This window comes from Lepidochelys kempii, chromosome 13 (assembly GCF_965140285.1).
Source record: "Lepidochelys kempii isolate rLepKem1 chromosome 13, rLepKem1.hap1, whole genome shotgun sequence".
Classification (NCBI taxonomy): domain Eukaryota; kingdom Metazoa; phylum Chordata; order Testudines; family Cheloniidae; genus Lepidochelys; species Lepidochelys kempii.
This window is the reverse complement of record NC_136392.1, coordinates 23,257,924-23,330,012: the sequence shown is the minus strand read 5'-3', so window position 1 is coordinate 23,330,012 and position 72,089 is coordinate 23,257,924. Positions and strand designations below refer to the sequence as shown.

The 72,089-nt window shown below is 44.0% G+C and overlaps 1 protein-coding gene across 1 annotated transcript; it reads right to left on the bottom strand.

Annotated features, from left to right (window-relative positions):
* Positions 1–55,190: 55,190 nt before the first annotated feature.
* On the bottom strand, positions 55,191–60,107 carry SLC32A1 (solute carrier family 32 member 1). The gene is made up of 2 exons (XM_073309098.2): positions 59,235–60,107; positions 55,191–57,320 (listed from the first exon to the last, which is right to left on the bottom strand). The coding sequence occupies exons 1-2, from the start codon at positions 59,610–59,612 to the stop codon at positions 56,133–56,135; spliced, it is 1,566 nt and encodes a 521-aa protein (XP_073165199.1). The 5' UTR covers positions 59,613–60,107; the 3' UTR covers positions 55,191–56,132.
* Positions 60,108–72,089: the final 11,982 nt, after the last annotated feature.

Here is a 72,089-nt window from a genome sequence, read left to right as displayed (position 1 = left end):
CCCAGTTGTGTCGATGTCAGTCCAGATTCTTATACCCTCTTTGTGCTGCTCTGGTGGCAAAAAGGTGATATACAGTGGCCAGATCTCTCTACACACGCACCCCCCCTGCACCCCCCCAAAAAAAGTCCCATACTCTAACTGCTAGATAATGCTCACAGCCACAAATTGTGGGCTGACCTTAATAAATGGAATCTAAGACCACGATGGTGGCACAAAGCAGATGTTGACCTGGCTTAAATGGCCACACTAGGGCATCCCCTGTCTCAATGAAGGGCATGAGACTAGTAAACTGGGATGTCATTAAAGGCTCCTTGCCCTCTAATCTGGAATAGTTCCTGGGGTAGTTGGCATAACACAGAGCAGTCAAGAGGCTGCTCTACATTATGCAAACAATTGGGACTAGCTCAGTATAGTGGAGAGTGCCTGGAGCACTGGGCCTGCTACAAGACCTGAGGCCTGAACCAAAGGCTGTAAATGAGAGTAGGCCTGGCCTTGGCAAAATAACACACTAAATATTTACATAAATACCTTTCAGAAGGTTGTACAGATACACCCCAATCTAGTACAAGATAAGATGGTTTGACAGAATAATGAATAGGGATGTTTTGTCCGAGATATCAGGAACAAGGGGAGGTAACAAACAGATGTCATGAAACACGTAAGGTGGTACGTAAGTTGTTTGTCTCAGTCTATAAATGTTGGGGTACCTCACCTTGATCCTTTCTGTGGTCGAGGGGACAGCAGAAATTCCTGCTGCTGGCTGAGCCACTCCTAGCCACAGGGCATTCATGTGTTAATGTACCTGTAATCACGGAGCCAGGGCACTAAAACTGCCTTGAGGGCAATAAACCTGGCTGAGTGCCTTTGTCACCAAATTGTGCCTGTGGTCTTTCTTTATGAGTAACATCCAGATGTGCTGAATTAGCAGACAGCACTATCTGCTAATACTGATAACACTGGAGCTCCAAGGACAGAAACATTGAGCAGCCTGTACAGCATTACCAACGCAATGACATTCCGGCCTTCAACACTTAAGAACACTCAGAACAGCACAAAGATCAGAAACTGACCTTTACACCTCATTCCTGAGCTGTACTGAGTACTGGTGTAGTAGTTGAGGTTATGATCCCTGGTGTTTTGCAGTCATTAAAAATCACTCCATTCATAATCGATTCAAATCTATTGCCTACCATACTTTGCACACTATATCATGTAACAACAATAGTATATATTTCCTCTATGGATTTCTCGTTTCTTCAATTGAGTCACGGCTATCTGACAGATATGTTCATTTTCAGAGGAAATCTTCCACTTCATTAGAATCTCATTTATTTTATTTTATTTATATATTTATTTATTTTTGAGGAACAGTGTATTTTATTTTTGGAATGGTGTTATTTGTAGACAGTAGCCAAAAAATGGTTTTGGTTAGCAGCCACATGGTAAGCATATGCAGCAGAGGGAGGGAAGGAAGGAACTTCAGTAAACAGTGAAGATTTATGCTGATTTTAAATGAAAAATGACAAAAAACAATCCACCCGATGTATTGCTTGTTGTTACTAAAATAGATGACAGTGTTCAAACAACCTGAAAGGTAAGTGAAAGCAATGTTCTGATGGAGCATGCAGGTTTTTTGGAGGAGAAATTTTCAATCAAAAAGATCAACTATATAAATAGTAAATTGAGAAAGATTACTCCTTGAATGTTTAAAGTGCCTTTTCCCATGGCTTTATCTTTGGTGTTCTGTATTGTTGTGAAATGAGAAAATAGCTATTTTCTGGTGCATTGTAGAAAAGCACATTTAATATTATCCAGCTCTTTTTCGCTTCCAGACTGGATTACCTCAGTGGTCATTGCACTGGGTTACCTTTTGAAGACCACTCAGACATTTTAGCTAGAGTAGAAATTGGCCACATATTTGCTTAATGATATTTCATGCATGGAGCACATTACAGCTCTGCTTCAAAAACTACACTGACTTCTAATTAGGTTCAAGGGGCAACTAAAGGTAGTTTGACTAACAAAGTCCTGTTATTATTTATTTGTATTGTACTAGTGCCTAAATGCCCCAATCTGGGATCAAGGACATATTGTGTTAAGCACTGTATACACACACAGCGTGACAAGACTGGCCCGAGTCAGTCTGGTTGGGGATAGATACCTTAGAGACAACCTCTGTCCTATGGTTTCCAATGGTCCAATCTGCTAGATGAGATCAGATGGCATATTCTCACTTGACAGTCTTCAGATATAAACTTTGCAAGGCGGGTAGCAGGTCAGTCCTTGATTCTGGAATTCACTTCTCCCCTCGGTCTGACAGATTTGGGTTTATGACCTTCAGTGAACATTGCAAAGCCTATCTTCTCAGCACTGCCTGAGATGGTGCTTGGAGGGCCTGAGGGGCCAGATTCTTTGTTTTTATTGATTGATCTTGGTTCCATTGGATGTGGATGTGGTTTTATGGTGTGTGTACATGTGACTGGAGGCCATGAATGGAACATCTTTAGAATTAGGAGAAATAAGCAAGTACAACATTCTCCCTTTCACTCACACACTCTGCAAGACAGTTTAGGTCTCAATTTTGATTTGCTTTAAGACATGGCTGTCATTTGCACAAATAACTTCTGAATTTGAATTTTTTTTGTTTTAGGGTCTAAAAGGAGATATAAAGAAAGAAATCTAAGCAGCCATTATTTATACAGAACTTTAAGGGCTACATTCTCAATAATGTTATTTCGCCTGGGAATTCTGGGCAAGATCATCCCATCCCAGAAGAAAATCCTGCAGGAGAGGTAGGGTTACACCAGCCATTGTGGAAGTTGCAATGCAAGCCATCTTTAAGGCATCTTCACCCTAGAGGGGAAGGGGACTGGAAGGACTAGAGAAAGGGGTAAGAGACTTGGTCCACCAATTTATCTAGAATTGTGGTGAGATCCTGTAGATCTCAGAGCATGGACCATGCATCCAGATAAATGGACAGCCCTTCTGTACTACTGCTGATGTCCTGTAGCCTTTAGCAACATAGCTCCCTTAGGAAGCAGGAAGCTATAGCCTTCTACCTAATGCCATCTCTAATCTCATCCTGTTCACTTCAAAGAATGCAAAAATCACAGGACTCTCTGGAAGTTATTCCCAAAGGAATTTCCTCATAATTCTCCTGTGGAATGTTGCTGTAAGGTGCAGCCACGTTCCCTGGAGATCTGACCGTGCAGCGCCCCTAGGGAGGAGCATCCTTGGGTTTAGAGGAAAGGAAGATACTGCTGTCTTGACTCCTGTCCCTTTGAAAGGGATCTCTGATCCTTTCGTCATCTCCACGCCACCCAGAAGAAGGGATGATGTGAGCTTATGTGTGCATCTTTGTGACTCTGTAAAAGTGTCTTTATGTCAGAGGACCAAATTCTGCCTTCAGGTCTGACATGCACATCTCCAAACCTTGGAGAAGTGTAAGCGCCTAAAGAGCTGACAGCGGCATCTGTGCTTAACTGTTAATCCACTAGCATTTTGTCATCCCCCAGGAAGCGTGGCTATGTAGACCTGCATGTCTGCTGCACTTGATCTCAGTGAGACGTCTGGCCAAAAATGGATGGATTTAACAAGATGAATAAATCATTTCTGTGCTACTGTATGATACAGTCAGAGCTCATTCTTTGATTCAGTTAACTGAATGCTGGCTGCAACCAGCAGTACCCAAAATAATTTAAGCTTATGACCTTCCTACAGGTAAATTGGGGAAATGATTGGGAGCTTGCCATATGACTAAACTAGAGATAGAACTGGGCAGGAAATGATTTTCCTGAGCTGTGAAAATTTTTGAGATTGAAAATTTGTGTGAACCAAAAATCCAAAAGTATGTGAAGATTTCATTCAATCAAAATGTTTCATTTCAATAATTCTGGGACATTGGATTTTGATTTTGACCATTACTGATTGTAAAATAAATTTTTACTATATTTTTACTATAATTAGTTTCAATTACTAAAAAAAAAGTCATTTTGAACTGGAAAACTGGACATTTTCACTTGGAAAATTTTGAAACAAAATGTTTCAACAATTTTGAATTTTTTTCCAGAATTTTTTGAGTTGAGACATTCATCAAAACTGACTCTTTCCTGTGAACAGTTTTGGGTTTGAGGGAAAAAATGTTTCACTGGAAAATTCCCGACCGGTTTTAATTCATCTTTGTATTAATCCCATCAAATGGGGTCCACTCTACAAATCCTCTCCCTCCAAAGTGTTTTTTTCAATGCCCTGTCCTCTATCACACCACATGCTAACATGACATTCCACTACTTCCTCTTGGGTTGGGCTCTCTTGGTACATCTACACAACCCCTGGCAGTAGGTCCCTGAGGCCAGATTGACAGACTGGGGCTCATGCTATGGTGCAGCTGTGTGGACATTGCGGCTCAGGCTGGAGCCCAGGCTCTGAAGCCTAGGGAAGGAGGTGGGCTACAGAGCCTGAGTTCCAGCCTGAGCCACTACTGAAAAGCACCATCTACTTAGCTAGGTTTAGCGCCATGGCACAAGCCCATGTCTGTTGACCTGCGCTCACAGGGTCACGGCCGCTGGCTGTGTAAATGCACCTTGTGTCTTTTTCCTTCAATACTGATCTGTTGGACTCTCTTAACCACATAGTTCTGTCCTCCATTTCCACACTTTCCTGGATTCTGAAATCCAGACACTTGAAACTTGCATTTTCGGTATTGTCTGCCAATCTAGTTTCAAAGGGCAGAGACTAATAAGGGCCCGGCAAGGGGGCCAGGGTCATAACAAGAAATTCAGACACACACAGCTAAATGACTGATGTCATGAAGGGGAGAAACTGAGTCAAACTCAGTGTAGCACCCTACACAGCCATTGGTGAAGCCTCGGAGAGGATGCCTCTGGTTTTGGGTGGCCAGCTGAGCACCCATAGCACCAACTGAAATATTGGAGAGCGGCACTTACTCAGCACTTCTGCAAATCAGGTCCAAACTATTTTAGGTCAGGCATTCCAAATCAGTGTCTGTAAATAACTTGCCAAATATTACATAATAAGTTGGTGACTGAGTCAGTAATATGTCTCAGTTTTCCTGGCACTCAAACCCATTTTTGACCACTCCATCATGACTATGCTTTTAAATCCCAGGACTAACTCCATCAACATTGATGGAATTATTCTGCCTTTACACCTGTGTCACTGAGAGCAGAATTTAGCTCATTATCTTCTGAAGTTCTGAATGGTCATCTCAAACAATGGAGGAAAAAACCTAGAGGGCCTGATTCTGAGCTCACCTATGCTGGTGTAAATCAGGTGCCACTCCACCGAAGTCAGCGGAGAGACACTGAAGTAAAAGTGGCATAAATGAGATCAGAATTAGGGCCAGAAACTTCGCTGCTTGGCACTGTCCTTTTAAGCCATTTTCAAGTCTTAGTCTGCATCATTGTATAACAAGATTCCTTTTGTAGTGGGCATGGATGCTATCACCCTGTGTGGCTAGTGGTTGGTTAATACTGACTATCTTCTTGTCTTCATACTACCCTGATTCATTGGCCTCAAGAGGCTGCTGGATAAAGTGCATGATTAGGTCAGACAAGTTGAACCTTGCAAAAGAACAAGCTGGATGATCAAGGACCAGTGAGTATACTTTAATGATAACAGAAATTAGCATATAAAAATCCTGTTCTTTAATGAGTGATAATGGCATGTATTCACGGAGGGAGGGAAAGGCAGCACAAGGCAGAGGGCTGTTTTATATTGTAACAGCATGTTTGCATCTCTGCTGGGCCAGTTTAGGATCTTAATCCGAAAACCTTACTTGAATTCACAAGTAGCTGTAGTAGAAAAAATGTTAATATGCCCTCACAGTACAGTAGTGCTTTAAGTTAAAAGATACAAACTTCATGTAAGGTCTTTTCTTTTCCATTTAATTGCAGGGTATGTGCAGTAAAGGCCGCTCACTGTCAAGATGAAGAACATATATAAAAACCCATCTCTTCTGCATTACCATTAACAATGCCTTAGGCAGATTTCACAATAGCTATGTCAAGAGAAGAGCTATCCCTGGTATGAGTGCTGGGGCATAGAGCAAATGCCGCTTGAAATGAACAAACCTCACCAGCAATTATTTTCCTAACTATAACATTTGTTTTCAAATCCCACGTGGCATTAATTATTGGCCCACAAAAATGACAGGCGTAGAAACACAGTGACTCTGATGAAGATTTGCTGTCTGCCATATGAATTCAATTCTCTTCACAGCTCAGAATCGTAACTTGCAAAGAACTGGCAGAAAGGTCCTTGCAAAGAACTGCTTGCAAGATCCAAAGGGAGGGGGCAAGAGAAGGGAGGTTAAATGTCCCATTAACTAATCTGCCAAAATTAGCTTTATTAATCTTTCTTTACCCCTCACCTACTCAACTCACAAAACTGCTGAAATATGATTGAAGCAAGCCAGTGTCTCTCCAGCATTGCTTGTCAATAGTCAGCCTTGACATCTCCGTGAGTAATTTAAGAAAGTGGTTTGAGTCAAGATGTCTTTTTTTTCCAGGCTATTCATTTGAAAATAAATAACTGGATTCATTGTGTTCTCCGGGAAGGAAAGTCAATATATTTCAAACGTTACATTTCTGAGAACTTCACCCCCACACACACCACATCCGAGCAATATTTTTGTACAGTATTCGGAAATTGACACTTCAAAGTTTAAGATGGAACCACAGAAACGTTTGAAACAAATCCCAGAAGCTATACCTAGCAAAGACTGCCTTGTGCCTCTCAATCCAAGGGGTGGAGGGTGGGAGGGATTGCACCCCATCCTCCTTGATACCTTATTAGGTTTGCATCATATGATCAATCTGCACTACAGTTAAGAGGCATATCGAGAGATTAAGTCCCCAGGTATCTAAAGAAGCCTCCTCTTAAACTCTGCCTGCAATGTATGCATGCCCAAAAATCTGTCTGTTAGATCGTGTTACATGCAAACAGACACCAACATATGCAAAATCAGGTAACTGTGCACATAAGTGCTGATATAGTGAACTTGCACGTGCAAATGGGTGCACAGGAACATTTTCTAGTTGCTGCTTTTTAAGAGGCTCTTTTGGAAATTTGGCCCCTTGCCTCAAGCATTCTCTATCAGGAACTCTCTAGCTTGTACCATGAGGCGTACCTGGGAGTGAACGTGCCGCCAGCTGAGTTGGAATGGGTGGGACTCCCATTGTGACCCATTAGGACTGTTCTTTGATCTGCCAGAGGGGTTGCTGCAGAGCAAAACATCCTGGACTTGTGCAAGTCCTTGTGAAAGCGAAGAGTACGGTGGCATGCAGCAGCAGAGAGAGCAGCAGCAGCCAGTTGCAGAGGTGGCGGCCGCAGCAGAGACTTGCTTGGCATGCCCCGCCTCCACCCTTTTTACGAGTGGGAAGTGAAACCACATGAATGCACCTCTGAACTCTGGGTCCTTGCTGACCAAGGACAACCCCCTGTGAGTGGGGGTGGGGGACAGCAGCGGGAAAGGGGAGTGATGTGGTAAAGGGCCATTCCTTCGTCGGACTTTCACACTGCAAGGCAGGAAACTGAGGTAAAGAGCACTGCCCAGTATCTTGTGGGAAAGGTGATTGCTTATGGTGGCATGCTTTTGGATCATGGTTGTGGTGTTTCCCCACATTAATGCTGGATCCCTTTCAATAAAAAAGGTTTCTTTTGTTACCCACAGACTCAGTGCTTGCAAGTGGGGAAGTGTGGGCTCTTAGAGGCTCCCAAGAGTGGTGTTTCGTTTTCCCAGCTTACCCTTTGCTGTATGCACTGCCTCAGCTCAGAGTCCAGACACAGGAATCAAATCTATGCCTCTTTCATTTTAGTCGAGAACAGCGCTGAGAGGGTCACTTGCCCAGCTCAAGTGGCTTTTTTATCAGTACTATATAAACTCTAGCCATATCTTCCGGTTCCTCTCCCAGACAGGCTGAAACATTTTTTAACTTGGCCTTGAAAGAGTGAGGATGGTTCCATGTCACAAAACGAAAGGGGTAGATCATTGATCAACTTCCAGTGCAGACCTGCTAGGCAGCTGGGTCAAGGTTTCAAATGAAAAATAGGTTTATTTGTAACCATCGGAGCATAACCTGACCCACCAGTTGGAGACACTACCTCATTGTCAATGACAAAGAACCTCTGAGTAATGACAGGTCAGCCTTAGCAGTAAGATAAATAGGGAGATAAACTTGGCTGAGAGTCAACCTTTCTTGTTAACAACTTCCACTGGCTAAGACAGGATCTGGTGGCTGCTGAGTGAGGTACAGTGATTTCAATTCTCAAGGGGGTGGCTGAACTGGTTCTTGAGTTTGGGATAAGAGGGGAGGTCCTCTCATGGCTCAGTAACTGGTTAAAAGACAGGAAACAAAGGGTAGGAATTAATGGTCAATTTTCAGAGTGGAGAGAGGTAAATAGTGGTGTCTCCCAGGGGTTTGTACAGGACCAGTGCTGTTCAACATACTCATAAATGATCTTGAAAAAGGGCTAAACAGTGAGGTAGCAAAATTTGCAGATGATACAAAACTACTCCAGATAGTTAAGTCCAAAGCAGACTGTGAAGAGTTACAAAGGGATCTCACAAAACTGGGTGACTGGGCAACAAAATGGCAGATTAAATTTAATGTTGATAAATGCAAAGTAAATGCACATTGGAAAACATAATCCCAACTATAAATATAAAATGATGGGGTCTAAATTAGCTGTTACCACTCAAGAAAGAGATCTTGGAGTCATTGTGGATAGTTCTCTGAAAACAGCCACTCAATGAGCAGCGGCAGTTAAAAAAGTGAACAGAATGTCAGGAATCATTAGGAAAGGGATAGATAATAAGACAGAAAATATCGTAATTGTCTCTATATAAATCCATGGTACACCCACATCTTGAATACTGCAGCAGATCTGATCCCCACATCTCAAAAAAGATATATTGAAAATGGAAAAGGTACAGAAAAGAGCAACAAAAATGAGTAGGGATGTGGACCAGCTTCCATATGAGGAGAGATTAATAAAACTGTGACTTTTCGTCTTAGAAAAGAGACGACTAAAGGAGGAATATGATGGAGGTCTATAAAATCATGACTGGTGTGGAGAAAGTAAATAAGGAAGTGTTGTTTTCTGCTTCTCATAACACAAGAACTAGGGGTCACCAAATGAAATTAATAGGCAGCAGATTTAAAAACGAACAAAATACTTGTTCACGTGGCACACAGTTAACCTGTGGAACTCATTGCCAGAGGATGTTGTGAAAGCCAAGACTATAACAGGGTACAAAAAAGAACTAGATACATTCCTGGAGGATAGATTCATCAATGGCTATTAGTCAGGATGGGTAGGGACGGTGTCCCAAGTGTCTGTTTTGCCAGAAGCTGGGAATGGGTGACAGGGGATGGATCACTTGATGATTACCTGTTCTGTTCATTCCCTCTGGAGCACCTGGCATAGGCCACTGTCAAAAGACAGGATACTGGGCTAGATAGACCTTTGGTCTGACCCAGTTCTTATGTTCTTATCATGTGGCTGCTCAGGGCATAAATTTCCCTTTGGGTTTCTAGTTTAAGCTACTCAAATGAAAGCACTGAGCTTTACGAGGTTTTATGTAGAGACTACAAATATACCGACAGCCCTCAAAGTGCAAGGAGCCTGCAAAATGTGCAAGGATCCACTATTCAAGGTTTAATGCAAAGACCATGCCCACCTAAGGGAGCACTTGCACAATCCAGATGTCATCCTGTGCTCTTGACATTATGGGCCCAGAACTGAGAGTTTTAAGGACTGGTTTTAGGGACCTAGCCCAGTTGAAACTGAGTCCAGGTTCTCTTGTAAAGTTCACGCCCTATTGTGTGTTTCTAACAGCCAGATATCAGGTGAGTTTTGTGGGGTTTGCTTGCAGGTACTTTGCACAGTTCCCATTCTGGATTATTCAGCATGTCAGTTCAGGTGTGACGATAAGGAGACCTTTCCCTTGGAATAGGTTAGAGAATGGCTGTCATCAACAAAAGATTGGCTGAGCCCAGCAAGAGCAGAGAGCAGTCTTCATTTATTCAAGCATCTCCTAGGGCAGATTCTGCGTCATCATTCAGATAAAACTTCCCCAGGTCTCTCAGTGACATCAAGAGCAAGGATCTGCAGGATTTGGCTTTAGGATTATGTCAATTTGTAAGACTGATACTCTTAAATAAATTATTCACTATGCAAGCCTGAAAACCGCTTCAATTCAACTAGGAAATGTACATAAACTTCAAAGGGTCCTAGTAAATTTCAGTCACTCAAAATACGTAGAGATCAATTTACAGTTCCTGAAGTCTCTTCTTGTTTCTTTCATAAATTCTTCCATTGAGTGTCATTCTACATTAAGCAAAGTGTTTCAGGACATGACAAACTGAAACCTAAAAATACAGCAACTCCCTCCAAGAAATGCAAATTAAGGAAAACAAACCTAAAGTAAAGTGAAATGTGAATTTAAAATCCTATTTTGAAAATCATTAAGCTTTCATCCTCCATCTACCTATTACCAATACTGAGTAACATAAGGTAAGAGTGTTAATGACTGCGTGAATTTTCTCCTAGATTCATGTCCAGAGGTTCTATCAAAAGAGCAATATGGCCTAAAAGTGTGGCTGTTGGAGATGCAAGGAATAACTCAAGGCTGGAGACTGAGTAGCAGCCGATGAAGTGAGCTGTAGCTCACGAAAGCTTATGCTCAAATAAATTTGTTAGTCTCTAAGGTGCCACAAGTCCTCCTTTTCTTTTTAAGACTGGAGACTGTTAGCTATGCTAAAATTAAAAATGGGAGACAAAGGTCTCTCCTAAATTAATATCCTCTCCTCCAACCAGAGACTTTTAGCCCCACGCATAACTTTTGAGCTAAGTACACATCTCCCATTGATACCAATGGGAGATCTATGGATGGGTCAAAGGCACCATGTAGCTTTCATGCATTTGGGGTTACACATTTTATAAAGCAGTAAGCAAAATTCCAGCCAAAACGTGCGTGCGTGCACACACATGCAGCTAAGAGGTTGGCATAGATTTATTTAGTTCCACTGCACTTGTTTCCCCATCACTCATATTTCTTCCTCTCAAGTTATAGGACGTCCTGTCAGTGATCTTCTGTGTCCCAGTGTGCAGTGACCATCCATGCACAAATGGTCACAGTGTTAGTGGTTTAGCTTGTTTGCCAGCTCTCCTGGTGGCTAGTATTTCTCATAAAGCCCCAGCTTCTGGTGGCATGTGATGGTGGGAAGAAAAACAACATGAAAACATGACCCGAGTGCACCCTACCATCTCAGAAACAAGAAGACAAAGAAAAAGGAGCCATGTGACCAGGGTCCCAGTGGGGGCCAGCTCTGGTCACTCAATTCAGGTGAACTGCAAATAATGGGGTAGACAATCCCCAAAAAGCTGGTGGCTATTCCAATACTTAGATTAACCAAACCAGCATAAAACAGCTTCTTTATTATCTTACTGGTTACTCAGAAGTCCAAACAACACAGTTCCATCCAGGTACCTAAGTCAAATATGATGATTTCTGAAAATCTTATTTCATCATATAAAAGAAAAGGTTCTACCAATCCCAAAGGATCAGACACATTACCTCCCAGGTTATCGAATATTCCAGATCTTACCTAGATACACGCATACAGCCAATTCTTATTAACTAAACTAAAAATTATTGAAAAACAAGAGAGAGAGTATGGTTAAAAGATCAATAATACATACAGACATGAATTCAATTCATTAAGGTTCATATTCATAGCAGAAATGGTCCATAGCTTTTAGTCATTGCAGGGTGTTCCAGTTTAGGACTGGGATCTCAGTCCTTATGGCCTAAGATTCCCCTGTATGAAGCCTCAAGCAGATCTAAGATGACAGAATCAGGACCCAAGGATCTTTTATAAAATTTCATGTCTTTTTGACAAGTTGGAGTTCCTCAGGGGAACAAAAGGTAAATTAGCACGACTTTGAAGGAGGTCCATCACTGGTATTTAGCTATACGAATTAACATAAGGCAATTATTTAAGCTCAGTACCAATGTGGACACAAGAACAAATGGATATAAACTGGCCATTAGGAAGTTTAGACTTGAAATTAGATGAAGGTTTCTAACCATCAGAGGAGTGAAGTTCTGGAACAGCCTTCCAAGGGAACCAGTGGGGGCAAAAAACATATCTGGCTTCAAGACTAAGCTTGATAAGTTTATCAAAGGGATGATATGATGGGATAGCCTAATTTTGGCAATTAATTGATCTTCAACTATTAGCGGTAGATATGCCCAATGGCCTGTGATGGGATGTTAGATGGGGCGGGACCTGAGTTACTATAGAAAATTCTTTCCTGGTTGGCTGGCTGGTGAGTCTTGCCCACATGCTCAGGTTTAGCTGATCGCCATATTTGGGGTCAGGAAGGAATTTTCCTCCAGGGCAGATTGGCAGAGGCCCTGGGGGTTTTTCGCCTTCCTCTGCAGCGTGGGCCATGGGTCACTTGCTGAAGGATTCTCTGCACCTCAAAGTCTTTAAACCACGATTTGAGGACTTCAATAGCTCACACATAGGTTAGAGGTTTGTTACAGGAGTGGGTGGGTGAGATTCTGTGACCTGCGTTGTGCAGAAGGTCAGACTGGACGATCATAATGGTCCCTTCTGACCTTAAAGTCTATGATTCTATGAATTTGCTTGTTCCTTCACCATTCACAATACATTTCAAAGAGAGATGAATACCGAGATATCCCATGTTTACAATTCATTTAAATACTAGGATCTTCTTTTGATCTCTAAACTATCAGAATACAGTATAGACAAAGGCTGAGGATTACATTTTGTTGACCCTACTCATACATATGTAAATACACAAAAACACAGCCATTACCTCCCCACATGTCTTTTGAGGGTTATTTATTTTGCAGGACGTTTAACCCTTTCTGGCCAGGCATCACAAGCCATTTTTTAAAAAAATCTCATGACTTTTAAGCCACACTTATGATTTTGAGAGTCATGATTTTTGAATGCTTGGGGTTGGCAATACTGGGTTAGTGACAAGATGGTTCGGGATACAGCCCAAACTTTACAGACTCCTTTTACCCCAAAACTATATATATGTGGGGGGGGGGGAGCTTATTCCTAGGGATGGGGTTTTACATTGATTTATATCAATTTACATTTCCAAGACAAACTTTCCAAAGTAAAGTTTGAAAAACTTAGAATAAAATGAATTTAGAATAAAAAACTGAGACTCTTTTTTACATTTCACATCCCCTCCAAACCAGGGGCCTCAGGGCCAGGGGATTTGCAATTTACAGATATCTAGCTCTGCTTCTTGGATTCAACTATGTGCAGTGTTGCTTTAGGCTGTGATACAGATGTGTTGTTTCACCCCAGGTATGAGTCTATATTTCAGTGTTGTATGAAATGATTCTCATTATATACACATAATATAGATGGACACGTGTATGTATTTATGTGGGGTGTAGGACTATTCTATTCTTGAAGTCATAACTATCTTCCATACTAAAAATATCACAAAACAGATATAATGATAAACTGAAACTCAAGACACATATTCAATGATCAAGACACACAGTAGAAAATAGAGCTGGTGAATCACAAATACTGAACCTAACCAAATAACCTGCATTACTTACACTATTTTCAAGGCTAACCCAACATCTCTGAGCTCATCTAAATTAATGCATAAGGAACAAAACACATAAAGGGCAGCAGTAATTGGAAAGCCATACACTTTTCTGCTGCTGAAATGCATTGTAAATTCATTAGTGTACAAGGTAGATAGAGCCACCCACTCACACGCTGATTGACATCAGCTTTCTTAACAGTGTTCAAGGGCAAGTTAACTCATTTGGATGGAGTTTTCTCTTAATTCTCTTTCCCACCCACACCAGAACAAGGGAGGCTGCTAACCACCCACAAATGGCATAAATAGTAAGCAGTTTATCTGGCCTAACTGCAAGGACCACCAACCATAAGATCTTACTAGCACTTTGGTTCACTGGCATTCCCCACTTTAGACCATCCACCAAAGCATTCCGTTCCAGGTGCACATCCAGAAGCCCACACGTGCATCTGAGTGGCGCACACCATCCATCTTCCAGCATGCTGGGCATTGCTGTGATGGCAGCATAACTGACGACTTCTCTGTTGATGCCCAAGTGGAATTCCTCATTTCCCGAGAGATGCACCATCCAGCCCAGTCAGTCGGAGCCAGAGTGTAGGGTCCCTCCGCACTGGCTGGAGCTCTGACCAGACAGATCTGGGCACCAAGAACATCTCTTTCAACTCTGTCTAATCCCACTTCACCTCAACTGGGAGCTCTAACCTGGTTTCCAACATTTGGTCATTGCCCCCGTGTTGTGAATTGTGGTAAATGTATTTATTATGCAGCTGTGACCACTTCACCTGCCCTCAGTCCACTCATCTCTCTCTCTCTCCCCAGGGCTTGTCCCAACATTTCAAACCCATCAGAATCTGTCACCTGTTAAAAACAATTTTCCTTCTCCCCAAAGGGATAGAAATAGCAAGCCAGATCCTCAGCAAGTGTAAGTTAATGTAGCTCCTTTGAGTTCATTGGAGCAGCTGGGGATCTGGCTAAAGAGCTTTGTACTATTGGGAATGGCACCCATTTCTCACCCGGAAAGCTAACGTTGTGATCTTTTTATCCATAGAAAAGCTATGTTGGGTAATTTCATGAGGCTTATATGGCTTTCTCTGAGACCTGCAGAGTTGGATCCACCTCAGCCAGTGTATACTGAAATCAGTTGAGCTACATTGATTTACATTGGGTTACAATCCAGCCCATGATAAAGACACCTGGCCTTACAGGTGGGGAGACAAACTAAATAGTCTCAAAATTTTGTAAAGATCTCTAAAACTGTCCTGTAATTGTTTTTTATCATGTGGCACATACTGACCGTGTGATGGTGGTGGGTAGTTTGAAGATATTACCAGCAGAAATTTGGGGTTAGCACCTCAGACACGATTAGCAAACTCATAAAGATCTTGCTGATAAAACCTGTACATTGCCCCACCCTGTTGTCTGGTCCATCTCAGACACAATACCTTTGAAATCTAACATAGCTGTGTTATATGCATTTCATGCAACAAAAACAGCTAATACTTCAGTACCATAGAGGAAAACTAAACCCAGTGATTTTTCGTGCATGGTTAAAAGACCTTAAAGTGTTCTATGCAAAGCCATTGAGCACTTATTAAACTTTAATGTTTGGCCTTAATGGGTTTCCCCAGCTCCATCCTGAGATACCCTCAATATCTCAGTTATGAATCTGATTCCTGGTGGATTCAAAGCAAATAAAAAATGTCCTGAAAGTTTCATGACAAGCACAGGCCAGAGGATGCTGATTTCAGACTCAGCTGGGGCTATTCTGATACCAACACTTAGATTCCACTCTGACCTTCGCAGGCTATTAAACTCTTACTCTTGAGGTGCTGGTTTCATCTTTAATCAGGAAGGAAAGATATGGATCTCTCACAGAGTCTGCAACTATCCCATCCAACCAAGCCCCCACAGAAAAGCTTTACTAGCCTGCAAAATATGGTTTCAAACATGAAGCCAAAAGACCCACAGCGGGAGGGGGGGAGGGTAGAAGCTAATATGCTACAACAGGACTGTGGTCCTCAAATTGCTAATTTCTTATTTTTAAAGAGGCCTTCTGGGTTGCTAAATCCCTACAAAATACAGGGCAGGTGTCTGTGATTCATTTCTAAAGGGATAAGTGGCTGTCACTTAATATATACATAACTGTAGAAAACAGTAGGGGTGTGAATCAAAATTTACAATTCAAGCCAGGCAAGTGTAGCCTTTCTTACTACTTTTCTTGACAGTTTTGCAGTCATTCTGGGATGTTTTAAGGGTCATGGGGCTGGGGGGTTGCCTTCCTCTGTAGCACTGGTAACTTGCATGTTTAAACTAGTGTAAATGGTGGATTCTCTGTAACTTGAAGTCTTTGAATCATAATTTGAGGATTTCAGTAACTCAGTCAGAGGTTAGGGGTTTATTACAGGACTGGGAGGGTGAGGTTCTGTGGCCTTCAATGTGCAGGAGGTCAGACTAGATGATCATGATGGTCCCTTCTGACCTTAAAGTCTGAGTTTATGGTTTAACTGAACTATAACTGACTTTCAAGCACTGCTCAGTTACTATTAGTGTTTGTTTGCAATGGAAGGTCATTTTGTTGCTCACAGAGGTAGGCAACACTCAGAAGTTTGGCTCCATTTTCAAAAAGTTTGTCCCTTTCACCAAAACTCAGCTTAACTTTTGGGGGGCTTTTCTTCCAGAGACCTCTTCCTGTTTTAAACCCCTTCATTCCCTCACACCTTTGAAGGCATCAGTTCAGCTCTAGGGCAGCCACCACTTAAATTTAAATTCAAATGAGCAAAAGCGAAGCATCAGCCCTGTTATTTTGACTATTGTGCCCTAGGGCTACTAGGCGTGGAATGTAAAGAGCACCCCAGAAGTGGTCAAGCAAAGAGAAAACCAAACCTGCTGGATCTTCACAGGTGGTGTACCATGGTAGAACTGTGAGGAGAGGAGTCCATTGGTCCTGATGGGAAATGGCCTGAACTTGATAGAAAGTTTCAGTGGGTTAGAGTAGGTGCATGCCCCTCATATCCTGAAGCACCTGAGGATCTTGTGCATTCAAGGCAAGCATGCCTTTAACATTAAACAACTTTAAAATTACATTTATGTTTGCCTAGAAGAACTTCATAGGTCAGTCTGATAGAGCTATCGCCTGTCTAGTCTTCCTCATGACAGGTTTGCAAATGCTACATTTGGTGTGCTTGTGAAAGTGACCTTCATTGACAAGGTTTGCTGCAGATGGAAGAGAGAGGTTGATAAAAGAAGCCTTTCAACATAAGTGTCAGCAGTAACCACTCCATTTGTGCGCTCACCGTTCATTTATATTGGCCTGAGAAAGGTAATCGTTACTACCGGTAACCATCAGACTCCACAGGTTCAGCCAAACATATGGATGCTTTTTCAGCCCTAACCTCAACAAGTCAAACATCTTTGCTGCTGAAATCTCATAAGAACAGCCTTTATCACAAGCACTGCTGCTCAAATTAATACAAAAACTACACAAAAATAATGTATTCACTGATTGTTGGGAGGAATCCAACAAGTAATTAGTTTGGTGAACATTATTTGACCCTCTATTGAACTGTATAAATAACAAATATACAAAAGCCCTGACTAACTTAGTCCTCAGATGACTGACAAAATTGGTTGGGAACACATTTGTGATTATTTGGCCTGATTTTCCTCTGATTTATGCCTCCATCCAGCAAAGCACATAAGCATGCCCTTGGCTTTAAGCACTCGTGTTCACGGCAATAGGTTTTCTGGTTTTGGAGCCTTTAGGTATGATGTTCTCAAGATTTAATCCACCCCCATTATTGTGGGCTAACCATAACAATTTAAGGGGTTGGGTTTATTTTAAAGAACCTGAGATTGCTCTCTGTAAATGTAACACCAACAGACCCCAGTCGTTGGCAGGCCGCATCAAACCGGGGAGCTCTGGAGTTTAGTGCATCAGCCTCTACCACATGAGCTAAAAGCCAACTGACTGTTTGCTAAGGCTGTAGAGCAGACTCATTTAACTCTCTCTCTCTCTCTCTTTAAGTGGTCTCGGTGCCACTAGATGGGACAGAACACCACACCCAGCAGGTATGTGGGCTACATAAACACATCAGGGAGAGAGAAGAGTTAAAGCAGTGGTTCTCAAAGCCAGTCCGCCTCTTGTTCAGGGAAAGCCCCTGACAGCTGGGTGAGTTTGTTTACCTGCCGTGTCCGCAGGTTCGGCCAATCGTGGCTCCCACTGGCCATGGTTCACCTCTCCAGGCCAATGGGGGCTGCGGGAAGCGGTGTGGGCCGAGGGATGTGCTGGCCGACCTTCCCGCAGCCCCCATTGGCCTGGAGCAGCGAACCGCAGCCAGTGGGAGCCGCAATCGGCCGAACCTCCAGACGCAGCAGGTAAACAAACCAGTCCGGCCCACCAGGGGCTTTCTCTGAACAAGCGGTGGACCGGCTTTGAGAACCACTGAGCTAAAGGATAATGTTGGCACAGGAACAAATGGGGATAAACTGGCCAGGAATAAATTTAGGCTGGAAATTAGAAGAAGGTTTCTAACCCTCAGAAGAGGGAGGATCTGTAACAGCCTCCCAGTAGGAGGACTGAAGCTAAATAACCCAACTAGTTTTAAGAGGGAGCTAGATAAATTCATGAATGGGATTATACGATGGAGTTATGCGGGACAACAAGAGACTGTCTTGTTCAGGACTCAGGAGGTGCCTTCCAGCACAATGTCCTCTGTTTCCATTCTCCTGTAATACACACGACTCCAGGAACTGGGGTTTAAAGAAAATACCAAATATCATGAGATACCCAATAATATCACAAAAGCTGGCGACATTCAGATATCGTGCAACTTCTGGGAAATTACTGCAACAATGCTTCTAGGTAATTGAACCTACTCAGAACCAGCAAACATTAGCTCTTTAGGGCAGCGACCGCCTTTGTTGAGTTTGCACAGTACCCAGCACAATGGTGCCCTGGATCCTAGGTGCTACTAGAATATATATAAAAATAATAATGTAGACACTGACCATATGGGGCTGGAGCTCTACTGAGGTCAATGGAGCTTTGCCAGTTTACAGCTACTGAGGAACTGGCCCAAGATCTGTCCATTTTTGTGGGAACCAGATGGTGTTTTAGGATGTTAAAATATTAAACTGGCAGTCAGAAAAGAATGGTGCATTGCAGCAGGCTGGTGGGCAGCACATAGTAACTTATTCTCCGGTCTGTTAAATATGACACAGAACAAGAGCATGAAATACTAAGCTTTATGTGTAATGCTCCTGCAAGTGAGGAAGAAATAACACTTGCTCAAGCTTGTTAAATACAAGCTTTCTCCACTGAGCTATTTAAAACACACCTGAGCCAGATCCTCACTGGTGTACAATGGCATCGCTCTATTACAGTCAGTGCTGGAGCAATGCTGATTTACAGCAACTGTAGATCTGGCCCACATACCGTTTATTCCTACAATATCCCTGCTATTCCTATCGTAGGCACCTCCTGATCAGAGACCATTAACTGGCCACCAGTGAGGAAACTGAGATGATCAGATTTTCCTGTGAGTTACCCAAGCAAAGTTTGAATCCACATCTCCAGAGGCTAAAGAATGCTGCACTAAACTGCTACCTCATTTTGTTCTTATGCTTCTTTTTATTTCAAAATAACTTATTTCTTTAGCGGCAGTCTTTTTAAAGAACAATAGTGTTGCACGGTGCCTGAAAACTATTTAAGACCTTTCCAGCATTTTCATCTTTGGGGGAAAAGTAATTACCCACTAAGCAGTCACTCATTCACTGATGCATAATAGTAATTCTTCAGCAGAGAAAAGTTTAGCAGAGCTGTTACCGGCTCTGCCAGCCATAAGCTTCCCTGCACGGCTCACCTCCAAGATGGATAGATCACAGGAGTCCTGGGTGGAGTGGTGCACAAGTCATCTACAATTCCTCACGGAGGGATTTTACTGCGTGCCTGTGCTCATTCTTATACGTAGCCCATTTCACTAACGCTCAGTGCCTCAGAATAGGACTGTGGTTTTCAACTTGTGGTCCGAGGACCCATAGGGGTCTGCAGACAATGTGTAAGATTTCCAAAGGGATCTGCACCTCTATTTGAAATTTTTTAGGGGTCTGCAAATGAAAAAAGTTTGAAAACCACTGGAATAGGAGTATCAGACTGTTGAGGGTAGGGATTTTTCATTAGACGCAAGGGTCCCATGGAATCAAAAACCACTAACCTTTGCCCTAATAATAACTCTGTTAGCAATGCAAAGGTGATAGCAGCCTAAAGAATGGCTGGTGAGTGCACATGCTTTCTCCCATATTGTGTAACCCACATAGGCAATGAGATTCCTGTTCATGCTGTATCTTGGACTTGAAAGAGAAGCTAATATAGATAAGATCAAAGAGGGCACTGATGTTAGAAAGTGCACAGAAACAGCACCAATATTAAACGAGCAGAACTTGGGTATATCTTCTTTCTGATGAACATGGGGTGAATCTCAAAATGATTAGGTTTTAATTTCTGGTTTGGGAGTGGTTCCTATTTTGTTTCATTTACTGGCTCTGCTGAGGATCTCTCAAGTTGGGAGGAGAGGCCTTGTCTTCTTCATAAGTATCACTTAAGCATGCTGTCTACCACAGAGCACTCCTCAAAAATTTTGCCTGGTTGCAAATGCCCAATGGGAGCCATATATTCAGAGCCATGAAATGGCAACAGTAGATTAAGAGAGTGCCCATCTGCTTGCCGTGGAAAGAACACTGTGAAGACAATGAAGAACTCTCCAATTAGGTTATTAACTGAAGCTTTACCACTGGGGCTCCATACTCTTATCCATCTGACAGTGTTGTAGCCAAAGGCAGTGAGTGCTTCTGTTGATCCCATTGCAAGAATGTAATCCCTTTGGTTGCCACAGGAAATTGCCTTTTCCTTCACCTGCTTTAGGCTTGGCAAATAGCATGTGAGCCACTACATTCTTCCCTCTTATGCTTGCACCACACGGCCATTTGATGACACTGTCTGGAAACCTGTGTTTGCCTCCCCTTTCCTCTTTCTGGGGGTTCAGAAGTATATCCCAGAACACTTTCAAGCAAGATTTTCTGCAAGGGGAAAGCAGATGGACAAAAAAAATTAGATTGAAAGTACAGTCTCAAACCTTGATTTACAAAAAATAATAGTAATCTACAAGGAGCACTAATAGCTGGTGTTTCTGAGCTCTGGACAAATATAATTTGCTGCTTCAATTCAATCAGCACAAAACCATTCAGGACAGAGACATGCTCTCAAAAGAAATGTTACCATAAATTGAAACTCGGCATCATGCCGAGAAGCTGCCATTAATGATCACTCAGAACAATTTGGGATACAATTTTTGACTCCACTTTAAATAAATATGATTTCTGAATACATTTTACACCCTTATGGACTGCTGTGGGCTGTAGATCAGGAAGAGACACGCAATCTTAATCATTAATGACTTGGATATTGGAGTGGAGGGTATACTTATGAAATTTGCAGATGACACCAAGCCAGGAGGGGTTGCAAGCACTTTGGAGGACAGGATTAGAATTCTCAATGACCATGACATATTAGGGAATTGGTCTGAAATCAAGAAGATGAAATTCAATAAAGACAAGTGCAAAGTATGTCAGTTAAGATGGAAAAATAAAACTTTCAAATGCAAAATAGAGAATAACTGTCTTGGAGGTAGCACTGCTGAAAAGGATCTTGTGGCTATATTGGATCACAAATTGAAGAGGAGTTACCAATGTCAGGGAATTGCAAAAAAGACTAATATCATTCTGGGATCTGTTAACAGGAGTGGTATTTGTAAGACACCGGAGGTAACTGTCCCACTCTAGTGAGGCCACAGACAGAGTACTGTAACCAGTTCTGGGTGCAGCACGTCAGGAAAAAATTGGACAAATTGGAAAGAGCCCAGAGGAGAGCAACAAAAATGGTAAAAAGTTTAGAAAGCCTGACCTGTGAGGAAAGTTTAAAAACACTGGGCATATTTCATTTTGTGAAAAGACAACTGAGGAGGGACCTGATAACAGTCTTCAAATATGTTAAGGGCTGTTATAAATTGTTCTCCGTGTCTACTGAAGTAATTGGCTTAATCTGCAGCAAGGGAAATTTAGATTAGATGTTAGTAAAAACTTTCTAACTAAAAGGGTATTGAAGCACTGGAACAGGCTTCCAAGGGAGGCTGTGGGAGGTTTTTAAGAAGAAATTAGACAAACACTTGTCAGGGATGGTCCAGGTATACTTGGTTCTGCCTCAGGATAGGGGGATGGACTAGATGACCTCGCCAGGTCCCTTGCAGCCCTGCAGCTGTATGATTCTATGGTAAACTGAGGTTTTGGTAGTATTGTAACATGTTTTGAGAATATAAATCAGAGGGACAGTTGCCAGCTATACTATGTTTTTTAAGGACTGTGGGGATTTCCCTAAACAAGTCCTAGCTTGGTGCCTTAAGCACAAGGTCATCCTTTTCTCCTATGCTGAGCTGCGCTCTGAGCTGTTGCCTTAATACCCAGGTAATATTTTTTCTAAAGAGAATAACTTTGTTCTCACAACCCCCATTTTAAACTTCCATAAGGTACGTTGATTAGACAATACATAATGCTGCATCTCCAGACTCACCCCTCTGCTCTTCTGATCAGCAAGAAACTAATCCCTGGTATCAGTTTTGAGCTTTTTAAGAATTTTTTTCCTCCCTGTATTTGGTTGGTTGGTTGGTTTGGTTTTTTGTACCTTGCAAGAATCGAGGCATTTCACAGAGGCTTAAAACCTTTACATTGTCCCTAAAGTATAAGAACAGGTGGCAGATCCATCCATGTACTGGTCTCCATGAAGGGTAGATTATTTGCTGGATAGCAAGTGCATCATCTTAGGTAGAAGGCTTAAGAGAAGGCATAAATGCTGCATGCACCATACCGTGCAGCTTGCAGCTCACAGTGGCTTGCCATTTTGCATGATGCTATAGTTTAGTCTCCTGCTCTAAGCATGACAAATTCCCAGAAAAGAACGTGTGAGAAATTGGCGATAATTGCTAAGCGCCTCATTTCCTAAGGTCACCTAGAAAGTATTAGTGAATATTGATAAAACCCTAATTCTATTACAGTGCAGTACTGTTTATTATTGGTTGCCTACAGATTCCATCAGATGGATTTTCTCCTTAAAAACCTGAGATTGGCCAGAGACACTAAATCAGAGTCCAGTTTCAGATCCAGATTTAAAAGCCCACCTACCCAAAGCTTTGATAATGTTCAGATTCAAGGTTCTGTTTGCTTCACAGTATAGATGATCCATAATCATAAAATTCCAATCTACGTTCAGTGTGGATCCAGAGTGTGGGGCATGTTGAGATTTGGGGTTCAGGTTTGGGTCCATCTTGATCTTAGGTTCAGTTAAGGGGTATCCTTATCTGGTTCATCCAGATAATAGGATGGAAGAACCAGTTCAGGGAGCAATAGGAACTTCCCTCCCACCAATCTTTGTCCTCTTTTGAGAATCAAAGAAGAACCAAACTATTTAGGAAGTTCAAATATGTTCTTCCTTTTACTTTGTTGCATGGTTCCATGTGGGGCCAGAACCAGAAGTGTTAAGATATCTTGAGATACATTAGTCCAGAGACTTAAGTGCCAGACATCTTTGGGTTAAGTAAATCTGCAAGATTTTGCAGACTCAAGAGGTTTGGATAGTACAGATACATTTTAGTGAAGTATTTGAACTCGAGGGGTTCACTCATCACAATGATATTAGAGTCTCTTTAATGGAAGTCCAAATAACACCCAATATGGTTGTTGATGTGTGATAATGATAAAAGACGAACACAAATATCAGTCTAAATGGCATGAGATTTTCAAAATTCATCCTCATGACCAGGGAGATTTGGAGAGAAGGCAGCTTTAGCATGCTGAACGCAGCTCTGTTGTGCCTCAGCACTGCCATGTGGATGGTCTTTTGGAGTTTCTCAGAACCTGACACATGCAAAGCTTCTACTGGGGACTTTTTTTTTTTTCGGAGAAAAGGAAAATATTGTTCATTTTGTGGTCACAACTAAACACTAGACTGGCCCTATGGAATCCCCCAACTTCATGACTTATCTCTTTGAATGCTGTGGATAACTCTATGCCTGGAAGTTCCCAAATTTGTTCTAACTAGGTACTATGATTTGCATCGCCACGATGTACTGCGCAAATGTATGTCCATACAAATCCATCTCCAAGTAAAAGCCCTGGTCTTGGGCTTATTAAAAATAGTGTGAGTGTGGTCATGTTAGCAGCTATTTAACAAAAGCTCTGCTTCTTTTCCTTACTGACCCTTCTGATGATGAACAAACCTAAGACTTCATCTACAGTTGAAACGCTACTGTTTCAGCTGCAGTGCTGTAGCAGTTCAGCGTAGACATTTACTACAGCGATGGGAGTGGTTCTCCCATCACTGTAGTTAATCTACCTCTCTGAGAGATGGTAGGTAGATCAACGGAAAAATTCTTCCATTGACCTAGCGCTGTCTACACCAGGGGTTAGATCAACTTAATTACGTCTCCCAATGGTGTGGATTTTTCACCCCCTGAGAGATGTAGCTATCCCAATGTACCTTTCCAGTGACCAGCCCAAAGAATGCTAAAGAGACCTAGGCCTACCTGGACAAGTCATATTGCATGCACAATTTCTGTTTGCACATGTATCTGTGAGATTTTGCATGCACAAATATATGAGTGCAAATTTAGAGTCTGAGTTGATGCCACATTGAAACCTTGGCCCCAGATATTTGCTAAATTGGAAGGGACAAAATCAGAAATGAACAAGGTGTTAATTCCAAGTTTCCAGGAGGGTAAAGTAAGAAATAGAAAATGAATGCAAGACAAAATAAAACTGAATATCTTTTTCACTGATGACTTTTGAGTTGGTGTTTGAAATCGTTGCTAGGACAGTGAGAGAAAATTTTAATCACTGCTGATTTGTTAAGGTAGGCAAAAAAAAAAAAAACACATCTACAGAACGTGGGATTATTTGAGGTTTCAGGCATGTCATTCAGAGGCATGTTGCAGTGCCGCCTGGATGATTTATTCCCTTGGGATAGAAAAGAAGAACTCAAACCCAACTAAAAAACAAACAAACAAACAAATAAATAAAACCCACCAACCATGCACAAATGCAAAGCAGTGAAAGCATATTGCATCTGACATTCAGTCAAGAGATCTCTCTCATGGGACATGGTTACAAGACCATCACTTAATGAGAGAATGCAGAGTTCCTGTTCTCACTTTCTATTTACACCACCACAAGAGAAACCAGACAAAAGCACAGTCTTATTACGATACCAAAAAGGAAAAAGAAGAGCCTGTTATCAGACACACTTTTTAAGGACGCAATCCAAATGGGAATGGGATTTAGGGTGACCAAATAGCAAGTGTAAAAAATCAGGATGGGGGTAGGGGATAATAGGTGTGTAAATAAGAAAAAACCCCAAATATCAGGACTGTCCCTTTAAAGTTGGGACATCTGGCCACCCTAATGGGAATCTTTGCATTTCCTTCAGTGGCTGTTGGATCAGGCCCTATGTATATAGGAATTTAAAGGGGTTTCACTATCTTTATTGCTATACATGCTGGCTTGGAACCCAGACAGTTAGTGTATCCTTTGGCTTGGAGCATGTTAGGATCACAAAGAGAATAGCAACGGGAATTTCTCTCTCTTTAAATGATTTAGAGTCTCTCAGCCTAAAGTTAACTGCTACAGAAATGCTCCTAGAAAAAGGCTCCCATTGACTTCGGTGGACTTTGGCTCAGGCTCCTAGTAACTTTTCTATTTCCACACACCAGGGACCTGCACACAAAAATTATTTATTTAAAACACAAGTGAGTTCTTTGGTAGTTGAAAATTCTTATAGCTCCGGATGTTTCTTGCCATGTGCAAGCTGGATGATTTAGGTTTTTGTTTAACAAGCAAGGATTCCATTTACAAGTTGACTTTCCATCATTCTTTCCTTGTAAATATCAAACAAAATTTCCAGGAACTGTGTACATTTACTTTTATACCAACCCAGCTGCCTGTATTCATAAGGGTAAGACTACACTGCAGCTGGGAAGGTGCTTCCCAGCAAGGGTAGACAGACACACACTAACTCTGCTTGAGATCGCACCCTAAAAATAGCAGGGATGTACCTGCACAGGAAGCAGTCAGGCTAGCCACCCATTACAGTCCTGCCTGACACCTGGGGTACGTACTCAAGTGGCTAGCCTGAACAGCAGCTGCCCATGATACTGTGGCCAGACTACTATTTTTAGCTCATTAACTTGAACAGAGTAAGTGCATGTCAGCCTAGGAACCACCCTCACATCCCTTCAGACTGAGGGACGGTTGAGTGAATTCACTTAAAAATTTCATTTGCCTCGAACAGAACTCACCCAGCTCAAATCCTGGCACCCAGCTCTGTAAATCATCTTTTACCATTTGATTTCCACAAAGACTCAACACAGCTCACAGGAATGTGGGTTTAAAGTGAATAAAAAGGGGGTACAGCCGTGACTGAAGCGACAGTGTAGTTTGAGTGTACCTCGATGTGCAAGAATACCTATTTCTCTCTATGGGTGAAATTCACCCCTGTGCAGGGGGTCAGCACAAAGACTAGGCAGTCACTTAATTCTGGTCTAAGTAGGATTTAAGGGGTGTATGATGCTTCAGCTGAACTTCTGCACAGAGGTGAATTTTATCCTAAATGCCTTACTCCACTCCTTTGCGGGTTCACCCCACGCTAATGCTGATGAGCTCATTTCAAAGCCATTATTATCGGTTTCTCCTAATTCTCTTCCTGTATCCATAGTTCATTTTTCTTTTTACTCTGGGCCACAAACAGGACACAATGAGGCTCTTTCAGCCCTGTCTCAGAGAGGCATTTACACCAAAGTCTAATCCCAGAGTGCCATCTACTGGGGAGCATAAAGACTATGCAACAGTAGAAAATGTACGATTTTTTTTAGATCATTTTTCACGCTCCACACCACCCTCCCCAAATGTTAAACTCCTTACAAGCAGCTGCCACAGAACAGCAGGGCCAGTGCTCCAGCTTTTCAGGTTATTCCGAGTCTCATGATTCTAATTAAAAGAGCCAGAAGTTTAAAAAAAAAAAAAAAGCCCCCTGCTGTGGTATGACCTCACTGACAGCTGCTGATTTGCTCTTTAGAAAAAAAAAAGTTCTGGTTTCTGCTGTAGAAGCAAGGCCACGAATGGCAGTAGCAATGCTTTACGAACTCCGGATGGGAGTTGGCACTGTTGATGGGGAGCTAGAACTTAGCATTCCTGTAAAGCTCTCTATTGTGACCCTTTCCCAGTGGTGGAAGGTTGTTGGGCCTGTCTCCCCAGCCCAAGAAGGCTGCCCAAAGGTCCGTTCAGGTTTTTCTCCAGGGCATAGATTTATTCCACAAAAGCAACCCTCACAAGAGGCCTTTCCCTTTGTATCTTTCCCATTCCACTGCCTGCCCCAGAAACCCACCTCTTCCCATAGCGCCTCTCCTCAACTGACCCTCTTGCTGGCTTTTCTAATCACTTGATCAGTCTCAGCTGGGAAGCAGCTGATTAGTCACAGGTGAGGCTGGGTCCAACTCCACTTAAAGGGCTAGACACCCTGTGAGAGGGATTTTTTGAATGATAGACAAAACTCCTAATGATCCTGGGTGCTTACTCAAATCAAATCAGAGCGTGGGTGGGGCCTTGGGGTGAGGGGTGGAGCAGGGACAAGAAGAGGCAGAGCAAAGGCAGAGCCTTGGGGGAAGGGGCAGAGTGGGGGTGGGGCCTCGGGGTGGAGCCCCCCCCCAGGGAAAAGGAAAGGTTGATGCCTATGCTTGCAGTTGATATCTAAGCTAGCTTGAGCCACTGTTCTTGCCTTGTCTGAGCATCCAAAAATCAGAGCACTCCAAACAACTAGTCACCTTTGAAAATCTTGGCCTAATCACTTTCTTAATATTAGTTTTCCATGTACCTGGCAGTTGCCATAGGAACATTAGTGTAACCCGATTTTGAATGGGAGGTGAGGTGTTCAGGAGACAATTTCTCTACTAAAATGTGGTACACTCTATGAAAGACAAGAACTGGTAGACATTTTTTTACAAACATTTTCCTGTTGAAAAATGCCCTTGAGTGGAAACTGAAATGCTTCATAGAAATGTATTGGTGTTGACGGAAATTTCTTCAAAACCAGTTCATTCTTGGCAACCGTGGAACTACATGCTAGTACGCCTAACTTCAGCACCAGGCAAATTGGTTGAAACTATAGAAAAGAACAGAATTATCAAACTCAAAGAGGAACACAATATGTGGGGAAGAGTCAACACTGCTTTTGTAAAGGGAAATCAGGCCTCACCGATCTATTAGAATTCTTTGAGGGGGCCAACAAACATGGGGACAAGGGTGATTCAGTGAATATAATGTACTTGGGCTTTCAGAAAGCCTTTGACAAGCCCCTCACCAAAGACTCTTAAGCAAAGTAGGCAGTCGGGGGTAAGAGGGAAGGTTCTCTCATGGATCAGTAACTAGATAAAAGGTAGGAAACAAAGGGTAGGAATAAACAGTCATTTTTCACAATGGAAAGAGGTAAATAGCAGTGTCCTCCAAGGATTCGTACTGGGACCAGTGCTGTTCACCATAATCATAAGTTATCTGGAAAAAGGGCAAAGGTGAAAGCAAGGCGGTATGGGCCTGTATGGCGTACTGGTAAAAAGTAGCTGTCAGTACCAGCCCGTATCACTGACTTTAAAGCGCTGCCCTGGTAGGCAGGTCCCTACTGGCAGGGCCGCCGATGGGGGGGGGGGCTGCAAAAGGGGCAGCGACGTTAAAGCCACCGACAGTGGGGGCCAAAAGAAGTAGCTGCCCCAGGGCCACAATTTAAAAGGGCCCAGGGCTCCAGCCGCCACTGCCACTACCAAGAGCCCCAGGCCCTTTAAATCGCCACTGGCGCCCCGGGTGGTGTGGGCCAGTCAGTGCAGAGGGGCTGCCTGGGGGACGCTGACCTCAGCCACGCCCCTTCTGCCCGAGGCCCCGCCCTTTCCCGGAGGGGCCAGAGCTGGCCCCGTACTGGTAAGAGCTCAATTTTACTTTCACCCCTGAAAAGGGGGTAAACAGTGAAGTGGCAAAGTTTACAGATGCTACAAAATTACTCAAGCGAGTTAAATCCAAAGCTGAGTGTGAAGAGCTACAAAGGGATCTCACGAAACTGGGTCACTGGGCAACAAAATGGCAGATGAAATTCAGTGTTGATAAATGTAAAGAAATGCACATGAGAAAACATAATCTTAACTATACATATAAAATGATGGGGTCTAAATTAGCTGTTACCACTCAAGAAACAGATCTTGGAGTCATTGTGGATAGTTCTTGGAAAACATCTGCATAATGTGTAGCAGCAGTCAAAAATGGTAACAGAATGTTAGGAACCATTAGGAAAGGGATAGATAAGACAGAAAATATCATAATGCTACTATATAAATCCATGGTACATGCACAGCTTAAATACTGCATGCAGTCCTGGATGCCCCATATGAAAGAAGATATATTATATTTGAAAAAAGTACAGAGAAGGGCAACAAAAATTATTAGGGGTATGGAACAGCTTTCATATGAGGAGAGATTAAAAAGACGGACTGTTCAGTTTAGAAAAGAGGCAACTAAGGGGGGATATGATAGAGGTCCATAAAATCATGAATACTATGGAGAAAGTGAATAAGGAAGTGTTATTTACCCCTTCACATAACAAGAACCACGGGTCACCCAATGAAATTAATAGGTAGCAGGTTTAAAACAAACTTAAGGAAGTACTTCTTCACACAATGCACAGTCAACCTGTGATCACATTGCCAGGGGATATTGTGAAGGCCAAAAGTATAACTGGCTTCAAAAAAGAATTAGAGAAGTTCATGGAGGATAGGTCCATCAGTGGCTATTAGCCAAGATGGTCAAGGACACACACCCATGCTTTGTGTGCCCTTAAACCTCTGACTTCTTTCCAGAAGCAGGCACTGGAAGATAGGGGCTGGATCGCTTGTTAATAGCCCTGTTTTGTTCATTCCCTCTGATACTGGGCTAGATGGACCATTGGTCTGACCCAGTATGGCCGTTCTTATGTTCATCAGAAAAGTTTCTCAGCCTCAGGATGGAATTTCTGGTCCGAGAGAGAGAGAGACAGACTCACTCCAGAATAGCCAATAGCCCAGCAATTATTGCACTCACCTGGGATATAGGAAACTCAGGTTCCGGCCCCTGCTGCAAATGAGACAGAGCAAAGCCTTGAACCTCCAACATCCGAGGCAAATGCACTAACCACTGGGCTGTAGAGTCAATCGCTCTCTTTGGCCCAATGAACTAACTCCGTAGCCTGCCTGTGGCTGTGGACCATTACCCAACACTCTAGAGGAAAGTGGGGAAAAACACAATGCACCTGAGCAAGTGATCACAACATGCCTTGAGGCATGACTATGCATAATACAATACACCTTTCAGAGGAGCACTGCCTTAGGCCATTTCAGTAGCATGGTACTTCCCTATGGAGCACCCTAAGATGCTCTTTTTGACAGCAAAGTTGTCCTATCCTTTCTTCATATGCACAAAACATCTGTAGTCAGGGCGCGGTACCAGGGTACCAGGGATGGCCAACTGGCTAGGTGTCTGGCTATCTGCATATGCTATGTAAATTCAGTCAAAAGTAAAGTCAATACACTACCTCAACGTTATAATCCAGACCCCTCCGACACATTGGCTGGCACCACCTAGTGGAAGAGGGTATCACATATTTCTTACAGAAGTCTATGTCTTAGGATGAAATTATGCCCTCTGGTTTGAATCTACACCTCCCACCTGTGTATCCAAATATAGAATTTAGCCCCAGGCTTTTAACTGCAGCAGTTCAGTGCTTCAAGAGCCCTTGGACACAGGCCCCAAAGGGTTGTTACTGTGTTCTGATTTATACCAGCAGATCTGAAATGCGTCATGTCAAATGTCCCATTAAGCTCTACAGTATCATGCTGAGCTGGAATTGAGTCGGATTTGTTTCCTCAATAGCACAAAACATGAATGAATGACAGTTCTGGAGGTGGAAGAGCTGTTTATCTGTATCTGGCCACAGACCAAGTATCAGAAGTCAGCAGCAGTGCAAGCTTCCCCAACTGGCTCTGAAAGGACACCTGGAAGAGGATTTCTTTCTCCATAGCCCATTCTTCCCTGGTCCTCTGTGCTGAGTCGGCCAACAAGAGGATCTGCTAGTGCCAAAGGTGACTGTGTTTTATCTGGTGGGGCCTGGAGACAGCCAGCTTCTTTCATGTAGCCCTCTGAACAGCCATCACATCGTAGTGACTCCTGGACACTGCTAAACCTCATATAGGAATGAGTGCACAATGGGTGAACTCCCCATAGTCCATTACCAAACCCATTGGTTATTCAGTCCCCACAGTAACGTTACCCCAAAGCTTGGATCATGTTGTGCAATGGAGATGGTATGTAGAGAGACCATAGGGCCATGGAGCACCTATCAAACCCGGATTACCTATGTGCACTCTATCAATATCCAACCTTCCCATTATCATAAACAGTGTCACTAGAAGAGTGATGCCCTCACCCCATTCACTTCTCTAAGTAAGAGGGTTGAATCAGCAATTCAGTGCTGTTTAATACAGAAGGTTGGTTAAACAGCTGCAAACAAAGAGTAACTATTAATGGAATGATCACAGAATCAAAGGATTGAAAGGGACCTTGAGAGGTCATCTAGTCCAGTCCCCTGCACTCATGGCAGGACTAAGTATTATCTAGATTTCAGATTGGAGGGAGGTCTCAAGTGGGGTTCTAGAGGGATCTGTTCTGGGTCCAGTGTTGTTTAACATTATTATTATTAATGCTATGCTTAGGGAAGAAAAACCAAATTCACAAATACAGAATGAGGGATAGCTGGCTTGGCAGCAGCACTGCTGACAAGAATCTGGGAGTTGTGGTGGATCACATCCTCTGCATGAATCAGCAATGTGATGCTGTTGCAAAAAAAGCAAATGCAATTTTGGGTTGCATTAACAGAAGGCATAGCACGCAAGTCACTGGAGGTGACAGTACTGCTCTACTCGGTGCTGGTTAGGCCTCAGCTGGAGTTCTGTGTCCAGTTTTGCTCGTCAATGTATAGAAAGGATGTAGAGAAACTGGAAAGGATCAAGAAGCAAGCGACAAAGATGATCAAAGAGATGGAATGCCAGCCATATGAGCAAAGGCTGAAGGAACAGGGTATGTTTAGTTTGGAAAAGAGGAGATTAAGGGGAGACATGATAGCGGTCTTCAAATACTTGAAAGGCTGCCATAAGAGAAAAGCTGTTCTCACTTGCCACGGAGGATAGGACAAGAGGCAATGAGTTCAAACTACAGCTTAGCAGATTTAGAATAAGTCTCAGGAAAAAAATTCTAACTATAAGAACAGTAGGACAATGGAACACACTGCCTAGGGAAGTTATGGAAGCTCCTTCATTTGAGGTTTTCAAAAAGAGGCTGGGTAGCCATCTGTCTTGGATGGTTTAGACACAACAAATCCTGCATCTTGGCGGGGGTTAGACTAGATGACCCTTGCGGGCCCTTCTAACTTTATGATTCTATCACTCCAGGAAGTACCACCTTAAAGTTCAGCTGCTGTGTAGATGTGCCCATGCTACACTGGACATGCTACCCTGGCTACACTGCTATTTATACTCAGTGACAGCTGGCATGAGTTTGTGTACACGAGCAGGGGAAGCACACCCCTAGCTCATAGTGTAGACATAGCCTTAGAGGGAAGTGTGCTACCTACCAGCACCACCTGAGTTTTTCTTGGAAGAGTCCCATCCACATAAGACCAGACCTAATGCTGCTTCGCTTGAGAGCTCATAAGGCCACAGCTGAAGGCAACATGGCTCCAGGGAGTAACTACATCTACTGAGCACATCATTTACAGATGCACTTTATCACATTTTGGGGGAGGGGGGTGAAGGAATGGGGGTCCATACAGGCAGGAGCCGACCTTCAATTGCTAGAGATGGGCCCCAGCCCAAATTATTGACCCAAACACCCCTGAATGTTGAGGTTATTCAGAATCTGAACCTGCATCCAAATTTTGCAAATAGGCCACCCCCATCTTCAACTGAACCAAATCCCCTGAACTTGCAGGGGTTTGGACACTGGATCAGGCTCCAAAGCTGAATTTTGCAGCCTGGGCCCATCTCTAATTAGACGTATCCTTTTAAAACCACATGAAAAGGGGAGAGATCTTTAAGAGGAGGAGGAAATTAGAAATCTAGGGCATCCTAGCTGGGGGAGAGAAAGACTCTCTGACTTGAACTTGATCAAAGAGTCCTTCCTACAGTTATTAACTCATTTTAAATTAGATGGCTGAGGCTGCTGTCCCCCCCCACTTGTGGCTCCTCAATTCCATCACACTCTTTTGATGTGCAGGGCTCTTTCTGTGCTCTGGCTGGCCTTTGAACATCAGGGTGCCAAGGTTTCCCTGCTATATGTTTTCAAAGGAGCATGCAGAGATCCTGCCTTCTGTCTGGCTCCAGCTACATGATGGCTGAGAATCACGCCGATGATCCCATGCGCCGCTGCAGAGGGGCTTCTGTTGCAATAGGAACTGAAAGCCTGCCTGCCATGGGTCTATCAAAGACTCTCTTCTAAAGACCAGGGAGTGCAGCAAACAAGTGAGGGTCTATTTCTGCACCACTGAAGACACTGGCAGCAGGATTAGGCTGTTGTGACTAAGTGTAGATGGAGGAAAAGGCTGAGCCAATTCTAAAGAATTGTCTGGGCATGGGGTTGAGGCAACTTCTTCAATCCATTCCCTGACCGGTAGGAGTCCCCAGCCTCTCACTTCCTCCCCATCATCCTGACTCTACTGCTGCTGCTCCCAGGCCCACTGGAGACAGTGGGGACTTCACGGGTGAGTTATACTCTAGGGGTCAGTTACATACACGAGATTATACAGCTGGTTATTGTATGAAATCTCACTTACTGATGCAGACTATGATGTCCCTGCTCCTCAGATGAGTCGTTCCACTCAGACTTCATGTCAGACAAATAAATAAATAACCTTCTCTCTCTCTCCAGCGTTTGTTTAGGATTTTTCATTCATGTCGTCAATTCTCTCTCAAGCACTTAGCTGACTGGTTCTTGCTCAAATGCTCAGGGTCTAACCTCATCACCATATGCAGGGTCAGGAAGCAATTTCCCCCCAGGTGACCTTAGCCATTTTTCAGCTTCCACTGCAGTGTGGGGTGTGAGTCACTTGCCAGGATCATCTGGGTACATCTCACTTAATCACTTAATGTGCCATTTCAGGGGCGTCAAGTACTCATGAACTTCGGTATCTCCTATTCTCCGCCTGTGGTACGTAACAGTCTAGTTCCTTGTGGGTTGTAATACCTGAGTCTTGTTTCAGTTGTTGGGTTTAGTGGACGGGTGCTGTTGGGTGGCCTGTGATATACAGGAGGTCAGACTGGATGGTCTGGTGGGATCTGGCCTTAAACTCTATGCCTCTGTAAGACTCAGTCGATCTACTGTTTATAATACTAATAGTAACTCATAGTTAGTAACTATGAATAACTGTTAATTTATCATTCACCCAGATACGGCATTATAGAGCTGGTTGGAAAACTTCTATGAAGTCACTTTTCATAAGAGAAAAAGGTTTCACTGAAGTAAAAATGTTTTGTGAACTTGTGTCAATTTCATTAACATTTCATTTAGAAAACACACCGAGAAAGGATAGACTGAATCCAACCGGGAGCAACTTCTCAAACTATATAAGGAAAGGCACGACAAGCAACCTACCTGCTTCTCTGAACACAAGACTCTCAACAGGCAGAAACATTTGCCGTCCATTTCTTTCAAACCCCCATCAAAGTGCAGATTTTTGGTGCAAATGTCTCTTAGTCCTGAGTATGAAACTCATTCATTTCAGTTTTCTGTTTCTTCTTTCTGTTCTTCACCACTAGAGAGCACCGGCACTATATCTAATTTATCGTTGAAACATCTGTTGATCTCCAACCAATGACACTTCCAACGTGTTATGACCCTGTCTGGGACATTAAGAGTTTCCAATGGCTTTTATGACTGGCTATATTCAATAAGCCAAACATCTCTCTGTACCTTCCTTAGTTGCTTCATGTCTGTCTCCACGGAGTGATTCTTTGCTGTGGTCAAATTAGCTGATGACACTAGCAACGGAGGAGAAGGCCAGAACGGAACTGTAAAGTGACCAGCAGAGGAAATAAACAGCTCAGACACAAAATGGGGGATCTGTCTGTTGTATGGCTATTGATCTCAAAGGCCCAAAATGTTAGAAGTGTTTATAAACTCTCACTGTCTGACATTACACATGATAGATAGGTTTGGGATTATTTTTAAGAAAGAGCTGGATAAATTCATGAGTTTGGTTGTGCGATGGGGCTGCTTGTGATGGTGGGGAGCAGGACTCAATAGCACTGAGGCTCATTTCTTGTTTACGTCTTCTCTTCCTAAAGCTCATGCATCAGAGTTCCAGACGGAGTTCCACCTGAAGGGGTCCCCCTCCCCATGTATTCTGGGTTTTTTGTTTTGCTTTGTTTTTTTCTCCTTCCTCTGAAGCATCAGGGATGGCTACACCTGGAAATGGGACAATGGGCGGGGTGCCCTTCAATCCCAACCTGCACCCTCCCCCTGCACTATGCCAGCTTTCAGGCTCTCCGCTGCAGAGAGGGCCATGGTCGGTGAACAGACAGAGAGTAGGGTGAAACCCTCACAGATGAAGGGTGGTCTTGAGATGAAGGCACTGGACTGTCCCTGAGAAGAGATGGGTGCAATTCCCAGCCTGCTAACAGCTGCTGTGTGAGACCTGGGGAAAGTCATTTAATCTCTTAGTGCTTCAGAGAGCCCAACCGTAATTGTAATAATAGGCCCTTCCCCGTACCCTTTGTCTTATCTATCTAGATCTTTGGAGCAGGAACAGTCTCCTACTGTGTGTATGGGCAGTGCCCAGCCCAGTGGGGTCCTCATCTCGCTTGGGGGCACTAGCATAAGGCAAAGACTGCTACTAACATAATAAAACTCCCTTTCACTTTCATTCAAAGGAACATAAATGAGGCAGCTGTAATGATGTTCAGATTCGACGTTCAAGACTGTGTAGAACTGGGCTGGCTTGGGACCATCTCTAGTAGTGAAATGAGCTACACTGAGCCGGTGGTGAACGGCCAGCTGAGCTCACAAACACAGCCTGGTTATAAATTGGGGGAGGGTTACAGGGGAACTGTGACCCTGCTATATATGGATCAGTGAGGCATCTCACCAAACTGGGGGTCCAACGGGAATTCACATGGCCCTGCCAAATTCCTCCATGTCTCTCAATAGGGTACTTTGCTCTTCTTGATCCTTTTACCCATTAACCACCTGTTATTAAATTGGGGATGTGACTCAAACTGGGCTGATGGTGGATGGATTGTGGAAATCAAAAAGCTCGGTGTTCCCAAGCCCTTTTCCCACTGTGGCCTACGGAGGATTGCTGCCAGGGTTACCACAAGCTGGGAGAGCCAGCAGCAGAGGCCTTGCAACAGACACATTTGAGAAGAGCTGCAAGGACACATTTCAGACATCATCATGCTGGCTCCAGGAAGTGTACTTGCCTGTGGTGGTATCCATTGTTAAGCAGCATCCCTAAAACGTAGGTGCTGTACTAGACCCAAGTAAAGACCGTTCCTGCCCCCAAAGAGTTCATGACCTAGAAAGAGAAGTCAAGCTACACTGGGAGAGGTTAACTTTGACATTTTCCCTTTCTATTTTCATTTGTCACCCCTCACCTTGGCCATGTCAGACCCACATTTTGCAAGTGTTTGAGAGCCTCCCACAGGAAGACTTCATGGGTCAGACACACCTAAGATGTTTTAAGGAATTTACCTGCCCCTCCCTCAGCATATGGAACTTGGTGTCACATTCTTATCTCCCCCTCCTGCTGAAAGGGGCAATCCTGCCATCCCCACCTTCTGCAATGGAAATAGCGCATGGGAATGTGAATACAATGGGGTTGGAGTTCGTGTCAAAATCCCACGCTGCTACAATGAGTTCAAAATTAGGCCAAACAAGTTCATCCAGTCACGGTTTGGAGTTTTGGGGGGAGGTTTTTTTTTGGACCCCTCACAATTCCATTCCATTCCATTCAAATGTGACACCTGGTAATAAGCTATGTCACACATTTGATAGGAAAGAGTGAAATATTTAATAAAAGCTATGGCTTACACCTCATATCTCTGTAAGGCCTGAATCCTGTAAACTTTTCTCATAGGATTATTTAACTCCTTTTAGTGTCACATGGAGAATAGCTAGAGAAAATGGAGAGAAGGAAGAGACACCAGCCAAGAAAGGAATTTGGTAGAGTTTTCTTTATACGACACTTGGAATCTTTGATTGAATTGTGGCTTGTCTATTTCTTCTTTCCCTCCAGATCTGACCCACTCAGCAAATGACAGAGTTCTTTAATTTTTCTTTTTGAAGAGTTGATGGGTATAGAACAGAGAGATCACATTGCTCACCATGTATCTCAATTTCACTGCACTTTGTATCCACTATCTGTGTTTCATGAATAATGCTATTGTCGTGCTCTCTTGATTTGGCATAAAAATGAACAAGCAGTAGCTGCCTCTTAGACATTATAGCAGGCATTGCAAATGTGACTGTCACATCCTGCATGGATCTTAAGGAGTGGGAATAAGGTAGAATCCTAGGTCTGGTTGTTGTTTCTTCTAAAAACATGTGTTTGTATGTATGTAAACATATATACTATGGTAGTGCCCATAATGGGATTGGGTCCTTCTTGTGCCAGGTGCTCTACAACAAAAAAGCAACTCCTGCCCCCGAGGACTTATGTAGTAAAAGACATACAACAGACAAAAGACAAGGAGTGGGGGTGTAGCGAGGAGGCGCGGCCTCCCGCCCTGTCAGGAGGGGAGAGACTCGAAATCACCCCCTGGTGGGCAGAACCAGGCCACCTGCGGCTGCCCCACCAGAAGCAGAGAGGCGGGATAGGAAGCGGGACTATAAAAGGCCAGCCTCCTAGCTCAGTAGGGGGAGAGCTACCAGAGGAGCAGGATGTCTCTTCCTTGATGCTGGAGCTGAAGGAGACGGCTGCCCGACCAGAGGAGTTACCTCAATTGCTGAAGACCAGCAACGCTGATGAACTACAAGGGCTGCCATTGGCTGTTTATCCAGGGGAGACCAAGGACAACCCCAGAACTCCAATCTGGGGAGGGTAGGAAGGAGCCCTGGCATGCTGAATAGGGTTCAGCTGTGGAACTATTGTGAACTGGCCAGTGTGTTGTGGGTGGATCCCTGCTGACCTAGTGGTGAACTACCCTGCCATGAATAGGGCCCTGAGCTGGGATACAGTGGAGATGGAGGACCTGTGTCCTTCTACCCCAGGTGCTCCACCTGTGAAGGGTGGCCACCTCCCCACTAATAGGCCAAGAAGCCTGAATTGGTCTGGCACCTGCTGGAGCTAGGGCACCACGTGCATTTGCTGTTGCTCCCGGTTGGGAGCTAATTCCCCACCCTGAACTGCTGGGCTGTATCGCACAGACTCAGCCTGAGATATAAACTGTGAACTGCCCTGATTGAGGGACTGGGGTAGAAAGACTAATTAAGGCCTGGGCTGATTGTTGGCCAGGTGTACTAACTGCTAATTGGACTAATCACCAGGTGGACTCACTAGCTGTGAGCTGCACCCTGCTTGAGAAGTAGTGAGGCGGAGTGGCCTCCCACCCTGTCAAGGGGGGAGACCCGCACTCCTCCTTACAGGGAGATATAACATACAAGCAACTGAATATGAAGAATTGTCATGGCTTTGTAAGTTACAAACAAATCTTCACCTATCATTAGCTTATAGCTCAGCTGTACCTGGTTTTAGACATGTACAACTAATAGAAATAAATACAAACAAAATGACTCTCCAATGGACATCTTAGAAAAGGCAACTAGCTCAAAAAAGTGCATGTGATCCATTATTAAGGTTTAATTTATAAACAGACCAATAATGGCGGGTCTGATATATTCTAACTGCTCCCCTTTCCAAGCCATTCTCCTTTTAAAGTGACCATCTAAAAAAAATTACATTTGGATGAAAAAGTCAGTATTTTAAAAATAACATTTTACAAAACCCAAGGGCTAAATAAATGTTTCAGTGCTTTTAAAATAAATATATCACAGTGCAAGCAGCTGATTTACTAAACAAATAATCATTCCCTCACTCTGTTTGCAACCCAAACATTGCAGCATTGAGAACTCAGAAGTAAGACTGATTCTAAAGCCAAGTAAAATTGAATTCATTTATTTTCCCCCAGCTAGACAGATGTAACTGCAAAAACTAAACTAAGGATAAAAATGGAAATTTAAATGGAATTTTTAAAATCGTTTAAATCTAAGGTGGCTTTTGTAATAAGGGCTGGGAAATTTGTTTAAATTATATGTTCAAACTTGACTGTCATCTGACAGTCAAAACCTCATGTTCTTTTAGAACTTGTTACTTAATCATTAACGTACATGAACGTTCCATACAAGTATTAACGATGTTCCATTTAATACTCAATATGCAGTTGCATTATTTCAAATAGCCACAAGGTGGCAATGCAGAAAAAGATTTGCAGGGCCTAATAAATAAGAGGTGAGGGTGGTGAATACTTCACCTCCCCATGTAGAGCATGTATGTTCTCAACCTAGTGGCCCACAATGTGATACTTGGGCTGCAGGTTGAGAACCACAGTGCCCCCCCCAAAGCCCCTGACAGTCCCCATGCCCAACACCCCCTACCCAGAGACCCCCCTCAACGGTGCGGGGCCAGGCAGACAGGACCTGGTCCCCAAGTCCTGCCATACAGGCAACCTAAAACCTGGGGGTGCTGCAGCACCCCCACAAACCCCAAGTTCCCAGTGCTCCTCACCTCCATCCCCCCCCGACACCCCCATCACCACAAACCTGCCCAGAAAGGCACTCACCCGCCCCCTGCGGCACTCGCCATCCCCCTGCTGACAGGAGCACTCCAGTAGGCTGCCTGACGCCGTCTCCCCCTCAGCCAGCCCCACCCCTGTTCAGATCGGAGGGACAAATTTTGAACTTTTGTTAGCACACAGCTGGGCCACATGCGGCTCGCAGGCCATGGGTTGAGAACCGCGGGCATAGAATACTACGCTGGATGTATTGATCCGGGTGTATTTCCAAGAAAAAACAAATGAATGAAATGGATTCTCAGGTATTGTCCATGACACATTTTTAGCAGCAGAGGAAAAACCTGCAACTGTCTCAGCGCTCTGTGAATCCACCGCAGACACTGTGTACAAGAGGCTGAACAGCATCAGTATCCTATTCCATTTAAACCCTTTCTGGATTAAACTCTGGCCCAGACTGCTCTTCAGTGGTGGTGGCAGCAGCCCATGGGATATCCTCGGCCAATTAACCTCTTTACAACAAATGGAACAAGGGGAAAGGATTTCTCCTCTGGGCCACGTGGCCATGCAAAGTGAGAAAATATATTTAGAAAGAGCACACATACTGACCTGAACACACAAGATCTACATGTGGCATGGAGGTCAATGGGATTGCTCTCAGCAGCAGCAAAACCACGCAAGCATATAAATGTTTTCAGGATTGGGGGCCTCAGTGTAAATCTACACTGCACACCAAGCCCAGGTTCTGACTCCGGTTTGAGCCCAAGCTCCACATCTCTCCACACACACACACATCAGTCTGACTCAGGTCAGCAAGCACTCATGGGAGCTGGGTCAGAAACTGAGTCCTGCTGTCACTCAGGACCAAGCCCTGTCATTTTGCAGCATGGACACAGGTCAAGCCACAGACCCGAGTCAGAAAGTCTGTATAGTGCAGCATGGACACATTAGCATGGCTGCGAGAGCTGGGTCAAGCCATTGCAAACCCAGGTTTACAATGCAGTGTGGACGCTCAAGTACAGGGCCGTCCCTCGCTATTCTGGGGCCCTACGCAGCAGGCCTCTGCGGAGAGGGAACAGGGGGCTGGCCCCAGGCCTCCGTGGGGGAGCAGGGCTGGCTTGGGGGGCAGGGGAGAACCACCCCCAGCACTCACCAGTGGGGTGGCTGGGGCCAGGTCGCTGCACTTCCTGCCGCTGGTGAGTGCAGGCCTGGCTCTGCTGCAGAGCTCAGGGGAGTGGGGCTGGGGCGGAGTAGGGGCAGGAAGAGGCAGGGCTGGGGTGGAACAGAGGCAGGGCTGGGGCGGAGCAGGGGCAGGAAGAGGCAGGACTGGGGCAGAGCAGGGTGGGGGGCCTGCGGAAGGGCTGGGGTAGCACTTCAGCTGTGCAGGGCACCAGGCAATATGGTGCTCCAAATTTCCAGGTGCCCTACACAGCTGCGCACTTTGTGTATGGGTAAGGATGGCCTTGCTTGGAAACATGAAGTGCACAAGCCCAGGTCCCACAGAACCAGCCTTAGCGTGCAGTGTAGACACACCCTCAATGACTAACCAAGTTATTTTGTTAGGGATCTGTGGGGTTTCAGAAAATGGTTGAAGTTACGTTCCCAGAATGAAGGGCAGGAAATGAACTTTTTTTTTTAAGTTCCTGGTTAGCAGAGTCCCTGGCTGATTGTTTTAATGATGCAGGGGTTATGTTGTAATATTAATCAATATGGTGCCTAGATTCCCTGTTTAACTGTCTTTTTATTACTTAAACTGATTAATCAATGCTACTGTAACCTTTGTTCCTCCTCTCCCAATTTCCCCTTTGATCGTCTGTCTCCAACCCCATTTGTTGTACGAGGACTGAATTGAGTTTATAAACTCTTTGGGGCATGGACCGTTCCTCTGCTTGTTTCTGTGAGGTGCTCAAAAAATCAGAATAATTTGTGGTTTCAACCATCCTGCCATTGCTCAGTACTGGCTCTTAGACACCCAATCAGGCAAAAGAGGCATTGTAGGCTGGTGTATTGTGCCCCTAATATTTTGTGAAGCTCCACTCTGGATCTTTCCAAATAACCTAGACCGTTTGGCAACCTTTCAGGCAATAACATAGTTATTGTTCCCTTGAGTAGGGAGAGAATTTGCATAAACTGCCATTGTATAACTCAGCCGTGTAATCACTTATCTTTCATCTTGCTACCTGGCCTTTCCGGCGGTACTGCCTTCCTGAACATGGTATTTGCGTACATTTCCATGCTGGGTATGATGCTTGACTGGCACACGTAGGGAGGGCTGTGAAAATACTGCCATACCTACAGACACAGGAGGTTCCTGGCCATTGGGTGCCCACCTCATTGTGGACAGGTTGAACTGCTAACATACTGTGTACAGCTCATCACCAGTGCCCCAGAGGATGTAGAGATGCTTCATTTGTCTGAGCTAAATCTTTGAGGTCCCCGTGGAGTCAGGAAGTGTCCTCTGTTATCAGAATCTTGGCTGGGGTATATCAGAGGTTCCTTCCTTTAGAAAGAAGTCTCCATCTATTCTACTGGCTCCATGAGATCTATGCACAAAAAGTGTCAAGTGTTTTGATTATTAAGCGTATTCCCTGGCTCTGGATGCACTCCCTATTCTCCCCCAGCTGGCACGGCAAAGAATATGGGACATGAGAGATGTTAATGATCTCAGTCATGACCTGGAGACAAGTGAGTGGAGGAAATGAAATAACTTCACAGGGGGATCCACATCTGCTGGCCCTGGCTCTGGGTATGCCCTGTTCTGGAGGCCTCAGAGGCAAAAGCAACATTCTGGTGTAGTGGCTGCCTGGTCTTGAGCTCGTCATGTCTCTGCAAGGAATCCCTTGTCTTTCCTGTCACTCGTCATTGGCAAATATGTTAGTTTCACACTGAGGATCAGGGAATGGAGCAGATGGGGAAGAATTTTGACTTTAAAATAAGGTGTCCATGGAAGCAACTGTAATAATTCACACACGTCCTTTAGAAGGGTCCATGCCTGGGCACCTAAGCAAAGAACACAAAATGGGAAAAGACACAACGTATTTGATCAAAAAGACTAGAGGGCCCAGTTCATTCTCAAGCTGATGCTGGTGTTTGTGTGCACAGTGGGTTGTGAGTAGGAGAGAGCATAATCTGTGTAGACATTTTTTTGCTCTTACCAGGACACTGAGGATCTCTGCTGCACAGTCTATAATCCAACTCTGATGTCACTGGGAGCTCTGAGCATAAACTAGGCAATGGAGAGCCCCAGTGCGAGGCATAGAGCTGCAGGGTGATCCTGGCACAGGGCTTTGCCCTGTCTTGGGAGGTTTGCTCCACTGGAATACAAAGGCAGAAGTAGGGAGTGTGGTTTCAATGCCTCGCAAACCAGGGCTGCACTGTGTTACCACCAGGCCTGCTTGCATCTTCCATGACATCAAGGCCAGTCTCTCTGCTCCTGACATGCAGCCCTGCTGTGCTCTTGCCGTGGGAGGAGGGGCAAACCAAAGAGCAATTTCATCTGCTAGGCTTGCACCTTGCAAACTAAGATCTGAGCCAGGGCGGCCATTCTTGTCTGCAGCATGCTGCTCCTTGGAACTACTTCCTGGAATGCTACAGCTTCATCAATGCAGTGCACAAATGCATGGATACTTGACTCTTCTGCAGAACCTGCCAGCAGAAACTTTGAACAGCCATTAATTAACTAAACCTCACAACTCCCCTGCCAGGTCGGGGCATATTATCCACTTTTGACAAACGGGAGAGATTGAGGCATAGAGGGCTAAGGGGGCTGTTCCAAACAGCTGCGTTCCTTCAGCTTTATTTCAAATCAGTGGGAACGGCAGGTACTCAGCACCTCAGAAAACCCCTGTTTTACAGCACCTATCGAAATGCTGAGCGATAGCAAGTGGCTGCATTCTGCCTATGCCTTCCAGGGGAAGGAAACAAAAGTTTGCTTGGGTGAGTCGTTTCTAGAGAAGCTGGCCTTTCCTTCATCCCCCAGGATTTCACCCTATATGCACCCTACTGTCTGCCTCCAGGCAAGCAGAACTATTCCTTCTCTAAACACCCTCCACCCCATAAGAAGGGTGGCCTAGGGAAGAAGGATGGTTATTTGGCTAGGACACCAGAGTTGGACTCAGGAGATCTAGCTTCTATTCCTAGCTCTGATAGACTCTTTCTGGGTGAGTCACTCCATCTCCCCGTGCCTCAGTTCTCCACATGTAAAATGGGAGCGATTTGCCCTACCTATGGGGCTCATAAGCTCTTCAGGACAAGAACTATCTCATCCCATGTGTAGGGACAGCCCTTTTGCACAATGGGCCCTCAATCTAGTTTGAAGCCTCTAGGCACTACACTAATGCGAATAATCTAATGTAAAGTAAGAGGCCAGTGGAATGACCTCTCTGCAGCAACAAGCCATTGAAAGGTAACTATCCGATGAAGTGAGCTGTAGCTCACGAAAGCTTATGCTCAAATAAATTGGTTAGTCTCCAAGGTGCCACTAGTACTCCTCTTCTTTTTGTGTCCAAAGCTGCTGCTCTGATGTATAACAGCCTCTTCTTAATGATCTCAAAAGCCCCAGCTATGACCTACTGCTCCTCTTGAGAGGAGTCTGTGTAAAGCTTGAAATGTGCAGTTTATCACCTTCCAAACTGTCCAGAGAAACAGGAGGGGTGGGGAGTGTTTCTGTCTTTAGGTTCCTATCATGTACCTAAGGGCACTGGATGCCAGGCATAAATACAAGATGACCTTGGAACCCTGACTTGAAATACTTTTAATTTTCATTTCATTCCATAGTCATCAACAGAGATCTGAACATCCAGGTCAGCCTTTCATAGCTGTCTTGCTCTTTCCTGGCAAACCCCATGAATTCTCCTTTGTGACACCTTTGTGGACACCTGCCCCATCCTTTCCCGTTCTCTCCAGAAACCCATCCACCACCTCCTTGCCAAAAGTCATGGCACCCCAGACTGACCCACCTCAAATCCAACTACACCTTTCTCTCACCCCTCAGAAATATTTACCCTGCCTAACAAACTGAAAAATAGCTTAACTGAGATCTTTTTATGACTTCATAGAATCCAAGAATATCAGGGTTGGAAGGGACCTCAGGAGGTCATCTAGTCCAACCCCCTGCTCAAAGCAGGACCAATCCCCGAATAAATCATCCCAGCCAGGGCTTTGTCAAGCCGGACCTTAAACTTCTAAGGAAGGAGATTCCACCACCTCCCTAGGTAACGCATTCCAGTGTTTCACCACCCTCCTAGTGAAAAAGTTTTTCCTAATATCCAACCTAAACCTCCCCCACTGCAACTTGAGACCATTACTCCTTGTTCTGACATCTGCTACCACTGAGAACAGTCTAGATCCATCTTCTTTGGAACCCCCTTTCAGGTAGTTGAAAGCAGCATCAAATTCCCCCCTCATTCTTCTCTTCAGCAGACTAAGACTTCTGTGGTCCTTGGCATTCCCTATGCTCCTCTGATAACATACTCTGCAGGACTGTTTGTTTTAATAAAGAGTAAGGGGAGGGGACATGAAAAAGCTATCAAAATAATGAATGGTGTAAGAACAAGAGGACATCCCATGATATGGGAGGGCTGTTCATCTAAAAGCAATACAGAAAATTGCTTTTTCACACCCTAAGACTGTGGAACTCATTGCCACCAGATCTTACCAAGGGCAAGAGCTTAGCAGGATTCAGAAGACAACTAGATATTTACATGGATAATGAGACCATCCAGGAAAATTAATTTTTTTTTAAATAAATAAAACTATGGAAGGAACAAACTCTCATGCTTTAAGGCATAAGCCAGCCTCTAACCATTGGGCATTAGGAAGAACTTTCCCTGGGCACAAGTTATCCCATTGCTGCCTACTGCAGGGTTTCAGGCATCTTCTTTTTAAACAGCTGGTGCTGGCCAACATCAGAGACAGGCACCAGCCTAGATAACTTCACTGCTCTGATCCACTACAATGTCCCTGTATTATTTTCTGAGACTATTGATTTACTCCAGAGAGTGAATGATCAGGCCCCAACTCATACTGTTGCCACCATGTGAAAGTCTCCTTTTATCTCTGTGCCTTAACCCATCTCCAATGCTTTTTTCAGACCCCATCTCAGGGTGAATTTATTTTCCTGAGGTTCTGTCTCCTGCATCCCTCCTAGGAATACCACCATCCCACCCTACTCCTTAGATAGAAAGGCAGGTGTGAGAGAGGAATGCTGCCTGGGAGCAGCTTAATGACATGTCTGCGGAGGGTTTTGTTGTAGCACAGTAAAGTCAATGTAAAGAATATCCTGCCCCTATATGAGCTAAATGAAAATACAGCAGAGCTTCCCTCTCCTGAAATGAAGGGGTGACACAGGACTTGCCTCTACCAAATTCTCAAGAGCAAAAGCAACCTAATCAGCCAACACTAATCCTGTTCCCAGACACCCTTCCTCCCTGCCAAACCAAAACCTGAGGGCTTCCTTGCACATCCCTCTTATAGTAGGGCTGGGGTGGGACTGAATTAATCACCCACAGCTGGCCCAGTCTCCCTGGTTTGCAAATCTCAGCTATGGTCCTGCCTCTGGAGAGCAGGGGGATGGGGGCAGGGTTAACTCCTTCCCTGCCAAACTATGGCTAGCGTCTATGCATCCCAGCAAAGGGAGCAAGCATCAACTGTGTTTTTCCATAACCCACTTTTAGATGGATTATACCAATGCCTCAATCTTGCTATTTCAAAGGCAGTGCATAAAGTAAGAGTGAACATTCAGAGGCCATCTGTCCTTTGGGAAAGTCCTAAAGGGTTGGCTGCAAAAGCTGATATAATATTGATTATATATTGCTTGATGTGGAACTTATTGAGTGAGTTTCTATGGCCTGTGTTTATGCAGGAGGTCGGACTAGATGATTGTAACGGTCCCTTCACCCTGGAAATCTATTAATCTATGTGATGCTCCTTTCTGGACTAGTCAAGCTATTTGGTCAGAAAATATACTCCCCCTGTAACTCAGTTCCAGTGTAAAGCCCCATCAGATGTCAAACCAAAGTGCCCCAGGGTCAGTCTATCACTAGCCATTTCCATGTTTTTGTTTTATTTGGGGGAGGGTGGTAAATCTTATCCATCTGTGGTACTTATATGGGCCCCATAACTGTACTTTCAGAGCACTACGCACTCAGTCTTCGGTGGCATTGCGATGGCCGGGGGGAGGGGGTCCTTCAGTGCCAAAGACCGGAGCGAGTGAAGGACCTGACGCCGAAGTGCTGCTGAAGACCCGGAGCACCGCCGGGTGAGTACCAGGGGGTGGTGCCTTTTTTTTATCTCCGCTCCCCCTGTTTTTTCCACCTGACTACACCACTGCACACTCTTTAAGGTATTTATCCTCAGAACACCTCTGAGAAGTAGGTAACTATTATATAGGCAACTAATACCCTCCATCTCACCCCTTTTCACACTTGCTATCTGGTCACCCTATGGAGAGGTTACAGCTGTCTCGCAGCCCCTTTTCACCAACCTTACTCATGAAAAGGAGCCACAGTGTAATGGTCAATTGGGTTCCATATCTCTAAAGGAAAATGAACTGGAGCACAATTCCTCAAGTGACACGCTTAGCTAGCTAGCTATCTGCAGTGCAGTCAGCAGCCTTGTGAACCTGTACTCATGGAAGGGGTGGGGAGTGCATATGAGAGAGAGAAGGGGGTGTGTTGGGGGGTGTTTTTATACATCTGGGGGAGTGCATGGAGGAGTGATTATAGGAACAGCTATTGCACTATTTGTTTAGAGAAATCAAACTGACAGCAAAATAAACATTTCCTGAAACAATTACAGCAATTGCTAAACAAATGAAAAAAGGCTTGACTGATTAGGTCAGTGTAACTGATTGCCACTCTAACCAAGGCAGCCCCACAATTCAGGAATCCATGTACATGGGCAAAACTCAGATCTGTAATTGTCCATGGGGCCAGCCCCATCAGTGTTAATCAAGATGGAAGCCGTTGTACACAGATAGTGCAGGCATCTTTTACCATGTAGTCTAACCCTGCTCTAAGCCCTGTCTACATTATAATTTCCACAGTTGTTACCACTGGGAGAGCTGCCATTGGGGCAGATTATTACAATTTATTTGTATTATGAGAGCACATAGGGGCCAGCTGAGAACAGGGACCCATTGTGCTAGGTGTTGTAAAAAGACAACATAATCAGGCCTAACTGTTGTTTTCCTAGTGTACATAAAACCCTTTATAATGAAACCAATTTAAAATTTTGCAATAACACATCATCAGAAGCAAGCAGAGCTGTAAATGAGGGAATACAGGGAAGAGGGATATAGATTATAAGTTTTGCTAAAGCCTATTGTATGAGCTTTGCTGTCAGACTTTTATCATGCCCAACTCATATGGGTTATGGGTTTGTTTTTCATTTTGATCATCAGGGTTCGTTCCCTGTTCATAACCTGATAACGTGCATGAACAAATCAAAACTGCGTGCTCTTGTTCTTTTACTAGCATCAGCGCAGCATGGAAATGTCCCTGCTCCAGCTGGCTGGATGCTGCCTGTGTGTATTTAAAGCCCGAGTCACAAGGGCTGCAGGCACAGCACATACAATCCTGTTCCTTTTGGCCACTAGACTGACAAGTCTGGAGGACACATTCTGGCTTGAGAGAGAGAGAGAGACTTTGCTTAGCATTTCAGCTTGCATACCCAGGTCATCTCTTAGGAAATGCACTGAACGCAGATCAGCCAGGAGCGTGCATAGACAGTATGAAAGAAACACAGGAGCAAGACACTTGACCAGAACTGACTGCATGACAAAAAATCATTTTGCTCCTTCTGAATAATCTATGACTTTACCCTGGTTGAAAAGCCCCAATGGCCAAATTCATAGTTACCATATGGCCCCTTTGGGCCCGCTAAGCCAGTGCAAAGGGGTCAGAGTTCAGGCATAAATTCCCAGCACAGGGACCTCTCTGGCAGGTCTGTCCTACCTCCATAGAAGCCCTTACACCTATCCCACCACAGGCTGTGATAAAGGAAGAAGGGTGATGCATCAGAGGCAGGATGAGGCATAAGCAGGGTGTTCCTGTGCCCTAGCAGGTGTTCTTGTGGACAATTGCAGCAGTGGTGAAAATTAGAGAAACCCTCCGAGCTGCCCTAGTCTGCACGGGGGGCTGCACTGGCTCCCAGACAGCCCCTGAAAGGGGAAGGATGAGCTGCCTATCCTCTGTCCCTGACCTGGGGCCAGCCCTACTGCATGGAAATATGTGGGTCACACTTTTTAAATGGAACCTCTGACAGTGTGACCTGGGTTTGCTTCTTTAACTTAATGGGTGTGTTGGACCCATCACTCCCTACGGGGGCAGCTCTACTGGTGGCCACAGGAATGTTGACAGGGCACAGGAATGCGAGGCATCATCATGTCATCTCCTCTGAGTAAGGTTAGAGGAAAAGGAAGCATCAGAGGCAATACTCATCGGGTCTTGGTTTGGCCCATTTCCGCTGCCCCTTCGGGCCACGCCTCAGAGCAGGGGAGCTGGTGGTCAGCTGGGCTAGCCTCTGCCAGCTTCTCTCTGCCCATCTCATTAAAGGTACAGAGTCCTACTACAATAAAAACAGATTTCAAAACATGTATTACGAGAAAATCATTCCAAAATTGTGCTTAATATTTTAAGAGTTAAAAACGTTTCATGATTTCCACTCTCCACCACCCAAACCAATGAGCCTTTACTCCCAAAAGCCACAAAGACACCAGAGAAAGGTTAGGAAGCATAAAACACACACACATACTTCATCCATATGGACATTCCCTCCCCACATGCACCGCAGTACAGGCAGGGAGGGCTGGAGCTGCCTTTGCAGGGAAGCAGCTGTTTCTAATACATCCCTCAGCCTCCTGCGATCTGAAAGGAAGCATGCAGGAAAAAAGGACATTAGCAACTTATACAGATAGACAAAGCAATCATCCCAGCTCCCTACTTACTTCCTTGGGGAGGAATGCCTCTCCAAGCCCTCATGGGTTACCCCACTGTCCTGACAATCTGTGTCTTTCTTGGGGGGGCCCCACTACAGCAGGTGAACCAGGGAGACGGGGGAAGTGGCTATGCTGCATGGAGGGGCCTGGCTGGATCTCTTCTATTCACAACTGGGCCCAGACCACTCCCATCCCAGCATACTGTAGGGAGACCAAGAAAAGAGGGGGGAAAGCCCTTAGGTCAGCAAAAGAACCACCAAATAACAAAAAAATGTGAACAGCTGGACAACAAAAAATTCAGTCATTAGAAGCATCCAAGCGCCTTACCTCTTCCTGCAGCACCACCTAAAAGCAGCATCATAGACAACTGGTCCAGAGTCAGTCCTGCAGCAGCTTTGGGGAGAATCTGCTGTTATCCACAATGGGAGCATGAGGGCACATCCAGGACATGGCCCCTTGTCCTTCACTACGCATGCACCATCAGGAGAGAACCCCAGGCGTCATTCATTGGAACAAACCAAACATGAGCAGGAGGCAAAATAGACATGACAAACCAGACACAACATGCTTCTGCTCCTGGGGAAATCCAAAGAGCTGTGCTGGGAATTATGGGAGAGAAACAGCGCCCCACAGGCCCTGCAACAGAGTGCTTGGCATGTGGATGCACTGGTCTGTGGGTCCCCAAAGCAGGATGGCTCTGTGAAGGCACTGCACTGGCGTACTCATAGTGGGGCAAGGTGCAGTTCTATAGTGTAGACAAGGTAGTGATCTAGGCTGCACAAGATAATTTAAAGCAATTCCCCAAACAAATACTGCCTAATCTCTTAAAGGTTAGGTCAGGGCAACACACAAGACAAGTCTGGTGAGCAAGGGACAGCTCTTCCAGGATCACATTTAAATCAACAACATACTTGGAAAAAACATAAATATGTTGGGGAAAAATATGGGGAAAGGGGGAGGGAACTTGTAGAGGGTCGTTTTAATTTATAGTGACTTCCAGCATCCTTTGCAAAGAAATGGCTGATGGTGCAGTTTTTATTGTGTCTAGGAGTGATTACGTTGTGTGAGCAATGCCAGCTGCTGATCAGATATCTCTCTACTACATCTCTTTTATTATGGATTTACCAACAATGTGGTGGGCGTAGTACTTGTTTGACTGGTTTGTTATTGTATCTGCCCTTTTTCTTCTAATCATCATATCATTGGAATTCATATATTTCCAGGTCTTAGTGTGAGAGAAATAGAAGACATTCATAGAAGACCCACACAGAGCAAGAAAGACAAACGGACCCTTCCAGAAATTGACACACACTCTGAACATGGGCAGATGGCCACATCTGCACACTCCAAACCAGAAGTAGATATATTTGTAGACACATACGGGGAAGGACACGTATACATCAAACATACAGAGGAACATAATAAAACAAAAGAGGTGACAGACAGGATCAGACCAATGATCCATCTTGCCCAGTATCCTTTCTCCACCAGTGACCCATACCAGACCTTCAGGGGGAGTGTACAGAATAGGGCAATTGTGGAGTGATCCACCCCAGTCTTCCACTCCCGGCTTCTGGCAGTAAGATGGTTCGGATCACCCTGAGGATGATGCTGCATCCCTGACCATCTTGGCTAATAACCATTGAAGGACCTTTCCTTATCCAGTTCTTTTTTAACCCAGATGTATCTTTTGGCAATCACAGCATCCCATAGCAATGAGTTCCACCGGTTAGTTGTGCATTGTGGGAAAAAGTACTTCCTCGTGTTTGTATTAAACCTTCTGCCTATTGAGTTCATCCAGTATCCCCTGGTTTTTTGTATTGTGTGAAAGGATCGATAACACTTCTCTATTCACTTTTTCAACACCGTTCACAATTTTATAGACCTCTATCACACACCCCTAGTCATCTCTTTTCTAAGGTAAACAGCACTAATGTTTTTATTTTTTCCTCATATGAAAGCCATTCCATAGCCATGATCATCTGTGTTGCCCTTCTCTGAACCTTTTCCAATTCCACTATATCCTTTTTGAGAGGGAGCAACCAGAACTGAAAGCAGTATTGACCATGGATTTCTAGAGTGGCATTATGATATTTTCTGTCTTGTGTTCTATCCCTTTCCGAATAGATCGTAACATGCTATTAGCCTTTTTGACCACTGCTGTGCATTAAGGTGAGGGTTTCATAGAACTAGCTGTGGTGACTCCAAGATCTATTTCTTGGGTGGTAACAGCTAATTTAGATCCCATCATTGTATATGTATAGTTAGGATAATTTTTTCCAATGTGCCTTACTTTGCACATCAGTATTGCATTTCATCTGCCATTTTGTTGCCCAGTCACCCAGTTTTGTGAGATCCCTCTGTAACATTTCACAGTCTGCTTTGGATTCAACTATCTTGGATAATTTTGTACCATCTGCAAGCTTTGCCATTTCATTGTTCACCTCCTTTTCCGGATCATTAATGGAATATGTTGAACAGCACAGGTCCCAATGCAGATCCTTGTGGCCTCCATGACCATTCCCCTCTCTCCATTGTGAAAACAGACAATTTATTCCCAACCTTTGTTTCCTATCTTTCAACCAGTTACTGATCCTGAGATGACCGTCCATGTTATCCCATGCCTAGTTAATTCCCTTAAAAGCCTTGGGTGAGGGATCTTGTCAAAGGCTTTCTGAAAAAATCCCTTTCTGAAAATCTAAGTACACTGTATCCACTGGCTCACCTTTATCCACATGCTTGTTGATTTCCTTAAAGAATTCTAAGAGATTGGTGAGGTATGACTTCCATTTACAAAAGCCCTGTTAACTCTTCCCCAACAAATTGTGTGTCTATGAGTCTAATAATTCTGTTCTTTACTATAGTTTCTACCATAGGAAGATACACACACACACACATACAAAACACAAGGAAAGGTACTAACACAAACACACAGAGGGAAGGGGTCATTCACCCACCCAGCCTACACAGTCATTCACCCTCTAAACAGATACTAGACTCTTTCTTTTTTTCCTTCTGGTTATTTTGCAAAACAAAACACGCTCCTAACTATAACCCTCTGGGTTTGCTCTCCTTCAGAGATCTGGTAGTTTGGCGTAAACTAAACGGATGTCCTGATCTCCCTGTGGAGATTTACATTTCCTTCTCTTTTTTCTGCTGCCTTCCTTCTTATAAGGAGTCTTGAGCGACACGTCCTCCCAGCCTCTGAAACTATTTGGCCAACCGGGTGGGGTTTCTCTCTCGCTCGCTCTCCCTCTTACCGCATTGCAGAGCTAGCTGGGGATTAATTACTTTTCAAGGAGCATTCAAAAAACAACAAAAACCATCCTATCTCTTCCAGGCAGCGACTAAGTTAATTTTTTGCAGCCCACAAACACAAGTTATTTTTAAGATGAGGAAATAGGATCTAAACCTGCGGAGATTATATCTTTTTCCTTTCCATTCAGATTCCTGTTTAACTGCGTGCTCTCAGATTATTTGAAGAACATTTTGGAAATGGAAAACGGGGGACTTCTGTTAACGATTCCTTTATTCCCGGAGTAGTGACCTATGAAATTGACATCAAAGGAGATTACATGTATTAAAATGCTTCTAACCTATTGAAGATCAACCGACGCGATATATTGGCAGGGTGTTTTTATTTGTAACTAATGAAGATGTTTTGGCCACTTACACTTGTCTCCCTTAAATGTACAAATCTCAATGGGAAGATGGCATCGTGTTAATTACACTAATCAATCCCCATATTTTTTGAGTCCTAGGGTTTTGAAGCAAGCCTGTTTCGCGAATTCATTTGAATTCAAACAGTAACATATTTAGACCTTTTATTTCGTTACAAGCTCCCCCCCCCCGCTAGGAAAAATGAACCAAGATGTCGAACAAACAGCGAATCTGATTCTGTGGGCTTTACTCACAGAAAATGTCTTGTGAAATCAATAGGAGATTTAGGTGAGGGCTGCAGTATGGGTAAAAATATTTTAAAGTATTAAAATAATGATAAGCAAGATGTCCAGCTTCCAAAACAGAATTTCCATCGGTTAGAAAGAAATCAATTAGGTGATTAACCCTATGAATTAGTTGTTCTGATTATCAGAGTGACTATTATTATGCAAGACGTTTAGAATGTCCACCTGTTACTAATAATTTAATTCGGTAATTAGGAATAATGTATTTCTATAATGTTATTGTTGGTGTAGCTATTATTATTGGCCATCTGACCTACAGTGTAATTTTGTAAAAAGCACATGAAAGGTGTGTGATCTTGTTATAGTTAAAAGAAATTAGGGTGGGGGAATTAACTTCTCTCTCTTTTTGAAATCGGTGATTTCAAGTAGAGGGTCAAAAGAGAAAAAAATATGCTTAGCCCTTCCCCCGCCAACAAGATCCAAGCTCTTCACAGGCTGGGTACAGTTGGGAAAGGGTCGTGATTGGCTCAGAGTGATTTTGTTAAGGAAAATGAAAAGGGGGACTTGTGGCACCTTAGAGACTAACACATTTATTTGAGCATAAGCTTTCCTGGGCTACATGCATCCGATGAAGTGAGCTGTAGCTCAGGAAAGCTTACGCTCAAATAAATGTGTTAGTCTCTAAGGTGCCACAAGTCCTCCTCCTCTTTTTGCGGATACAGACTAACAGGGCTGCTACTCTGCAATTTGTTAGGGAAGGCTCCGGTGCATCTCTCTAATAGTAGCTCTTTAGGGGCTTTTCTGTCTGCTCTGTAGCTACAGTGGGAGGGCTGGAGCTCATTATCTGCCAACCAGTTCGCAGAATTGGTGGGTTGAGGACATTAAATATCCTCAAGGGGTCTCCCCAGGGAGCGTCCCCGGCGTAAAAAGCTCCCGGGGTAGGCTCAGGGTAATTATTTAACCAGCAAAAATGACAGCAAGGGCGACCTGCCTGGGCGCCGGTGTAAAAGGAACCCCTTCCTAAAATCGCGTTGTTTCTGGGCTGAGAGTGGAGCAGGATTCGCCGCAGTACAATTACAGTAGCCTGAACACAGGCGTCTAGCCCTTGTGAAGAGTCAGCGACCCTGGCACTGTTCGGTTACCTGCCGCAGCCCAGCCTGGCAGCTGGGAATGAAACGGCAAATCAGGAAGAGGGCAGGGGCTTCGCTCTTGACTTCAGGGGGCGTAACCCACACTCCTTTAGTTGATCGGGGTGTGGCGTGAGTCCCCTTTGTGTGCGGTCTGGGCTAGTGTTTTACTGGGTGGACCCCGTGGCAGCTGAGGCCATGGCCGCCTCTCCTGTAAGGGCTGTGTCCGAAGCTGCAGAGCGTGGCGAGGTTTCCCAGCCTCGCAGTCACTGCTGCCACGCTTTCTTCTCGCAGCCCCCAGCCAGCAGCCTTCCCCCGGGCAAACCTCCCAGTCGCACGGGGCACGACTGTGCAAATCAGTGGGAGTGGGAGAAAAGGTCATACATGGTCATTGGGGCCGCTGTGAGGGGAGTGGGGAGGGCTGGCCCTTTACTTTCTTCTTTCCTTTATTTTTTTCATTCCTTCTCTGGCTTGCTTTCTCTTCCTTGTTTCAAAAGCTAAATAAAGAAGGCATCTTCCCTTCAGCCACTCCTAACCCTGCCCTGACACCTGCGTACTCCTCCTCTATCGCTCATGATGTTGGTTAGACTTCTCCAACCTGCAGTTCCTATAACAAACCCAGGCCAGCCACAGTCGTTATGTTTTTTCTTTATTGTTTGATATATTTATGTACCACATTGTACGTTAAAGATAAATCTTCTGATATACATTTTTTTCATCTTATTTACCACAGTTACACCACACGGACATTTGAAACAGCTGCACAGATCTGGTGGATTGCACAGAATGAGTTTTGTCTTGTTTTTGTGCCCTGAACGCTTTCAAATCCAACAACTTTTTGTTAAATTTAGCTGTCATGATTATTTAAAAAAAAAATAAAGAGAACTGAACTCCAGGTCTGTGATTGCAGCTGGAGGCAAAAGGTCTTGGTCAAATGGGATTACTGGATATGAGTTAAAATGGAAGAATTCAGGATATGTATTTATTATATTACTACAATGTAAACATTACATCTCACTGGGATCCTTGGTCACCAGCTGTTACCATTTTGACTGTTTGGGCGTTCATACAATCTAGGTCTTGTCTACATCTCTGTAACCACCCTTCACAGGGTATAAAATAAGGCAACCTCCCTGACCCCACCCACTGCTCAATATCTACTTTTAATTTTACACAAAAACAACCCAAATCCATTGGGTTGACAACTGTGTTTCAAATCTTGCAACCCTGACTTGCATAATATTTGTAAGACTATTACCTTGAAAATCATTTCTAGATAGGGCATTTTACAACCCTACAAGATATATTCTAAAGAAAATTCAGACCATTGTTTAGAGGGTAGGAGGGTTGTCAGATATTTTCCTTCAAATACTTTCTAAAAAAAGAAAAAATATATTGAAATCTTAGCTTATTAAAATGACTCCAGGGCAAAGACTTTATTTTATTTTATTTTTTAGGTTCTATTATGTACTTTGTTGGATGCACATAACTAAAATAATGAATCTTTTCTTTAAAAGGATACATAATTGTTTGGCTATGTGGATGTTCAGTGTAATTCTCTTTTAATGCAACCAGTTCTGGCCACTCTTTAGTCTTCTACGTTGGAACTGTAAGCCTCAATGAGGCCTTCTAAAGAATGGATGAATCCAGACACGCTGCATATACCACCTATAACAAAAATGGCGACATCAAAGAAAACATGGTGCCACATGAGCTTCCTCCACAAGAGCTTGAGGTGGAAGAGACTTGGGAGCAGGAAACAGAGGCCTGCACCTGTGAGGCTCCCTGTAAGACCCATCAGGAGGGCAAAATGAGGGACATAAATAGCCATTAACAAGGTGAAAACTACCAGGGCACACCTGAGGGTGAGTCCCCAGGACTTGAGCCTCCCATCACCCCCATAACAGTTAGGAAAGACCGCCCTGTTTCCATCCTGGAAAAGGGACTTCTCCAGGACTTCCACAGCTGCAAAGAAGGGCAATGGGTAGGAAAGCAAAGCTTTGGCCACCAAGAAAAGGTTGACTACCGCCCTAATGGTGGAGGGCAAGTTGTCTGTGATGACTTCTTTAGTCTCATCAGCCCAGGTCAGATAGGCTACCAAGGCAAAGAGTCCCTTGAGAATACAAGCTGCTATGTGAGTCCAGTTCATCATGCAATGAAACTCCTTGGGGTGCTGCATGTTCCCCTCTAAGGAAGGCAGAAAGATCTGGGAGGTGTAGCTGAAGACGATGATGCCAATGGAAATGGGGAACTTCTTCACATCAATGTAAAACTTGACTTTGTCCCAAGCCCAGTCGCGTGCTCTGGAGAGACAGTAGGCAATCACCAAAATGTTGATCACAAAGTGGGCTAAGGTGCAGAGCAAGCTGAATTTCGAGACAGCCTTGAGGTTCTTCAAGAAAGCACAAGGCAGGAGCACAGCTGTGGCAATGATAGACCAAGATTTCTGGGAGACAGGCAAGTTTGGGAAGCTATTGTACATCAGGTTCCCACTGACCACCACATAGAGAATACAGGTCATGACCAGCTCAATGATCTGAGCCACATTCACAATCCTCCCTCCAAGCTTGGGAAACCTGGGAGCACAGCAAGCGTTTGCAATGTCGACATAGGAGTCTCTCACCCTGACTATCTCCCCATCTTCATTCTCTTCGTAAAGACAGGCAATAAGGATTTTCCCAGTGTAGCAGCAAACTACTGCAGCGAAAATAATTAAAAAGAGTCCTAGATATCCACCATGAAGGATAGCATAGGGCAGGCCAAGAACAAACATCCCCTAGAAAGAGACAAAATTGATACTGTATTGTTCATTTTAGCAAGAGACCACACACACAGCAGCAAGATCTCTCTCACACACACACACACACGATTTTATTCGATGCAATCAGATCACAAACCAACAGCATGATCCTGCTTCATATAATCAGGTATGAGAGAGAAATTAAAAATGAAATTGGACAAGGATTCCTGCTTCACTTGTCCGTCTAGAACTCTTTTTAAATGTCTGTATATTTCCTGAGCCGCTAAACTGAACTGAAGACAAGCATTTTAATTTAAAATAAAACCACATTTGATCAGAATTTGTTAAAAATCTGTATTCGGAAGGAAAGGCAGAGAAGTTAGTCATTTCAGAATTGGAAAAGGAATACTCCTCACTACTCCTCACGATTTCATAAAACATTCACTCTATTATTATTTTATTATTGTTGTTATTATTACTATTTCAATTTCCCAACCTCTGACTATCTCCTATCAACCTTTTAATTCCCCACTCAAACATATAAGACACTGAATCTGGTCTCGATCAAAACAGAGACCCCATTTTAAGGGGCAACTCTGGGGAAAGGTTTGGAAATATTCATGTAGCCAGATTAAAAATCATTGGGCTGCGTCGCCACTTACAACACACACTCTCCGTGGTGCAGTTGCTTTTGACACACTGAGGATGTCCCTGCATTTGAGAGTGCGAGTTGCTTGGAGGGTGACACCTTTAAAAGTCTCTAGCTGCTCTCCCACAAAGGACTCATTTCCCATTTGAAATGGCCTATAATCCCGTAAGGAAACACGCTTTATCTACAGGATCATTCTGGAGCTAGAAAGTTGTGGGGACGGGGGGAGAGGGGGCGCTTGCTACGACAGGCAAACCCACCGCTGCTGTTCTCTTCGTGTGCATGGTGCCCAGAGGGAAGGGGTCCAAGGGGGAGAGCACTGGTCTGGGAACGTTATCAGTACAAATGAACTACCAGCCGGAAGCGTTTTAATAAGAGATGAGAGACTCGTCAAACCGCTCCGGTTTTATTTGCGACGGGTAATCATTTCGGGGTGAAATGGGTAATATCCCACTATCCAGGCAGCCACAGAAGGAGGCTGGGGGTTGGGAGGGAGGCACTAAATCCCCTCAAACCCCAAATGAAAATCAGTCACAAATACCCATCTCACGTTTCCAGCGGTGACTCTCCTGGCGAGTCAGGACTTTGGGAGAAAACAGCGGCAATGGGCACCCCACCGTTCTCAGGTGCGCTCATTCGCTTGCATAGCGCCCCGGTGAGACACTTTATCGCGCAGTGACCACGCCATTGTGGCTGTTCCCGTGATTTCTACCGAAACAGGAGAGAGTTGGCAAAAGCCACGCGCTCCTTCTCATTTTTAAACTTTACTGGGCGGCTTGCCATGTTGGGTGGAGTGGAAAAGGGGATGATCGGGTTTGTTTGTTTTTTTTAATTTCTTTTAGTAATTTACCCCCGAGCCCAAACCGAATTGACTCCGTCAAACCATAAAGGCAAGCATAGGGGAGTGGGCTGCATTCCATATTTGCACCCTCTGTTGGCCTGAGCTCTCTGTTCGCACAAGCGTTTTGCACCATCAACATACAATTCCCGAGAGGAAAAAGCGCATACAACTGGGGGTGGGAGGGGCTGACATGTTTGTGTAACAAACACGATCTGAAACGATGTTGTGAGTTTGTGTGAGTGTGTAAACACCCGCACCTCACACACAGAGACCCCCAACGCATGTGCCTGCCATGTCTGGCTAGTATGTTTCACGGTTCTGCGCCATACTATAGGCAGCAGGGAGATTTCATCCTCCCCCCCCCCCCGGTTATTATGATGACCCTTATTCCCTAGACATGCCTGCAAAGGTAACCTGCAGCACTGGGGGGCGTGCAGTGAGATGGCCCCCTCCCCATTACCTGGATTGCGTTGGTGACATTCCACCCAGCTTCCCAGGCCGTGATCTTTGGCTTGCCTTGGCCGGAGAGCTCCGAGCATATGCCCTCGTCCTTGGAGGCGGACGGGGGCAGGGGACCCGTGCCATCCCTTTGGTAATGGATATCCCCTTCTAGGGGAGGCTCTGCTCCTTCTTCGCTGGCGTCCGACTTTAAGATGTCCATCTGAAGCCCTTGCCTGTGCTCCATGTCCAGGTCATCGCAATGAACAAAGCCCACCGCCTCTTCATCGGTCGCCGTCTGGAAGCCCATCCTCGCAAACATGCCGCTCACTTTGGCCTGGGACTTGTTGGAAACCGAGGTGGCGACGTTGGAAAGCTTGCTCCGGATCAGAGTGGCCATGTTGACTGACTGGCTTGGGAGCCTCTGGCCACCAAGAAGCCGGCGATCCTCGGCACCAGGCGAGAAAGTTCTGCTACTCCGGGGCTGGCAAAGCCGCTATCTCCACTTCCTACCGCAGTTGGACCTTCTCCCCTTCAGTGTCCCCTGGAGCATGACCCCGCTCGGGTTGAACTCCTTGGCACCTCCCGATCCACACTTCGCCCTCTTCCTTGTGCATATAGACTGGGGAGTGAAGTAGGGTCGAGGAGGGGTGGCGGGTGGGATCTCTGCAGTGCTGGGAACGGGGGTCGGCGGTGTGGTGCCCAGCCTGTGCTCCAGAATATCCCCGTCCCCTCTGAGCAGCAGAGACGCGGGTCGGTTGTCTCCAGCCTCAGTGATGCCAGTCCAATGCAGAGGAGCCTAAGGGGAGAAAGGCAGGGGGACGTGGGATGATCACCAGATTGCCAACGCAAGCCTTTTGCTGTGCACACCACGTCTCCATCCCAATGCGCCCATCTATCAGAAAGAAGGGGAGAGGATTGCTGCATTTCTGAGGGAGGTACCACAGTCCTCATCAAAGCCCTTCTCCCCCCCCCCTTTACACAGCAACACCCACACCTTCTAGGCTCTGCCATCCACACTGCAGAGGGAAAGGGATAGTTGGCGGTGGAAGGAGATAGGGGGGTAGTTCCCCCTCACTGATTTATATGTACATCTATATTTGTTTATCTATCTTCCCAAAGGAGCCGCCTAGCCCTGATTTGGGAGCCGATTTTCGCTGGCAAGACAGGGACCCAAAGAAAACCCCCACTGGAGGCTGGGAGCTTCCGCTTCCATCGTCTTGTCTCTCGAACGATTCCTGGGTGTAATTAATTTTGCTAGGAATCCGTGGATCATTTTCTGAGCCACATATAGACAGAACACTCGTGCCATCCCGGCCAAAATACGGTGTAATGCACTACAGCCGTATATGGGAAGCACAGACACCCAGATTTAAACGGCTACATACCTTCTTTCTATATTGTATAGCTAGATACAGACTCCTTGTTATTATATGTATATCATCCCTCTCTATGTACCCACACAGATCCCTTCTTATTGTCCATATAGTTTATATCTACAGTTTAAATATAGATTTCTCATTATATGTATATTCTATATCTATATATGCACATACAGATTCCTCCCTATTGTTCATCTATTTTATATCGAGATATAGATTCTCATTATAGGTATATTCATATTTATATAAATGCAGATTCCTCTCTCTTGCCCATATATTTTAAATCTAGATTCAGATACAGATTCTACTTTTGTATACATAAATTCTATAGCTGCATGTAGGTACAGATTTCTCCTTATCGTCCATGTTCTATAGCTACAGGGGCCCATGTAGAAACCACCTTATTACATATAGATGTATAATATACTTTAATTTTGTTTTCAAACGCTTACATTTATTTTTAATGCAACAGCCTTAAAATTATTCATTATTTTTATTTAACATATTTCCCTGGGCAAGAGATTACCCGGTATGGTGAAGAACTGAATAATCAGTCACTTTGCTATTCCATTTGGGGAAACCTATAAGGAAATCTATACCCTTTTAAGGGAATGCGTAATTTTAGAGCAGTGTTGCTTAGGGGATGCCATCTTCCTTTCCTCCTGAATACCTGGATAGGGTTTTTATTTCTATTTTATTTTATCAAGATGTTAAATGCAAGCTGTAAAAATCCACTTATTCTTTGCTGCTTTCACAAGACACAATATATATTTGATTTCTCTAGCAACTGAAATGATTTTTTAAAAAACTAACTTTTTTATTAAAGATAAGCAGAATTGTCGACACTACAGATTATTTTCCTACTTAAGTGTTAAAAGATAGGTGACTAATACAAATCTGATTGAACTGAGAAAAGGAATTGGATGTGGAATTAAGATGAAAACGACTAGAGGCTGAAGAAATACATCCACCACTTCTGGAGAGATGGAATTATATGTTAATAATAGGAACCAGTTAAAACAGGGATTTAATAGGCTACAGTGTAGCTGAATTGAACCAATAAGAACTGACACTAATTAGAGCTTCACCAGAATAAGAAAAACTAGTTATTTTATTATTGTTGTTATGTGCGTTGACAATTGTATCCTAATTTCCTTCTGTGATGTTCCTTTTTGGTGATCCTCTGTGCTGACCTGGGTGCGAAAGGTCAAAGAGAACCCAAACAATGATGCTTATTTATAGCAAACGATTCTCTGCAAAAGAAGGAAGGCCCTGCGGTGCATGAGCAAAACAGGGCTCATCTCTGCCTTTGCTTTGGAGAAGGAATTATTACAAATCATTGCACAAATAGGTCGAGAAAGAGGAGCGCTGCCCATCTTTGATCCATATTTAGAACATGCGTTTGGAGCTATGGAATTATCAAGTCGCAACTAGAATTTAACTTACATTTTTAAAAATCTCCCTAAACATTTCTGATCACAAATTTAGGTGTGATTTTTAAAATCGATTAACGGCTATTTCCCCCCCCCCACACACACACACACACACCCTACCACTAAAAGAAAAATTATTTTTCTTTTAATTCAACAAGATTTTAATATGTTCTAACATAGGATGGAATTTGTTGTCGAAAATGAGGTGGGAAAGGCATGTCTGGGGTTGTCCGGTTCATCCAAACCATATTTCTTAAACCCAACCCTGAGTTCTCTGATTCCCAAAACAGCATAGATCAAAGGGTACCAATTAACTTCATAGGACTTTAACTTGTGAAACTGACTTGAGCTGTAGTAAAGCCCTGAGAATTTTCCACATAATCCACAGAACGAAACAGCTGATAATCCAACAAATATATTGTCTTTTGCTGGACTGTCAGCTCCGCTGCAATTTTTCCACCAGTCAGATAGCAAAGGAGTGGAAGAAACGATTAATTATATAGTAATTTGATGGTTTTTCCAATGCCACTTAAAATATCTTGTTCCTTTCCTCCAGTTTATAATTGTTCATTAGCATAAACGAAAGAAATAATTCTATTTGATTTTTTAAAAAATCTAATGTATCGACTAGCTATTAATTACTTATTATTTACAAACCTTAGGGAGCGTTAAACTAGCGATCCTATTTATTCTCTATTGAAAATAAACATCTGTGAAGAATGTAGATACTTGAAACTAACCTCTGGCTTCCCTCTTTGTTTCTCCGGTCCTTTTGGCTAGAAATGGCAAGCAGACTCCTGGTGCTAACAAAATATTTCTGTGAACGCCCCATTAGTGGACTTTAGCTATTTCATCAAATGGCGAAAGCCCCATTTTTCCCATTAAGTGCTTTTAGTTGTATGATGTCAGTTGCACCTCCCTCACCAGAAAGCCACCAGCCAAATAAACCCTGGCCCAGCTCCCATCCCATCCACACCAAACCTAGGGCAGCCCTGACAGACACGGATGCAAATAAACAAACTCAACCCGGGACACGGCTAATTGTAGAGTCAAACAAACAGGGGGCCAGTGTAATGGGGTTTCCCCCTCGCCGATTAATTTCTCCAGCTCTTTGTTTGAACCCAGATTCCCATCGTTTAAAGAGACCACACTGGCAATCGAAGCAGGATTGGGGGGGGGGGGAGGTTCTGGGACCAAAACAACCACCCGTGTTTGGAGCTACTGGGGGGATTTTCGAGAGGTAAAAGCAGGGCGCTGAGTATCAGGGAGACTGGGGCTATGGCTCAGGGCTGATGTACTGAGTCCAGTAAGCAAGGCTAGATGCCGAAACATGCCTTGCACAGCAGACACGGCTCGCTGGTCCCTAACACAGCACACGCCTTGCCTCCGTCTCCGAGCCCGTTACTTCTTCCCCCTCTTGCGGGGCATTAAGGACGCAGGGTGAATTCCTGACTCCTGTGATGTCAATGGCAAAGCTCCCATCGACTTCACTGGGGACAAGCTATATCCCACGGTCTTCCTCTTACACAGCATCATCATGTGCCTTATAGATAAACAGATGCATCTCTCTGCATACACTAGGGAACCAGGAGTTTGTGTAATACGAGTTTGCTTGGTCACCCAGACAAGTCTCCCTTTCCCTGGTACAGAATAATACAAGCACATCTCTCTCCTTCGCAGCCAGGGTTTGTTTCACTAACAGTCCCGGTCCTGTTCCCTGCAGCATCGGCTCCAAAGAAGGATGAGTCCAGATAACTAACTCGCGCCTCTGTGCAGCTCTGCATTGTTACCAGGGAACAGAAACCAGGGTAACAGCAGCCTCCGAACTAAGCTCCCGTTCCATCCACACTGGGTTGGTGTCGAGTCCTCAGTGCCTGAACTCCTCGTAAAATGCCCATTTGTATAAACCGCTCCCTGACACAACGCGGACCGAAGCTAAGAAACGATACACAGATTCCTCGAGTACAACTTGCCACCCCTATAAATTACATCTTTAAATGTAATCTGGATTTCCTAAACTGAGTTTAATTTTTTTTTAAATACAACTAAATGTAAAGTCCATCACCAGCTAAATGTTTTGTTTGGTTGTTTGTTTTTTTACATACCGACACACGGCACTCCGCTTCACTATGTTTAAATTCTACAGCAAAAGAAAACAAAAATCTTAAAAGGCAGTTTGCCTCTGAATAAAACTGAAAAACAAGCAACAAACTAACAGACAAGCAATACCTCCCCTCGAGGAAAAAGTCCCGATTTACAACAATCCCCACTGAAAATGACTCTTCCCCCTCCGCCCGCCCGCCCCCACCCCTCATACCGGAGAATTCTGTCACAAGAAATTTTAACTTCCTCCTGGCTAGTTTGTGGACGTGCCTGAGTGAGTTTCCCCAGCAGCTTTCTTTAATGGATTTCTGTAAAACCTACCCTAAACTTTTGCCATGGTCTAAAGAATGGATTCAAGATATAACTGAAAAGAAAAGAAAAGAAGAGAAGAGAAAAGAAAAGAAAAGGAAAGAAAGAAAGAAAGAAAGAAAGAAAGAAAGAAAGAAAGAAAGAAAGAAAGAAAGAAAGAAAGAAAGAAAGAAAGAAAGAAAGAAAGAAAGAAAGAAAGAAAGAAAGAAAGAAAGGCAAGCTGCAGAGAAGAGTTTTGACGTTTACCTATGCTTCTCTCTTCATCTTCGCCGGCAGTGCATTATTCCACTAGAAAGTGGGGGATGGATGAGTACCAGGGACAGCACAGAGAGAGAGAGAGAGAGACTGAAAAGAACTACGTCTACGTCACTCATGCTTCCCCCCCTAACTAATCATTATCCCCAAGCAGGATGTTACATCTAAACATTGCCCAAAGGTTAGCAGGTCTCCGGGGTGCATTTGATCCGCAACTAATTTCCGAACGGAGCTAAAGCAGAGCAAATAACAATTCCTAAGTCCCTGCTTCACAAAGACGGAAGGGTTTCCATTGGTTTTTTTTTTTTTTTTTTTTTTTGTACGTTGCTTGGCTATATAAAAACAAAGACGTGAGTGCTTTCTGGAGCCTCAGTCACACCGGGCGCTGTCTGGAAGGGTCTTCCTTTCCACCCCTTGTATTTAAACAAAGCGCATCCCCTTTCCAGCCTCAGAACAGGGCGAGTATCTGTTCCTAAAGGGAAAGCTGACGCTGACCAGCTTGTCTGCTTTGACGGTAAGTTCTCGCTGAGCCTTGCCAATGTGCCAGGAGATCTGATGGGAATGGAACTGCCTGGCAAAGCCTTCCATGGGTTAAATACACTCGCCCTTATCTACACAGCCCAGGCACGGTGAGATTTGCAGTTGCGGCTCCTGATTTAATAACCTGGGGGGAAACGCTATTCATGACTACAAATCCTGGGGGCAGAGGAGCCCATACAAAGCAGGATTCCTCCTACAGCTGCTCTATGCACCGACTCTCCTAATATGAACTGCAGATGGGCATAGCTACGCACAATCACCTTGCAAATGGGCTCTCAGCCTGGAAGCAGTTCTTATTCAGGAAGGGAAACTGGAAAGATACAGGGCCCGGTGCAAAGTCAACGGGAGCCTTTCTACAGTTCTGTGTTGCAAATTTTTCAAGGGGTGTCTACGAGAGGAGAGGTTGTGCAAGCCCTTTGCTCTCTGCCTCAGTTTACCCCCCTGTAAATTGGGCATTATAATGGGATTTACCAAACCCCAAAGGGTGCTGTGAGCCTGAACTAAAGGCTGCAAAGAGTTTGGAGAGCCTCAGCTGAAAGATTCCATATTCAGGGTGTGATCACGCATCTAACCTGCTCCCAGTGCAACATACAAGAGATTTAGGTCTTCAGAAAATTAGACCTCAGCACACTGGCTCTGGTTATTTGTGTTCCACTTAGGAGCTAATCCTATAGTAATTTCTCCAGTCAAATAAATATACTGAGAGGTCAATCCTCAATTCCTTGCACTTCCCAAACTCCAATTGATTTGAACTGGAGAGTTGGGTGAATCACCACTGCAAGATCACAAGGTGTGTATAAGTTTTCACTTGAAAATGATTAGTTTTGCTTTGATTTCATTTTAGCTGATTGGTGTACTAGATGGGTGAGAGACCCCATGTGACCAGAGAGAATTGTGGGTACTTGAAGGTGCGACTGATAGCATTTATGTGTAGTGAAAAAGCAACTGCCCTGTAAAATGTGTACCTACTCTGTACTTAGACATAGGAATGTATGTTTTGAAGTTAAGTGACCAGGGTGCATACAGCACTTGTCACATAAAGTCAACCACAGATATCTCCTAATTCTTAGTCTAGGGCAAAAATTGTGATATCTCGGATAGTATTCTGAGGTAACTGTTAGCAACTGCTGATTTTAAGGCCACTATTGAAATCAATAATTGTATCTATATTTATATATGGGTGTGGGTGTGTAGATTAGACCACAGAGGTCTGAAATGGCAAAGATTTACCAACCCATTGAGAAAAACTTGTACAGTATCTAGCTATCCCTCTGGTATTGTAAACATGCACCTTCTTGTTCTAAGCTTTCAGACATGAGTGGCTGTACAGTACAGAAATTCATTCCAGTTCTTTCTTCCCTCTCCAGCCCCCATTCCTCCACCTCAACAGAAGCCTTGGAGGTAAATTCTGACAGGATAATAAAGAGTTGCACAATACACTATAAAAAGGCAATTAGGTAAACTGCTGGATTGGGACAAGCCTTTGTGACCGGGTTAATAGCTCTGAACAGAGCTGGGAATTTCAAGAGGGTAGAGAAGGAAAAAGACGCTGATATATCAGTGTGCTTTGGGCTGGGGGGAGGGAGTCGGCAATAGTCACCTAACTACATCTGCATCATTTGTGGAGGAGATGTATTGATAGTCTTCTTCTGAGGAGAAAGCCCTGTGAAATTCTACCGTATGTCCCTTCACGGGGGTAGATCTCTTGTTTGAACTCTGCTATAAAAGTTTATGGTGGAATCTGAGGGCACCTGTATTTGTATTATAAAGTTCTTTTTTACTAGCATTCCAGGTTATGGGATAAAAAGTTAGTGAAAGAACTGACCGTTTCCCTCAGGAACACACTACATCTGAGTCTTGCCAAAAGAAGTCAGTACCATTGCCCATCATCTAGTATCATAAAGCACAGAAATGTGGAATAACTACTACTGAGGTAAACTCAAGCTTCTGTTATTATGAATGAATTTTCATCAGCATAACATTAGCCTGGAGCAATGCAAGGGTTGGCTATAGTAGAACCACTCTGTGAGTGGCTAGATCCTTACCATCAGGACCAAATCCATCATCTTATGGTTTTTCAGAAACAAAAAATAGACACTTGCAGTCAGTAAAGGACATAAATTCACACCATGTAGAGGTTAAGCACAGGAGTTTATTACATACAGCGCTGACAGAGGGTCACCTTTCTTATTAGCCTTAGAGACACTGTTAATTAATTGATTACAATGAAATATATGGATTTTTTATGGGCGGGGAAAGTGATGGGGTAGGCAGTTTTACTTTTTTGGATGGGTTTAGCAGCAAGACATGATAGCATAGTAGCCAATGGTTAAAGGTTACATAATGTTTTTATTTATGGTTTTAAGTTGACAAATTAATGTTTAATTAGTACTTTAATAAATGTATTAGTATAAAATATATATGTTGCATTTTGATTTGTGGTCCATAGGAATGAAGTAGCTCCTTTGATTGTTCAACAGATATATATTTAGGGGTAAAAGCAAAGAAACAGTGAAAGTATATGACAATAAAGATTGTTTTTTAAGTTGTTTATTTGTGTTTTAAGGCAGGCATTGGTCCCTAGGAAAGGGAGGTGGGAGGACGCCAAATTTTATACTGACATGCTTGAACCTTTTATAAACTCAAGGTTGGATGTGTGGGAAGAACATCTCCCTACAGAAGAAACTAACACAACATAAACAGGGCTTCTTTGTTCTATTTGCAACTTTGAATAAGACACAATTATTGCCCCCAGCATCTGGTGTTTTGCTAAGCAGGCATATTTTAGGAAAAGCAAGGTTATTTTTGGTTATTTTGCCTTTTGTTTTAGCTATTACTAGGCCTCTGGCCTCTTGACCAAACTCTGGACTTTGGGCCTGTACACAAATCCATATACCAGATTATTACATTAGCAATGGATTTTAACCCTTCAGTCAGAATCACCATTATTTTAGGTTAAGACAATAGCATAAGAAGAAAAAACAAAAAGTAAAAGCTCCATGAGAAAGAGCACATAGTGCGTGTCTTCTTCTTTTAACAATCTGCACAGAACATAATAGAGGGCATACTGGCTCATACCAATGGTCCATCTAGCCCAATATCCTTTCTTCAGACAGTGGCCAGTACCAGATGCTTCAGAGGTAATGAACAGAGAAGGGCAGTTATCAAGTGATCCATCCCATGCCATCCAGTCCCAACTTCTGGCAGTCAGAGATTTAGGGACATTCAGAGCATGGGGATGAATCCCTGACTATCTTGGTTAATAGCCAACTGAACACAAAAATGACTGCCTGACTCTGTAAACAGCAAAATTCTTAAGATTTATAAAGGTGCAGTACAGATAAAACAAAGATATAACAGATGCATAACTAAAGGCATCACGGTTTTAGATCAGTATCTCTCAGGATTTAGCCTGGTAGGAATTTTGCCTGAGTAAGGACTGAGGAAAAACTGAGTAACATCTTTCAGATTTGACCTCCATTTTTTTTTTACACTTTTCAATATTTCTCCTCTGACATGAACAAAACTTCCCATGAACCTCTGTGATCTTCATATGCCATGCAAACAAATCATTGTGAACAACAAAATAAAAATCTTCCAAAAATGAGAATAAGACTAAAAAAATGTCCTAGGAGATATTTCTGTTAGGTGGGAATTAAATTTAATTGTGACCTTGGCTTTCCTGTTGAAATGAAAAGGAGGTGATAGTTGTTAGTGTTTATGAGATCAGATTCCCAAGCTCGCTGTGAAAATGGCATTTCTCCCATGGGTTGGATTCATGTTAATAGGGTTTTCATTGACAACATATATAAAGCTTCATCACTGTCAAATTAAATGAGCATTTAAATAAAATATTCATATTTATGTCTTGAGTAGTACACAGTATATTTTCTAGGACACAATTATAGTGTCATTTTGAGAGTCAAGGAAAAGCATAGCATATGTATGCTTGGTAGCATTTAAACCCTTCAAAATTCAAATTAAAAACTCAATGTTCTTTGCTTTCTGCTAGGATTCTGTAATCTGATCAATAAATTCCAGTCAGTTATCAAGACCATCAAAAAGGGATGAGGTCCATTTCTCCTGTACAAAACTGAATTGATGACAAAATTCAGGTCCCATTTGTAAACAGCTGCAGAAAATTGAGCATCAATATTTTACTGTAGTCTGGACAGCAACCACCCAACACACAGCACTCTTGGCCCCCTCTATCCCAGGCAGGTTGTTCCTGTGCAGAGTAGGAATACTCTATACTGGGGGTGAAGTGTCTGTGTGTGCTTAGTTGCTGTTACTAGGTCAAGAGGCAAATGCTCACAAATGTGCTAAATACACACTTCTGACCCACAGGCCTGCTCACAGGATGCCACTGCACAGGTCCTTTCATAGGAACAAAGGCGCATAGGAATTGCCATACTGAGTCAGACCAGAGATCCACCTGGTCTTGTGTCTTGTCTCTGACAGTGGCCAGAGTTACGTCAGAGGAAGTTGTAAGAAACTCCATCAAGGGCAGGTATGGAATAACCAGCCCACAGGATAAGTTACTTCCTCAGCAGTTGACGCTTGGCTCACACCCTGAATCTTCAAAGTCAGTATGCCTCTATTTTTTCTCCATGGACAGTCTGGGGAATGACCTTTCTGTTGGCACTGCAGGAGTCAGAACTGGGGCAGAACACTACTGCCCTTTGCTCCCTTGTGCTTCCTGGAGGCAGTGCCCAGCCCCCACCAACATTATCCCTTAATTGTTATTTTTCATCCTTTATTTTGTATCCATTCTGCAGTGAAGAAGGAAGGCCAACACTGTATTATTCAGACCTATCACAAATTTATTCCAGCTATACCCAAAAGCAAACCCACGGGAATGCAAGATCTGTCACTGAATCAGTATGTAGGTACTCCTGATAATATGTTCACAGCTAACATAGGGAAGCAGTCTGCAGATGTTATTGAAATGCTCCCATAACAGCAGAACGAGAATACACCATACCATATATTACCCACACCTGTAGGTTCTGAGATTAGACTATTAAGGGCCACATTCTGAACCAGCCTCAAATTAGCCTATAATTTTGCACTTCTGCTTTTAGACTCACAACTGACTTTGCAAGCAAATATTAGCATTCCCCACTCTCAAATTTTGCATGTGTATGTAAACTGGGCAGCTGGGTACCTGGCTACATGATACACATGAGCAGATGACTGTGCACATGTTCAGGGTGCTTGCCCACTTTTGTGCAAATCTAGGAGTGCGTAAATTAAAGAGGGTGCTGTAAATTTGGACCTGAAGTTTTTAAAAGCCTTTGTGTAAAAGCAAAGTGGGGAAAGATTTAGGGGGAGAAAAAGAGGAAGAAATATTCCCCAGAATATTTATTCACGCTTGATGGACCTGAGCACCAGAACAATACAGTTTCCAATACTGCATTGCTTGCTTAAAGATAATGACCCATGCTGGAACGGTCATGGAGGGATTGTGAAGGAAGCTCCCTCCCCATCACACTTGCCTACTCCCCACTTTCCACACTGCCAACACCTATTTTTCTTTATTTAAATTTTATTTTTTGAGACCATCTCGGACTCACCATGGCTGATCTATGTCAGGACAATTGGCTGTACAGGGAGAATGGCCAGATAAAAACTGCACTTCTGTACTTATCCTTTCCCATAAGGCAATAACAAGTGTGGCAAATTGCCGGTACGATTATGATGGGTCCTGGGGTTCCTCTTCTTGGGGGCGGGGCAGGGTCAGGGCACAGTTTCTTGCCTCTGAACTAGGGTATTTACTGTCCCACTAGTAACCCAGAGAAAGATAGTGGAGAGGGAGGGACACAGGCCCGCCGTCTACTCCGGGTCCCAGCCAAGGGCCCTAGGGATAGTAGTAAACCACTTGAACTAGTGCTTCCTTCCTGTGGGCTACTTCCCTCTCCTGCTCTTCAGTTTGTGGGGCTTCCTGCCCACTCTCTCTCTCTCTCTCTCTGCACAAGCCGGGTGTCTCTTTCCCTAGGGTCTTGGTCTTCTAGCCAGTCACGGCATTTCTCCAAACTGCTCTCTGCTCCAACTCCTTCCCCTGGCTGACTGAAGCAGGAGTTTTTTATCAGGTGACTAGCTTCAGGTGCTCTAATTGGCTTCAGGTGCTTTTAATTAATCAAGAGAAACCTTTCTTCCCTCCACAGGGAATAAGGCTTCTCCTCATCCTGGGACTTACACATCTCTCCTATATCACTCTCCTGCTGCCTTCTGGCCACGTTGTATCACACAAAGGACAAGCAATGAATTTAACAGGGCAAAAACAATTAGAAATATATAAACATAAATACCACTTTTTAATGCAACAATTAACTCGTGAAACTCATTGCTGTGGGACACTAACCATGCAGATATTTTCAGCAAGATGAAAAAGAGTATCAGCTGTCATTACACTACTCAGGATAACAAACACAAGGGCAACCAAGTATCATGATTCACAGCATGTAGTGCTCACCAGCTGGGCTTGGAAAGTAATTTCCTTCCGTAATATTGTATGATACAGTTGGCACATTACATAAGGGCTCTGAAGGCTTTCTTTGAGCATCTGTTGTGGTGCTGCCCATGCCCTGAGAGTGAACAGGGAACCTGATAGACCATACGTATGTGTTGTGGGAGGACAAATTACTGTGTCCCTAACTGTAACTAGCTTAAGCAACAGAAAACAGGAAAATGGCAAATGGCATTTTTAGAAACTTTCATATATTTACAAATAGTAATACTCTGCACTTCTGTAGCACCTTGTATCCCAGGATCTCAAAGTGCTTCACAAACACTAACAAAGATACAGGGTTGTTGTAGCCATGTCGGTCCCAGGATATTAGAGAGACAAGGTGA

What these genes read in the sequence shown, in the direction of transcription:
- SLC32A1 (XM_073309098.2), bottom strand. Translation starts at nt 59,612, where the DNA reads ATGGCCACTCTGATCCGGAGCAAGCTTTCCAACGTCGCCACCTCGGTT. An exon ending in ATGTCACCAACGCAATCCAG is followed by an intron (nt 57,321 to 59,234) that starts GTAATGGGGAGG and finishes GTCTCTTTCTAG; the next exon opens with GGGATGTTTGTTCTTGGCCT.